This window comes from Podarcis bocagei, assembly GCF_964188305.1.
Source record: "Podarcis bocagei genome assembly, chromosome: 15".
In the NCBI taxonomy this organism is placed as follows: Eukaryota; Metazoa; Chordata; class Lepidosauria; order Squamata; family Lacertidae; genus Podarcis; species Podarcis bocagei.
In genome coordinates, this window is record NC_138141.1 from 1130227 (window position 1) to 1202315 (window position 72089).

Sequence of the window (72089 nt, forward strand, 5' to 3'; positions counted from 1 at the left end):
AGAGATTAAATATTAAAACAGTAAAAAGAATTTAAAACAGCACTTTGGTTATAAATAACTTGCCTCCGGAGCAGCCCTAGAGCTCTAACCTCTGTTCCGACCTCTCAGCGGCCATCCACTCAAATTGAACACAGCTTTGTACAGTCCGCCATCACAGGCTCTAGGTTGAGCATGGTGTGGACACAGCCTGACTTCTTAGCCTCTGACCGGATTCAGGCAATATATCCTCCTCACTTTACACAGCATATTACCATCTCTGCTCAGTTCAATTTGTGAGGTTCTTGCAATAATCTAGAGGACTCTCAGGGCTGCTGACAGGTAGGTACAAGAAATGCACGGATACCAGGCCCTGAGCCAGCAAAGGTGCTAGACTCTTAGATTTCTTTAAATACATTTTTAAAAAGTCCATCAGTCAAACACTTCTGAAGGAAGTTAGAACACAAAGCATGGAGCCAACTCTAAGACTTCAGCACTCAGCAGGCAGCAGCATTGCTCAGGATGCTTAATTGCTTGATCCCTGCTGCTAAGTGATGAGAGAAAGGAATATGGAGCACCCTGATCTGGGATTCCGCAGGGGGGTCTCCCAGAGCAGCAGGAGAGGCTCGTAGATGCTAGCCTGATGCGGGACAGAGGTGGATACTGGGCCAGGTTTGTTTATGCACTTCCGTCTATGTCCAAACCCACTTCGGTATGTCCCCCCTGCCAAGTAATTCCCTTGAAATAGACAAGGCTTCCTTCTTATACACAATTGTAGCACTCTGGTTTTCCATGTCTCCCACCCAGCAAGCTACTGGTCACCTTGTCCATAATGAATCATAGAATCAGAGTTGGAAGAGACCACAAGGGCCATCGAGTCCAACCCCCTGCCAAGCAGGAAACACCATCAGAGCACTCCTGACATATGGTTGTCAAGCCTCTGCTTAAAGACCTCCAAACAAGGAGACTCCACCACACTCCTTGGCAGCAAATTCCACTGTCGAACAGCTCTTACTGTCAGGAAGTTCTTCCTAATGTTTAGGTGGAATCTTCTTTCTTGTAGTTTGGATCCATTGCTCCGTGTCTGCTTCTCTGGAGGAGCAGAAAACAACCTTTCTCCCTCCTCTATGTGACATCCTTTTATATATTTGAACATGGCTATCATATCACCCCTTAACCTCCTCTTCTTCTCCAGGTGAAACATGCCCAGCTCCCTTAGCCGCTCCTCATAAGGCATCGTTTCCAGGCCTTTGACCATTTTGGTTGCCCTCCTCTGGACACGTTCCAGTTTGTCAGTGTCCTTCTTGAATTGTGGTGCCCAGAACTGGACACAGTACTCCAGGTTGGACTTAGGGGGTTGGACTCGATGGCCCTTGTGGTCTCTTCCAACTCTATGATTCTATGAAACGTAGGTGAGGTCTGACCAGAGCAGAATACAGTGGCACTATTACTTCCCTTGATCTAGATGCTATACTCCTATTGATGCAGCCCAGAATTGCATTGGCTTTTTTAGCTGCCGCGTCACACTGTTGGCTCATGTCAAGTTTGTGATCAACCAAGACTCCTAGATCCTTTTCACATGTACTGCTCTCAAGCCAGGTCTCACCCATCTTGTATTTGTGCCTCTCATTTTTTTTGCCCAAGTGCAATACTTTACATTTCTCCCTGTTAAAATTCATCTTGTTTGTTTTTGCCCAGTTCTCTAATCTGTCAAGGTCGTTTTGAAGTGTGATCCTGTCCTCTGGGGTGTTAGCCACCCCTCCCAGTTTGGTGTCATCTGCAAATTTGATCAGGATGCCCCTGAGTCCATCATCCAAGTCGTTGATAAAGATGTTGAATAAGACCAGGCCCAAGACAGAACCCTGTGGCACCCCACTAGTCACTCTTCTCCAGGATGAAGAGGAACCATTGATGAGCACCCTTTGGGCTAGGTCAGTCAGCCAGTTACAAATCCACTGAGTGGTAGCATAGTCAAGACCGCATTTTACCAGCTTCTTTACAAGAATATCATGGGGCACCTTGTTGAATGCCTTGCTGAAATCAAGGTAGGCTACATCCACTGCGTTGCCTTCATCTACCAGGCTTGTAATTCTGTCAAAAAACGAGATCAGGTTAGTCTGACATGACTTATTTTTCAGAAATCCATGCAGACTATTGGTAATCACAGCATTCCTTTCTAGGTGCTCACAGACTGTTTGCTTAATGATCTGCTCCAGAATCTTCCCTGGTATTGATGTCAGACTGACTGGGCGGTAATTATTTGGGTCCTCTCTTTCCCCCTTTTTGAAAATAGGGACAACATTTGCCCTCCTCCAGTCTGCCGGGACTTCGCCTGTTCTCCAGGAATTCTCAAAGATGACTGCTTTATCACTGAAGCCTTAACTTCCTCATCCATTACTTCGTAGTCTAAAAGAAGTCTATACATTTTTGCGACTATTCAGTAGTTCTCTTTCAAATCTTGAAGGCTCCTTTTCAAAACCTATCTGCTTATCCTGAGTGAACACTTCATTCACCTGGAAGTAATCTAGCCAACTAGAAAAGTGATCTTTTATTTTCTCATAACTTATCAATATTAGTTGACCCTCCTCCTCCCTTAATATTGTGTTATACGCTATCCAGTTCTCTTTGATGTTTTTTTTTTTTTTTTAACAGCTATTGCTTCTAGTGGAGAGTTCCATCTTGGGGTTTTCTGTTCCAAATATCTTTTGTATTTTCCCCATACCTTATATATAGCATTTCTTATTATATGATTTGAAAAACTCCTATGCACCTTTATTTTCCCATAATTAAGATAGCCATGCCACCCAAAATGGGTGTCATGACCTTCTAGATCTAAAATATCCCAATTTTTTAAATAGACAGCAATCTTTCAACCAGAGAAGACACGAGGCTTCGTAATATAGCTTCAAATCCGCTAACCAGAAGCCACCTCTTTCTACAGTATCTATTAATATCTTATGCTTTACTCTTGGTCTTTTACCCTTCCACAAAAAATTAGGAATTTCTTTTTGCCACTTGTCGATACTGCTGGTCTTTCCTATAATTGGAATCATTTGGAATAGAAAGAGGAGCTTTGGTAAAACTATCATTTTAATTACCGAAATACGGCCCAGGTATGATAAATTTAACCTTGTCCATGTCTCCAACTGTCTTTTGATCTCTTTCCAACAATTGATATAATTATCTTCATATAAGTTAATATTCTTTGGTGTTATCCATAATCCTAAATACTTGATTTTGGGGTAGACTTTAATTTGTATTATTTTTTCTAATTCTGCTTTTTCAACTGGCGACAAATTTTTAGCTAATAGTTTTGTCTTGTTTAAATTCAGTTTGAACCCCACAAGACTTCTTATTGACAGTTGCTTTTGCTTTTTCGTATGGATTGCTGGTTGAGGTTTGGGTGTTGTTGTTGTTAATCACTGGAACAAAGGAAGATGACTCAATCCATGTCAGATAATCAATCCATAACAGTCATTTTTGAACCTGAGACCTTCTGTTTGTATACAAAGCATTTGCACCCTACTACTGTGCTACAACCATCCTCCTTGGAGATGCGGGGTATTAAATGTAACAAACCATTTCACAACAAACGGTGAAATCAGCTATGATTAAATGGGCACAAGATGTTGGACATAACATTATGTTTGCTGACTGGGAACAGTTATGGACCACAGGTATGAAGTTTACGGCATGTAATGCCTTAAGAGAGAATATTATGAAAATGATATACAGGTGGTACATGACCCCAGTCAAGCTTGCAAAAATCTATCATTTGCCCGATAATAAATGCTGGAAATGTAAAGAAACTGAAGGTACATTCTTTCACCTTTGGTGGACTTTCTGGGAAATGATATATAATGAACTGAAAAAGGTATTTAAATATACCTTCCTGAAGAAACCAGAGGCCTTTCTCCTGGGCATTGTCAGCCAATTGGTGCCAAAGAAGGACAGAACTTTTTTTATGTATGCTACAACAGCAGCAAGAATACTCATTGCAAAGTATTGGAAGACACAAGATTTACCCGCTTTGGAAGAATGGCAGATGAAGGTGATTGATTACATGGAATTGGCAGAAATGACTGGCAGAATCCGAGACCAGGGAGAAGAGTTGGTGAAAGAAGACTGGAAGAAATTTAAAGACTATTTGCAGAAATATTGTAAAATTAATGAATGTTAGAAGGATGTTGGATAGAAACTAAGTGGTTTCCAGCTGTAATGCTTTAGGAGATATGAAAAAAGGTTTACAAATGGGTAAAAGCTTAATGGTAAGGATTTGCTGAACTAACAAACTGAAGTGGAATACAAAGAAGGGAGGTACGAGGAGGTCCGGGGAAATAAGCGTAAGGAAGATATGTTATGGAAAATTATTGTGGGTTTTTTAAAACTGTTTTTATGTTGTATTTTGTATTTTGTATTTTGTTTTTTGTTTTTTTTCATTTTCACTGTTATACTTTAAAAACTTTAATAAATATCTTTTAAAAATTTTTTTAATGTAACAAACCAATTCATTCATTCCATGAATGGGCAAACTAAGTCCTTGCTCTGTTGTACGGCTTGACTAGTCCTGCATTAGGATTTCCTTCTTCTCCAGCAAGTTAGTACCGCTGCCTGATTGACTTCAGTATCGGGACGGTGTTCATCCTCTGAAGCATGCTTCCTCCCCCACCCCGTTTCTTTCGGTGTGCGAGTGCCTGGATCTCATTACAAGTCACTTAAGGAACTTTGGCTCCCTCTCTAATTAGATTGGTTCCCCTGCCTATTTCCAAAAAGCTTGAGTCTTCCTTCCCCCCCTTCCTAAACTCCCAGGCTCCACTGTGCAAAATTAATTAAAGCAACTGCTAACTTGGCAGCAATGAGGGAGAGGAGAGGGCAGGAAGGCTCTGCTGTAAGAGGGAGCAAATCCAAGAAGGGAGCTTGCCTTTGCAAACTAACCACTGAGATAGATGCTTATGTGTGATGGGACTTGTGAATTAAAAGGGGCTTCACATTCAGTCCCTGGTGGAAATAGCCGATTAGAGGTAGCAACTGGACCTTGTAAATGGGCATCTCTTTTTGTTTCCTATGTTGCGCCTCTTAAAGGAGATTTGATTATGGCCTCCAGACATCCTTTTTATTGGGCACTCATGACAATTCGTGATCATGATGGTATAAAGAATGCAAAAGTGTTGGGGTGGACATTCTACTTCCTTTCCAATCAGAGCATGTCCCATAGTAACTTCCTGCTGAAATCCTGTAACTTTCTACACATGAATACATCAGTTATTTTTTTTCATCCCACTTGTGTTGAGAGTGACCCTCCAGACAGCAAGAATTGAGCATCGCAACATTCTACTCCACTTGTTCTGTGACGCTTTCCCATTGTTACTGCATTGTTAGCCTGGTGGGACCCACTTGCACTACAACACAACAAAAGTGAGGAACCTCCCCCCAAAAAACTTCAGCAGGAAGTTAGAGAACATGTACTGATTGGAAAGGAAGCAGTATGTCCACCCCAAACCTTTCGCAGGTGCAAATAGTATTAAAAGTACGATTCCATATAACTGCCCTGATACCATCATGACCACAAAGCATCATGGATTCCCAATAAGAAGACTGTCTGGAGGGGCAAGATCTGAATCAGGAAATTGCAGGATTATAGCTCCATATTTTAGCCTGGACTCTCCTTTACCCCTACATGTCTTGTTCAACTTATTTAGAATAAAATGCATCCTGGATTTCTCACCAGATCCCAGCATGCTTTTCTATTTGTATGAAGGAATCAGCCTGGAACTGTTACAATGTTCCATTCCAGGTAGGGGTGGGGATCCAAAAGTGGACTGAAGCAGGTTGTGGAGAGTTGCGAAATATGGGCACATGCAGAAGACTTCCTAAGTAGTCCAAGTGCAGATAACAAAAGCATCCCTGTCTTGCAGTTTAGATCTCATGGCTTCCAATGCTGCAGGCAGCTTTTCGTACAGCCTGTACAGTTTTGAGCAGGAGAGGGAGAAGGGAAACTGTCTCCAGTTGTAGGTGCAAGCTGCACCCTTAGTGCATAGCAGTGAAGGATGGGGGTGGGGGATCTGAAGCCAAAACATGCAATTCCCCAATTTTTCTTGCTCAGCCTTACACGTCTAAAGTGATTGTTTAATTCCAAAAGTCTCAACTATACTATCAAGTCCTCTGATATAATCGTTCCCAAACCTTCCTTGAATCCTGCATTTAATAAAGTACATTTACAGAGTATATGAATTCCAAATTTGACTCAGGACTCCGGGGACACATATTCCTATCCTGGAACTTGTGTATCCGGTCTGAGGTTGGGGAAGGGGGTGTGCGTTGGAAGCAAGAATGCCTGGAGCCTAACAAGCCGTTTTTGCATTTGTTCTGTCTTTGACACACTGAACATGTAATGGGGACTTGGTCTGATCAACAGCATCTGGTGAAAGTAGCACACTGGGGGATAGGAAGCCCATCAGTTGCCAACCCCTCTCCCCCTTGCTTTCGTGTGTTTTTGCAGATGGATCAAGTCCTCAGCCAGGGAAGGTGATGTAGGTAATGTTGGCAGGATGTGTGCAAAGTTGTTGTCCTATCAGCTCTATTCAACTGCCAGGAGTTCAGTTATAATGAGAGGCACATGCGTGCACACTGAATCATATTCCAGTATGGACAGCAAGAGGGAACACCATCAGTCAAAGAGCTTCATTGAACAAGGAAGGCTCTCTTGGCAACTTCCAGAGGTTTGCGGTCCATGAACAGGAAGTTTGGGTCGGCTGGATGTAGAACCAGAGGCGTGGAGGGTGATGATCGCCAGCTCAGTCCCAGCAACTAGCCGTGGAAAGGAAGATGCTGGTGAAAACGACATTCTCTCCCAACTGAATGCTCGTATGGACTCAATGGGCTGCAGTTGTTCCTGTTCAGCACACACTCTGGCACCGGGACAAGCCCTTTTCACGCATTCATCTCATTGCTTGGAGCCACCTCCTGTTCCTCTCTCCCGATGGCCTTCTTGAGGAATGATCCAACTGCCTGCAGCTTATATAATCCCACTCGGCTCCCTCACCCCAACTGCTGCCAGGAGCACTCTTGTTTCACATCCGCTCTCTTCTTGGATGTTCCTGGACAAAGCTGAAGATGGAGATCACGCAGCACTACATGGCTATAGGTCAGCACCAGCAATAGGCTTTGCACATGTCAGGGCCCAGGGGCAACTCCTGGCATCTCCAACACAAATAGAAAGTCAGGGGGTCCCCTCTTCAGGGCTCCTTGAGAGCTGCAGGGGTAGGAAAGGCTAGAACAGGGGTTGGTAACGTGCGGTCCATGGGCCAGATCCGGCCCATGAAGACTGTTTTACTGACCCATGAGCCACCCTTGAACGGAGCCACCTGCTTGGCAAATCCCCTGCACGCTGCGCTAAACCAGTGAAAATGCTGAAAATCGATTCTGCGCAGGTGCAATTTTCAGCGTTTGTGCATGTGCAAAAGTGATTTCTGGCATTGCGCTGCACCGGCCCGGCCCATGGACGATCTCTGTGGGAGTGATCCGGCCCATGGCCGGTAAGCCTTGCCGACCCCTGAGCTAGAATGCATAATGCAACCTAGGTGCCCTGTTAGCAAAGATATCGCCCACTTGGGCTACTGCAATGGAGCCACCTTTGAAGGTGACTCAGAAACAACTAATCCAGAATGCGGCTGCTAGACTGGTGACTGGGAGTGGCCTCCAAGACCATATAACACCAGTCCGAAAGGATCTACATTGGCTCCCAGTACATTTCCAAGCACAATTCAAAGTGTTGGTGCTGACCTTTAAAGCCCTAAAGGGCCTCAGCCCAGTATACCTGAAGAATCATCTCTACCTCCATCGTTCAGCCTGGACACTGAGGTCCATCTTTGAGGGTCTTCTGGTAGTTCCCTCACTGTGAGAAATGAGGTTACAGGGAACCAGGCCGAGGGCCTTCTTGGTAGTGGTGCCCTGAGTTGTCAAGGAGATAAACGATTTGACTTTTGGAAGACATCTGAAGGCAGCCCTGTACAGAGAAGTTCTTAATGTTTGATGCATGACTGTGTTTGACGTTTTAATTTGCTGGAAGCCATCCAGAGTGTCTGGGGCGACCCAGTCAGATGGGAAGCATATACATTCCTCCTCCTCCTCTTCCTCAGGCTAGCAATGGCTAATGTGCCTCTGAATAGCAGTGGCTGAGAGTCAAAGCTGGGGAGAGGGGGTTCAGGTTCTGCTTGCAGGCTTCCCAAAGGCATTTGGTTGGCCGCTGTGAGAACCTGATGCTGGCCTGGATGGACCTTTGGCCCAACGCAGCACCCAGGCTCTTTTTTTCACGAGCTCATAATCACCTCAAGTATCTCTGCTCTGATGGCAGTTGCAGCCTCCCTTGACCAAGATCTTATGGTCTCTATGGCTCTCAGCACTGGAGAAGGCATGGGGATATTGCGTCACGTTAAGCAGGCTGGCAGATTCTTGGGATAGCTGTGCATTTGCTATAGTTCAGGGGCAAGGAGACAGTCTCTCTCTTGCTCCGAGTGGGAAGGAATGACAGCTGGGCTGATGGAGGAATTTGGTCAGCTGTGAAAGGCCAAGATTTCACACTCTCGTCAGAGCCTCTTTGGCAAAGCCCCAGGCCACCTGTTTGGCAGCTTGTTGTGAGCGCAGAGCGGGAGAGTTCTTCCTGAAACAGGTTCCTTTGCAACCTGGAATGCCTTCTTGGAGCAGGATGCAGTGGCAGGGCAGCCGGTGTCTTCTGTGGCCCTGGTGCTTGGCCTGGCCTGGCCTGCTGCGGTAAATACTGTTCCAAGTGTGCCAGGCAGCAGGTGGGGAAACATAGGAAGCCCATTGGTCCATCTAGCTCAATACTGAATACACTGTTTGGCAGTAACTCTCCAGAATTTCAGATAGGGATAACTCCCAGCCCTGCCTGGAGATGCTGGGGATTCAGCCTGGGATGCCCTGCATGCTGAGCACATGCTCTTACCACTGAGCAACTGTGAGCAGCAGCTGATAACACACGAGTCCAATTTATTAAAAGGGTTGGTTTACTGCCAAACAAAACACAGCAGCTCAGAGCTCATGATGACTCCACTGAACTTTCACTTTCTATTCTTTCTTCTCCAGCAAAAACGGAAGTGCGTCCTTTTCTTATGACGCGGCTTTTCCCGCTCTTTCTTGGAGCCCTCCCCTCATGTGGGTTTGAAAGCTCACAGGCTCCCCTCCTCCTTCTTCTGACAAGCTGTCACTTCTCGTGCATTCCCTTGCTCTATCAGCAGAACTTTCACCCACTGGTTGCCTGCTTGTTTCTCCGACTGTTTGCATTCCATTGTCTCCCTCCCCTCTTTCCTCCGTCTCTGCTGTCAGGTCTTCAACAGACAGCAGCTTATTCTGCACTGGGGGTTCATCAATCCTGACATCATCCCCTCCGCTAGGGGTCTCCTCCAACTCCCCCTGCCCTTCCTCTTCCTCTGGCGGGGCACTACAGGGAACTTCCCACTGTTACCGGAAAATCCGAGGGTTCTCTTGGGCAAAGGAAGACACCAACCAGAGCAATTAGAGCAAAACAGCAGCCAGTAGGCTTGGTCTTTATTTAGGAGAAAGAAACTGTCATGACAGGACTCCCACCGCCCACGAGGTGAAGCAAGATGGAAGCCCGGAACAAAGGGAGACCCTAACTTTTATTAGTTGCTAATCCCCTAAGCTACACCCTCAAAATTACATCATATTTACATCATGATTATATTAAAAACAGGAGGAGTCGGGGAGGGGCTGCACAGGTAATCCGAGTGTCCTGACACCTGGCCGGAGTTTCCTCTCCCCTCCCCACATGAGTCATGTTTAAGAACAAAAGAGAAAGGCGAAGTTTCCTGCCCCCTGAGGGGAATCCGGCCACAGTTCTTTGTGAGAGTCCGCACTGAATACACTAAAATATGCAGTTCATTGTATCCCTGATAGCCTTCTGTCTGAACCCATCACGATGGCTATCAAGGTTGTCACGTCTACTTGGAGGGAGTGCAGAGTACGTGACTGCTCGGTGAAAGGATTATGGCCGCTTGATATCAGACCACCCCCCTTTGATAGTCCTCGTAATATCAAGCAGAATAAAAGTGGTCCGGTGAGAATCCGAGGTACGGCTGATTTTTAGTGAATTTATGAAGAATACTGTCCTTGAAGTTCAAAGCACTTTCGCCTTCAGGAAGCAGCTTGCTACATTTTGATTAAATCAGTCACGGTCAATTGAACTCGGAAACTTTGTATTGAGAGCTGTCAAAAGCAAGGGAAGAGAGCGGCAGTAGCCTGCAGTACCTGCGTGGCCGCCGCAAGGGGCGCTGTTCGATAACGCTGATTGGCTGAAGCGGCCACCGATTGACCCAGAGTTTGGTTGGCCGGTCTACTCACAATAAAGATAGGGCGATGCGGAGTGCTACAGCGGGAAGCTGTCAGGCTAGCGCTTCCTTATTTACGGAAGGCTTTTAAGGGATGGCCCTCTAAAGGGACATCTCTGGGGTCAGGAAGGGGAGATGCGTGTATGTGTGAGTGTGGTGCTTGTGTAATACACGTGTTAATGAGGGGGGTGATTTCCGGCGACAGTTCCCCCCTTCGGAGATAAGATTGCGAAGGTAGGGAAACCGCGCAATCCTTTTCTCTGCATAAATCAATAAAAGTTTGACATGTCATACCTAGAGTCCAGAGTCCGGAAGTCCTTCAAGGGCCCCATTTCAATGGGGGTCGACTGAATTCCTGGTGTCGGTGGTCTATAGGTGGTGGTCGATCGCGGGCGAAGGGTAGGAAGGCAAGAGCCGCAAGTTTGACAGCACATCGGGAAGCAGTGGATTGCGCAGCAGAAGAAAGCAATGCAGATGGCAACAGTGATCAATATTAAGAGGCCGTTTCCTAAAAGTTGTTTTATCCAAGCAGACCCGGGTAGCCAGCTCCAGAACTGTGTGTCCGACAGGCCTTCATGCTGGATGCTTCGAAGCCCCTCCGTTAGTTTATGGATGTTATTGAGATGGCCCGTGATGTTTAAGGTCTGGTCAGTGATGTGCGTGCAGCACTCGGTTCCGACAAGAGCACATACGCCTCCAGTCGACGCAAGGACGTAGTCCAAAGCAAGGCGGTTCTGTGTCGAAGTTTGTCTGACCTCCGTCAGTTCCGTCAGGATAGATTGGGTGGCCGCATTGGATTCTTCCATAAAGTTCAGTAATATGTCTGTTAGTTTGAGGATGTCGACGTGGTTGGAGCCTGCTCCGTACGCGGGGAAAAGAGCTCGACCGTAGGTTTCTCCATTGGCTGCCACATCGGAGAGTTCTGACAAGTCTTTTGCCCTCTTATTACGTCTCCTTCCAAGGGGGAGTTCTTGGGTAACCCGGATTCCCGGAAAAAATTAGTCCAAGGTAGCAGGTGCCACGGGAGTGGGGGCTGGCCCATACCCATACGCGGTGGCCACAAACCCAGAACAGCCCCTGCAGGCACGAGTCTATACGACCAGTGAGGAAGGTGCGGAAGAAGCATTGGGAAGTTGGGGACGGGTCCCAAGGTTCGGGTAAACCCATTACACGTTTCCATGCAGACAGTAGGTTGGGATGGGAAGAGGGGTTGCCTTGGTGCCATAGGGTAATTTTGCCGGTCACGGTAATGTCAATGATGTACTTACAGGTGCTCTCGCCGATGACTTTGTCACTGCCGCTGAACTTCCGGCAAAGATCGCCTGTTGTGGGTCCGGTTAGGTAGATGTATTGGTGGGTCAGGTTCACGGCAGTCAGGTTCCAGGACTGTACATCAGCGGAGAGATGTTGTTGAAGGGTAAGGGATACTCCAAGGAATGGTATGCCGCTGTGAAGGTGAGCGGGAGCATTGGCACAGATCCAGCACTCATTGGTGGTTGTTCGTTTTGCAATTTGGGAGATTAGTTTCACGTAGGTGTTGGAATGCCAGGTGGACAAAAAGTCATTATTTGTGGGGTTTTCGGATATTGACAGTTCCCCCCTTTGTCGAGGTGCGGTGCCAGCAGGGGTGCAGGGGATCTTGGCGAAGTAGATAGGTGAGGTTTGTGGTGAGACCTCCACAACGCTGAGGTCCGGTGGTGTCCCATTCTGCTGGGGGTGTGACGGAATAATGCCATCCTTCTAGGTACGCCTTGCCGTCCCAGTTGGAGGCTAGTCCAATGTCCCAAACGCAGCAGTACCTTCGGAGGCAGACCCCTTGTAAGATGGTTTGGCGGGGGCGGAGTCTACTCTTTGGCAGTAAAATCAGTGGATTAAACGGTCTGTGGGGTGGTTCTGGTCAGTATAAACTGACTCACCGCCACCATTGTCGAGGAGAGTCCAGTTCAGTGTTTGTTGTGGTGTACCATCAGAGAAAAGCACGTAAGAGCCATTGAGGCAATGGGCACGGTTCCAAGGGCCGTCTCTGGTGAGGATGAGTTTGCCCAGAAGCCTGTAAGAGGGTGAGCAAATAAAAAGTTCCCAGGCTTGGTGTGCAGCGAGGATCGGTAATATGGAGTGTCGAAGGAGGACGCGGGTCTCAGGTAGGCAGCAATCGAAATCTCCAAGGCGGTCTAATGTTCCTCTTTTTACCATGTCAACAATTCCAAAGTCCAGGTATTTGTATTCAATTTGTAATCCAGGGCAAGAGGCATGTGTGATCGTGGTGTTTTGAGAAAAGGCGGTGGTGAGAAGAAGGAGGAGTAGGGTGGTTATGGTGGTGGTCATCATAGTAGCGGAGGCAGTAGAGCTGTCAAATGGTGGAGCGGTGGAGCTGTCAAACTGCAGAGCTGTCAAATGGGGAGCGGTGGAGCTGTCAAACTGCAGAGCTGTCAAATGGGGAGCGGTGGAGCGGTGGAGCTGTCAAACTTCAGAGCTGTCAAATGGGGAGCGGTGGAGCGGTGGAGCTGTCAAACTGCAGAGCTGTCAAATGGGGAGCGGTGATGCGATGGAGCTGTCAAACTGGAGAGCTGTCAAATGGGGAGCGGTGATGCGATGGAGCTGTCAAACTGCAGAGCTGTCAAATGGGGAGTGGTGGTGCTTTGCGGAGTTTTAGGCGGATGGGGGGTTGGTCTTTTTGGCTGGCTGTAGTGATGAGTTCGTAAGACCAAAGTGTTGATGTGTGAGGTGGGTCAGGTCCGGTCTGTTGGGCCCGGTTCGTGCCCCGATCTGGTCCGGTCTGTTGGTCGTCTTCTATGTTGGTGTCGTCATCTGTTGATCGGTCTGGGATGTCGTAGGGTGAGTCGTCCAAGGTGGGTTCGGGTGGAGAAGCTGGTTTGCAGCGGGTGTGATGCAACCAGGCTGTCTTTTCAGCTACCTTAATAGAAGTTGGAGTGGTTAAGAGTACTTGGTAGGGGCCCTCCCAGGTGGGCTGTAGGGGTATCTTATGATAGGTTTTCGCCAGTATCCAATCCCCTGGTTGGTACGGGTGAACGTTTTCGTCGAGGGGGATGTTTTGGCTTGAGGCAGCGTATTTGTGGAGAAGAATTAGTTGCCTCTGGAGTTGTATTACATATTTAGTTAACTCAGACTCGCCCACCTCTAGCTCAGATGTTGGGTATCTGGTATTATACACTGGGGAGGGTCGCCCAAACAGTAATTCATAAGGAGACAGTTTGAGGTTGCCACGGGGACATGCTCTAAGATTATGCAGGACTAATGGAAGGGCATTTAACCATTTGATGTCAGAGTCTTTACAAAGTTTCCCGAGTTGCGATTTAAGTTGCTGGTTCATTCTCTCAACCTGCCCTGAGGAAGGGGGGTGGTATGGGGTATGTAGTTTCCATTTAACGCCGAGGGCAGTGGCCACTTGTTGTATTATATCTGAGGTGAAGTGTGAGCCTCTGTCGCTGCCTATGTGCCGGGGAACTCCGAAGCGGGGTATAATCTCTTGTAATAGGATCTTTGCGACGATGTGTGCGGTTGCTCTGCGTGTAGGAAAACATTCTACTCACCCAGTCAACTGATCAATAATTACCAAGGCATGCTTATAGCCTTGGCAGGGTGGTAGATCTATAAAATCTATCTGAAGACTTTCGAATGGAACGAAAGCCCATGGCCTGGCCCCTGGCGGGCATCTGGCGGTATGTTTTGGATTGAAACTTTGACAAGTATGGCAGTTCTTAACGGCAGCTTTAGCGGCGAGAGCAAGGCCTGGGGCATACCAGCAGCGTTGAATTGTGTCGATAAGTTTGTCTCTTCCCCAATGAGTATATTAGTGTAGGACTCTCAAATGTTTGGGTACCCATAGCCTAGGCATTATGAGCCGTTTGTCGGGGAAATACCAAATGCCATTGTCTAAGTGGGCCCCTTGTTCCTCCCATCCTTTTATCTCTTCCGGGGTCGCAGTTTTATACATCTCTGTGAAATCTACATCGGATAAAACCTGTGGTCCTTGGAACTCATTGTCTGCAGGGAGGGGCTGAAGGGCTGCCTCTTGAGCTGCGCGGTCAGCGTGTCGGTTCCCTGTTGAGACTGCGTCCCTTCCTTTCGTGTGTGCTTTACAATGCACTACGGCAATGGCTTCTGGAAGGTGTATAGAGTCCATGAGGCGCTGTACTAGGGGAGCGTGTGCAACCTGGGTACCTGCCGCGGTCAAGAAACCCCTCTGTAGCCAGATTTGTCCGGTGGCATGCACTAATCCGAAACAATATTTAGAGTCCGTATAGATAGTGATTTTCTGTCCTGCCCCTAATTCACAGGCTCTGATCAGGGCGATGAGTTCTGCCGCTTGTGCACTGTATTTTGGGTGGATGGGTCGTGCCTCTAAGGTCTCGGCATCGGAGACTACGGCATATCCACTTTTACGTTCCCCACCCACAACTTTGGAGCTCCCATCAGTATACAGGATGAGGTCTGGGTCCGTTAAAGGGAGGTAATCAAGGTCCTCCCGTGGTTTTTCTACATGGCGTACTATCTGAGAACAGTCGTGATGTGGGGTGCCATCCTCGGGGAGGGGTAGGAGGGTTGCAGGGTTAAGTGAGTTCACCCTTTTTATGGTGACGTTTGATGGACTGAGGAGAATGGCCTCATATCTGTTTAAGCGTTGTATTGTGAACCGTTGGCACCCTTGCAAACTAAGAAGAGTAGCAACAGCGTGAGGAACGTTAACGGTCAGGTCATGTCCCAGGACAGTTTCTTGCGCCTTCTCTAGAAGGAGGGCTGCTGCTGCTACAGCCCTGAGACACCCCACATTCCCAAGTACAGTAGTGTCTAGCTGAAGGCTGTAATAGGCGACAGGTCTATTTTTCCCTTGAAATGGTTGAGTGAGGACACCCGAAGCTACTCCTTTGTTTTTGTGTACATATAGAGAAAAAGGTAGTCTATAGTCTGGGAGTCCGAGGGCGGGTGAAGTCCTCAGTTCTCTCTTAATAGATTCGAATGCTTCAAGTGCCTCTGCAGACCATTGTAATTGATCTGGGGCCTTGTCGTGAGTCATAGCTGTGAGGGGACGGGTGAATTCCCCGTAGCGCGGAATCCATGCTCGGCAGAATCCACTCATTCCGATGAAGCCTCGGAGCTGTCTTTTAGTCTTTGGTAGGGGTAATTTAGTTATTGCTTCAATTCTGTCTGTTGTTAGCGCGCGGGTGCCCTTTCCCAAGATGTGACCAAGATATTTAACTTCCTGTTTGCAATATTGTATCTTTTTTGGGATACTTTATGTCCCTTTTGCGCTAGTATGTTTAGGAGGGCTGTAGTGTCCTTTTTGCAGGATTCTAAGTCCCGCCCACAAAGTAAGATGTCATCAACGTAGAGCCTCAGGGCTGAGCCCCCTGGCAGAACCACATCTGATAGATCTTGGTGTAGTATAGATGAGAAAATTGCCGGGGATTCTACATATCCTTGGGGCAATCAGGTCCACGTTAATTGTCCCGTCTGCCAAGTGAAAGCGAAGAGGAATTGGCTTTCTGGGTCTACGGGGATGCTGAAGAAAGCAGAGCATAGATCTATGACAGAGTAGACCACAGTTCCTTCCGGTATAGTGCTTAGGAGGTGGTGTGGATTAGCGACCACCGCGTGTCTGGGGATGACAAAGGAATTAATGAGCCTGAGATCTTGAACCCGGCGCCATTTTACGGGGTTTGTATTGGGCTTTTTGACAGGAAGAAGAGGGGTGTTACAGGGAGAGGAGCATGGGACTAAGACTCCCATTCTCAGGAATTCATCAATCATCGGGGTCAGTCCGTCTATTGCGTCTGGAGGAAGGGGGTATTGCTTTGTGCAAGGGAAAGGTAGGTCCTTTCTGTAGTTGATCTTTACTGGCGTTGCGGACTTCAAGAGCCCCACAGAAGTAGACTCGGTTCCCCATAGGGAAGGGGAAACACTATTTAGTAATTCAGACGGAAGATCGATGACGTTATTATGGGCTTCTTGCAAGACTCCTTGAAAACTAAAAATGGATTCATCTGGCATGTGTAAATAAATCCCTTCTTGGCCGCATTGTATGGTGGCATTCAATTTGCAAAGCAGATCCCTCCCCAGGAGGTTGACGGGACTAGATGTCAATAGAAAAGTATGTTTGACGGATAGAGGTCCAACTGAAACTTTTGCCGGTCTGGAAAGAGGGCAGTTCCGAGGAATCCCATCCAGTCCCATTACGGTTCTGGTTTCTTCCCCGGGGTTCAAATGGCTGTTAGTGAGAGTCGAATAGGTGGCTCCCGTATCCAGAAGGCAATCGTAGGACTGCCCGTCGATTTGCATTGTGGAAATCGGATCGGAGGGTGATAGTTGCAAGACGGGACAAAGAAAAGAGAAAGAGGCGGGATCTGCTTCTGGTTGTCAATGTTGTGCGTATTCGTCCATTACCATTTCATGAGCTGGATTTGCGGCGTGGGTGACCGGGTTAAAGGGATTTAGACGGTCTTGAGTGGGATTTCTGGGTCTTGGTTGTGGGGGAGGACCTGCACGATATGGCGTCTGAGTTGTAGGTTGAATGGGTCCATACGAGGGGTTAGGTTCCCTGGGTTTAGCTTGAGCAGGTTCCCGATAATCCGGTCTATATGGTTTTAAGTCTCTGAACTTGGATCTTGTAATTTCAGTTAGGAGGGGGCAGAATCTCCTTATGTGCCCTACCCCTTCACAGTTGTAGCAAATGCGCGGGTCTCGGTAGTCGGGCCCCCTTGGTTTGCCCTTGTCTTTGTAAGGGGGGGGGCTGCTCCCGCATAGGCTAATACTCGCGGAGAGTCGGGTTTTTGGTCTTTCTTTCTCCGCTCATCTCTTGAATTAAAGACTGACTTAGCAACGGAAAGAATTTCAGTTATAGTCTTTCCGTCATACCCAAGGTGTGCATTTAGAGCCTTCCTAATGTCGGCTGACGCTTGGTCCTTGAAGAAGCCTTTAACTATGACTTCATGCTGTGGACTCTCTGGGTCTATTCCGCCCCAGGTTTTGATGGCAGAAACCAGGCGGGAATAATAGTCGGATGGGTGTTCCTCGGGTCCTTGAAGGACGGCTTGGACTTTTGTCCAGTTTACAGTTCGCTGACCAGCAGCCTTGATCCCATCTAAGATGGCCTTTTTGAAAATCTTTAAGCCCCATACCCCGTCAGTTGTATTATAGTCCCAGTCTGGGTCGTTAAGGATTGTCTGGGTGGTTAGGGGAGCCATGGATGCAGGTTGATTTGGTTGATAGCCCTCTCGAGTCAGGGCTTCCCCTGCCTTGGCTAGGATCTCCCGTTTTTCCGCCTCGTTAAAGAGGGCCCCCAGGAGCATGTGTACATCTGCCCACGTGGGGTTGTGGGTTGAGAAAATAGTGGCCACCTGGCGGTGACATTTATCGGGGTCATCCCGCAAGGAAGGCATTTTGTCGGACCAATTCATTAAATCCGATGTAAGGAAAGGTTGGTGTGTGAAGACCATGCGGGGTGGATCTCCTGCCCTCACCGGAGGTATGGGTAACGCTCGCAGGGGGAAAGCGCCCTCTATTTCTCCATTTGGCAGATTATCTTTGTTTCGAGTTCTACTGGAGACAGGCCCCTCTCTCCCTCCGTTTAGAAGTTGTCCATTGAGTAAGGGTCCCACGTCTAGATCTACCTGGTCTTCGGTTAAGTCGGGCGTACTCGGAGGGGGCTTAGCCGGCTGTGTAACTATCGGCTGTGTATCCGATGCGTTCGGAGAAGGGGCTGGGGTGGCGTTTGCGGTGTCTTCCCTGGGTCCCGTGCCCCCTCCTCCAGCTCCCGCCCCAGATCCCGACGATGGGGGGGGCTCGCGGCTCTGGGTAGTAGAAGGGGACGAGGGTCCTATCCAGTTGCTCCTCCTGAGCTCTAATCTCGTCATATGGGGGGGGGGTCTAGTTGTTTTTAAGACAGCCATTTGCCGGACTATTCTAGCTTGTTGTTGTTGGAATAGTTCGTGGGCTTCAGCAAAGGCATTCAGATAGTAAAGTTGTCGGGGCTTCTCATCGGCTAGATAAGACTTAAGTGCCTGCATCTTTGCGACGTTAAAAGAGCCGTGAGGTGGCCATCTCTGGGCCGGGTCTAGATGGTGGGTAAAAGCGACCCACGAGGTATTGCAGAGGTCCGTCAGCTTAGACTTTGAAAGTCCCTTCCTCCCTCTTAATTCTTTCCAGCTATGCAGAACGAATTGTAGAGGGGTATCGGAGTCCTCTCCGGGGCGGGAAAGCTTCATAGAAGCTTTATCACCAGGAGGAGTCCAATCAGAGTGTTGAGAAGCGTGGGCTCCCATTACTCTGTAAATTTAAAGGGGTAATTCGCAAGCGGCGTGCACTAAAGTTTAAAGATGGGCGGACAAAGAGAAGAAAACAAGAAACACAACACAAAAAGAGGGGGGTAGAGAAAAATAGTATTCTTTCAGTAATTTTTTTTAAGGTACCTCTGCTTTTATCTCTATTTAAACGTAGCTTTGCCTGCTACTGAACCATGATCAACTTATCCTCTATGAACCTCAAACATCAGCCTCAAACCTACGGGTCTCTCTTTTCACCCGGTACACAAACACGGATCCTGGAATTTTACTGCAGTACTGTTTACACAACTGGTCCTAGTGCGGGGCCCCACCTCGTGAACCGCCCCTTCTACCCTCCACGACAGCCTCCTGCCTAGCCTTTGAGACTAAGTTCGGAACTCCCTACTGGACGCTTGCGTAATGCAATGCCAGATCAGGGTCCGAGAAAATGAAGGTTTGGAAAGGAAACAAACGACCTTGCGTTCTCACGTACCCGGGTCATCCCTAACAAAGGTCGCCGGGCAGGAGGGGCGGCTTCGTTTGCATAATCAGGAGAGAGTGAGAGAGAAATGCTTTGAAGGACGCCTCTGGACGACTCCGAGAGAGGGACGTCAGAGAAAACAGTAACAAAAGAGCCGCGCTTTCCCGGACTCAATTCCAAGACGGAAAACGGGGGAGAAAAGGGACAGAGAGATCAAGACGTTCCTGGACGACTCCGAGAGGTAACGTCGGAAAACAGCAAAAGGTACCACAATTTCCCCGGCCAAGCACCGCGTAAGAATTTGTGGGGAGAGAAAGGGAAAGGTTTTTGAGGTTCCTAGACGACTCCGAGAGGTAACGTCAGACAGGAAAGTTCCCGACCTCCCTGGCCACTTTCCGAAAGGGGAGCATCGGGGGAGAAAAGGATATAGCTAGAACGTTCCCGGCCGACTCCGAGGGGCAACGTCAGAAATGAAAGAAGGAAAGTCTGGCTGTCGTGGGGACGTTACCTTTCCACCCCCCTCCCAATGTGTTTTACTTCAAACCATACTCACGTTTGAAGATGTCCCCCGCGGATCCCGGGATCCTTTCCTTTAGCCGGCTGTACCTCGCCTTTGCTCTCTCTGGTCGGGCTTCTGGTGACGGTTGATTACCGCCCACAAAGAGCAGGCAGGGAGAAGAAAAAGGATCCTCGGGCTAAGGTTGCCCGGTGGCGCCCGATCCCCTCTATCTCCCCTCTCACCTTTGCAGGAGAACCAAGTGTCCCTGAGCACGGTCGCCAAAAACTGTTACCGGAAAATCCGAGGGTTCTCTTGGGCAAAGGAAGACACCAACCAGAGCAATTAGAGCAAAACAGCAGCCAATAGGCTTGGTCTTTATTTAGGAGAAAAAAACTGTCGCCACAGTTCTTTGTGAGAGTCCGCGCTGAATACACTAAAATATGCAGTTCATTGTATCCTTGATAGCCTTCTGTCTGAACCCATCACAATGGCTATCAAGGTTGTCACGTCTACTTGGAGGGAGCGCAGAGTACGTGACTGCTCGGTGAAAGGATTATGGCCGCTTGATATCAGACCACCCCCCTTTGATAGTCCTCGTAATATCAAGCAGAATAAAAGTGGTCCGGTGAGAATCCGAGGTACGGCTGATTTTTAGTGAATTTATGAAGAATACTGTCCTTGAAGTTCAAAGCACTTTCGCCTTCAGGAAGCAGCTTGCTACATTTTGATTAAATCAGTCACGGTCAATTGAACTCGGAAACTTTGTATTGAGAGCTGTCAAAAGCAAGGGAAGAGAGCGGCAGTAGCCTGCAGTACCTGCGTGGCTGCCGCAAGGGGCACTGTTCGATAACGCTGATTGGCTGAGGTGGCCGCCGATTGACCCAGAGTTCGGCCGGCCGGTCTACTCACAATAAAGATAGGGCGATGCGGAGTGCTACAGCGGGAAGCTGTCAGGCTAGCGCTTCCTTATTTACGGAAGGCTTTTAAGGGATGGCCCTCTAAAGGGACATCTCTGGGGTCAGGAAGGGGAGATGCGTGTATGTGTGAGTGTGGTGCTTGTGTAATACACGTGTTAACGAGGGGGGGTGATTTCCGGCGACACCACCATTCCTCTTCATCCTCTTCCCAGTAACTACTCCCCTGTGGATTCTCCTTGGGTTCCATTCCCCAATCTGCCTCACCCTCTTCTTCATCCCAGTCCTCCTCCTCCTCCACCCACCCTCTGCATTTGGGTTTACTAGGGTGCCTGGGTGAAATTCTCTCTGCAGCTTCGGGGCGTGTATGTTCCCCAAGTCCTCCCACAATTTCTCCTCCTCCCTGTACCCCTTCCAAGACACTAGATACTGCAGTCTCCTCCCCCTCCAGTGAGAGTCCAGCAGTTCAGCCATCTCTCTGGCTCACACGAGGTAATTAAGAGGCTAATGATGGGAGTAAATTAGCCTCCCTAATTTTCCCAGGGGGTGGGAAGATGCTGCCTCGTCCGTGGTTGCCAATAAATCACCCCTGAGTTCGAAAGAAGGAGGGGGTGGGGGCACTGGATGGAAAGCCCTCGAGTGAGTTTCTGGATCTCCTGGACGCTGCTTCTGACCGCGATCCTAGTTGCATTGCTTAAGATAAATAATTGGAGAAGAGTAAATGCACATGTTTCAAGCGAAGGAAAGGGTGTGTTGATTGCTAAATAAATCGACCACTGAGAAGCTGAGTGACGGGTTGGACTGAACAGAATCACAGCTATGTCGGTATGTTGAAACGGATCGGAAGGGGGGGGGAACTTTTCTCTTTTTCAATATGATTTACCTAACAACCCCTCCCCAAGAAGAACCGCCACATGATTGATAGCAAGTGAGATGGGAAAATAAACTGTGTGGAAATAAAATTATTAACTAAAGGCTTTGTTTTGCGGAAGATCTGGAAATGAAATGAAAGGCTTTTGGATGACGCAGTTCTAATTGGGAACCGCCATTATGAGACAAACTTTGTTGCAAGATTTACAGTTAAAGGGGGAGGTGAGCCACGTTCTGTTATCTTATTTGAATTCTACGTCTGATTTGGCAAGAACTCCCCTGGAAAGAACTCCCCTGGAATGAAGCAACTGGTCTGTGAAAGTTAATGAGCAGACGCTTAGACTGTATTTCATGGGAACTGCCGAAATGGCGCCTGCCGCTTGAATAGGACTTTTGGATTAGCGTGAAAACCCACACAGGACTATTATAATGTTTCCTTCAACTCGCTTGTGGAAATATCTCAGAGGTTATTAAGAAGAAAAATGATTATCAACAAGAAGATTGGAAGATGGGACTTGTGAGCATCAAAGCAGCAGAAATATGAGAGGATTGGACCCTTCTGAGCTCGAAGCATGGGTACCCCCAACAAAAAATTTAAAAATTCGGCAAAATATTTGGACTTTATGATATGTATTTGCATAATTTGGATTAATTAATGAGACATGATTGGATTGTTAAATGGAAATTTAATAAAAAATATTTTTTCTAAAAAAGAAAAAGTCAAGGACCTCTGCCCCCTCAAGATCATGGGGTCATGTTGGGACAGCCAAGTCATCCCCAACACCATGGGGTACGTGGGCAGTCTCGTGATGTGGAACGCGATGGTCTCTCGGTAGCCCAGCAGCTCCAGGCCTACTGGTATCGTGGTCTCTGAGACACATCCCGACAACAAGGGGCGGCCGTCTATAGTCCTCACATCCAAGGGGGTCTCCGTCTTGTATGGCCAACCCTAGTTGCCCTACTAGGTCCATGTCCATAAAATCTGCCGATGCTTCTGAATCTATGAGTATGCACACCCGCTCGCTGCGCCTACCTGGAAGTCGTAGCGTGGCATTCACCGTAATGACTGGGATGACTGGTCTGGCCAGAGGCTTTTCCTCCCAGCCCGTGGCCTCCTGGACAGGCTGGGGCAGGTCGTTTCCCGGCGGCGCTTGTTCCTGTCCTGGGGCCACACTCATCCCTGATAAGGCTCCCCAGTTCTTCCTGACCCCACAATGCTGTACCATGTGGTCTGCCGAGCCACAGGTGAAGCACAGATGCTCTTTGAGATGCCTCTTTCTCTGCTGGCAAAAATCCTGGGAAACGTATCCCTCTTAAAGTCCCCAATTGCATGGGTTCTTCTTCCTCATGGGGCTGGTGGCTCGCTGCCTCTACTGATGCATAAACTCTGACATTCCCGGGTCTCACTTGTCCTCAATGCACATTGTCTCGCATCTGCAGGCCCAATTGGAGGGAAGCTTGCCCCACTTATTCTAAGGTGGTCATCATCGGCATTTTCACCAGTTCATGCCAGATTTCATCGCTAAGTCCTGCCTTGAACATGGCTACTATGGCCTTCCCTTCCCATCCCAACTGTTGTGTGTACATCTGGAAGTTCGACCAATAGTCTGTTATGGTCCTTCTCCCCTGAGGTTCATGAGCTTCTGCGCTAGCTCCTCCTCTCCTGCTGCTCTGGGAGCTTTCTAAAGGATTTATTGTAGTTTATGCTTGTTTTTATTCTGTGCTATCCCTGATGTTTTTGAAGCTTTGTAAGTCAGATAGCTTTTGCACAGCAAAGGACTAGTAAACTAAATACTGTTAGTATTACACTTTCCTTGGAGGTTTTTAAGCAGAGCTTGGATGGCCATCTGTCACGGATGCTTTAGCTGAGACTCCTGCATTGCAGTGGGTTGGACGATGACCCTTGGGGTCCCTTCCAACTCTACAATTCTATGATTCTATGCTACATGCTCTCTAAGTACGTGCAGAGTGCATTAAGAAGTAAAGTGGAGAAGGCTGGCCACATAAGTGTTTCCAGGTGGCAAGAACTGCCTATTGTCTTTTGAGTTTCCCATTACAGTCTCAGACAGAAGGCAGTTTGAGAGTTTGTTTAAGTGGGAGTAACGTGAGGAAAGCTCAGCTCCAGGATGCAAAGTCTGGAGCAAGCACAGGCACAAACACCACGCTAGGCCTGGCACGAAGTGAAAGATCTGCACAGCCTGAAGTGTCAGGGCAGGAATTCTTTCCAGCAGTTTTGCCCTTCTCCTTCACTGACTGCAAATATGAGGAGGTTGCTTTCCGCTTTGAGGGGGAGGCATTAGGTTTTCTTGGAAGTGAGATGTTTTTCTGCACTGCATGGAGAACGGAGCCTAGCAGGCCTTGCTGGGTGCCCCCCTGCCCCTTTCTTTTCATGGACATGAGATGCAAACACCTTCTCAAAACACAGGCCCCCATCTGTTCATCTAAAGTAGCCTGTAAATCTGTGTCTGAACTGCAGAGCAGTTCAGGCTGCTGAAAAGGCTCTGTATTCAAAATGAAACCCAAAATTGCAAAGGCCCCATGAGTCAGTTGCTATGATGGGGTAGAACAGCCTTGCTGGGTGTGTGGAAGGAGAGGCGCTATAATGCAAAAGCTGGCTGAAAGTAAAGCTTAGTTGTTAATTTTAAAATAACCATGGATGGACCTATGCTGACGCAGAGCAGGAAAGACTCCTGCCTGAAACCCTGGAGAAAAGCACTACCAGTAACAAGCAAGATGGAACCACAGCCAACCAGGGATGCCTTCAGACTATCACCAATTGGGGGAAGAGATTCAAACACATACCGTAAATTTAGGTTTGTGCAATTAAAGAGGTTTTTAGAAACAAAGACCTTTTGCAGTTAGGAAAGTGACAGGGATAAGCACTGAAAAGTGTGGGATGAACAAATGATAACAGCAGAACATTATAAACACTCCACAAGCAAATCAGAATGAATGCTTGTTGCCATGTAACCGCCCTGCAAACAAATAAGGAATGCTCAATAAAGACCAGATATAATGTAACCTCAATTTGCACAAGCAAATGTGGGCGAGTGCTCAATGAATAGTTCTAAGTACTATTCAAAACCACCTGCACCCCCTGGGGTTGGGCTGAGGAGGAAGAGGTGCCTTTGTAGGTGTTTGGTTAGAATCTTGGAGGAGGAAACTGCATTTTTGAGCATTTATAGCGCCAGTATATTCCTCAGGGGTTTTAATGCAACAACTCTTTATGAGACATAGTCGATGTTGTCTTTGTTCTTTTACTGGGACTGTCTATGTAAAACTCAGTTACTCATGGGAGAGGCCCTGGCCTAGACGATTCCTTGAAAAGGATTTGGGAAAATGTTGCTGTGGGGAGAAATGACATCCTCCTCCGCACCACGGGCTGCTCACCAGATCCATTTAATGGTCCTCTCACTATGCCAAAGAATACAAGGGCAGGAAGCTGCCAGCTCTGGCCTCCCAACTTCCCAAATGCGGGCTTGATCCTGGAAGCAGAGGTCAGAGATGTGCTGTGACAACTGGGCTGGGCCTGCCTTGCTTCCCAGACGAAGGGGGTGAGGCCCACAGGCTTTTCGTTCGCTAGCTGGACAGGAAAGGCCCAGGCATTGTGATTTTTGCTGAGCTCTGGTTCCCTTATTGATTCAGGAGGGTGCAAACCTATCTTCTTCTTCTTCTACCATGGGTTGCATCCAATGTAGGCTAAACGGCTCCTTCCCTCAGCACAAGGCAACCTTCCCGGGGACCCCCTCCAGAGCAGACTGAGGAGGCTCCCTTGCGAGGGTTGGATCCCACCCTCCTGGCCAGTTCGCTGCCTCGGAGCAGATGCAAAATGTCCTCCGTGGCCGGCGGAGGCTTCTCTCCCTCTCCCGTCACCTCGAGCAGCCAAGTCTGCGCCTGCGCAGTGAGCGACCACGCGCGGAATCGGCCCCGCGACGGAGGTGGCGCGATGGCGTCACTCATACCGCGCGACTAGCGTGCGCCACAAGCCCGTCGCGCCGTGTGTGCACGTGCGCGTCGCCGGGGGATATGGGGGCCCCTCCCCCCGCCACAAAGGCGGATCTTTTTCCCTCGTGAGAGGAGGCGGAGCCCGACGCCGGGGCAGAGCGGGCCGGGCAGGCCTCGGGCTGCGGAGCGGGGCGCCGGTCCGCGTGAGCTCCGCGGGCAACCCCTCCCCCACACGCAGGGCCGCCCGGGGGGTCAGCGAGTTCGTCACGCCGAATCTAGATCGGCAAGCAGGAGGCGGCGCCCTGCGGAGCCCTCGCTTCTTCCTGCCAGTGGCGTAGCGTGGGGGGTGCAGGGGGGGCCGGCCGCACCGGGCGCAACATCTGGGGGTTAGGGGGCGCAAATCCACGGGTTAGGGGGCGCAAATTACTTGCCTTGCCCCGGGTGCTGACAACCCACGCTACGCCACTGCTTCCTGCTCCGGGGCAGAAGGACGGGAGGCAGTATTTCACTCCCGCCCCGCTGCGGGCTCCGGTCCTGTCCTCCCTCTTCTCCCCCTGAGGCGCCGCTCATCCCTCCCGACTCCAGCCAGGCATCCCGGAGGCCCCCCCCCCAAGGCCCCTGCCTGGCTCTCGTGCATTCTGAAAATGATTTTTAAAAAGTGTTTTTAAAAATACAGTGGTACCTTGGTTTGCAACCATTTTGACAACCAGAGTCAAACCCGGAAGTGTGTGTCCCTTATTTTTGGACAGCAACCAATTGGGGGGGGGGGGAGGCCTATTGGCGAAAGCGTGCCTTGGGTTACAACCTGTTTTGGTTTACAACTGGACCTCCAGAACAGATTATGGTGGTGTAAACCAAGGTACCACTGTACATTGAATTTCCCATAAGACTCACCATCGTCATCTAGTGTCACATTGTATATTGCACTCAAAACACACTTAAAACATTTTATTTACAGCTGTATAGCTTACGTTCCAGGTCAGAGGGAAAATAAATCCAAAGAAATGCAGACAGTGACAATTTCATTAGAGGTTGTATAAAAGCTTTCATGAGATTGTCGTATAATTAATCAGAGGCTACAATTTACCAAACCTCAGCACTGGGTGGTTGGGAAGCTGCCGCTTTGCCATTCCTACAAGGCTCCACGGAGGCACTGAGGAGCATGTCAAGGCTGAGAGAGCAGAGGTTACTTTAGGCCCTGTAGTTTACTTTAAAGATTCCCCCATTGCTTCCATTGATCCCTACCATCTGCATGAAAGGGCCTCCTGCAAATACCATCTTCTCAGGAGTTCTGTTCTGTATGATGTGGGAACTGAGCCTTTAGTGTAATGGCACCTGCCTTCCTTTGGAAAGTCCCCTCTTGTTTCTTGCTCACATCCGACGGGCGCCGTCTCTCGTCTTTGTGGCGCCTGCTAGAGACGTCTCTCTTTCAACAAGTCCTTGAAGTGGTGGTCTTTATCCTAGTCTGTAACTTCATTGGATTTGGATTTGCTTTTATAGGTTTTCACATATGGGATTGTTTTTGATTGTTTCAATTGTTGATGTTTTTACAATGAAATTGCTTGTGTTATCGACTGAGCAAACACACGGGTCACCTGCACATGGTATTTCCTGTTATGCGAAGATGTAGATGTACTATACAATTTAAAATACAGTAATTATTTCTATGTTTACATCTATGGAAGTCATGTGGCATGTGCAAAGTTTATGCAGATCGTTTCGTCCTCTTTTTTGTGATGTATTTCCTCTTTCACCATCCTGATGATAAACCCTCAGTCATTCATGAATCGGTCATTCATACAACTGAAGTTGTAGCACTTTTAAGCCTTCCTGTTAAGTCTTCTACCTAGCGGTCCTGATTATGGGATGCTTCCTGTATTTTCAGACTAGCACAGCAGCATCCTTCCATAAAAGCACCAGGATTGCTGGAAATTATTTTATTTTATTAAAATACCTGGGGACAAATTAGTTTTACATGAGGGCAATCCAGTTCCAAAAGAACAAATGAGACATAATGTACCCAGTGACCACCAAAAGGAGGAGCCCTAAGTGTCACAGAAGGCGTAGCACAGGGGCAGTGAGTCCTTCTCAGCTCAGTGGCCCCTTTCCCTTTGGGAGGCACATGCTGCTGGTTGGCAGATTCAGAGACAAAAGTGGGTGGAACCTGGATGTGAATTCCACCTTTGTGCCATAGGCAGAGCCGTAGATGGGTGATCTTGCGCCCTGGCAGAACCGTCCAGATTGTGACCCCCCCAGCCACGGACAAATTAGCTCTTATTTCTGCCTCTCCTCCAGTCCCCCCCCCATTCAATTCCTCACGCACTACACCTTGTAATGAATTCTTTCTCAGAAAATCCAATATTTAATTTATTATTTCTTAATAAAAGGTTTCAGCAAAGAAAATGACATTTTTATGTGAGTTGACAGGATTTTTTATGTTAATTAAGTTACATAAATACACAGATAGGCCTAAATGAAATGGAGAAACAATATCATACTCCTTTGTTCCACAATGATAACTTTACATTATAATACCATATGATGTAAAATGGTATTACTTTTGCAATATCTATGTTATTTGGTTGATATAAAGTAAGAAAACTATTATTATTATTCACAAGTCACAAGTTAAAAGTTGTTTTTAAATTTTATTTATTTTGTTTAAATAAGTAGTACAGAAAAAAGCCCAACAACAGCAAAAAAGAAAGAAAATTAGATTGAATACAATCAAAAAATACTGAAAGCAAATATTACATACTTATCATATAATACTCTCCCCACCACCACCTGCAGCTTCCCTCCGCCACCTGTATCTTTACATTCTCCAAAAGTATCATTCTTTGTATTTCTTTTATCTCTTCTCTTTTACAAATCATAGATACACTTTACATTTTTATTCTAGGCATATGAGCATATCTTTCTTAGAGCAATATTTTAACATATAATCTTCGGAACATTTCAATTCCTTTTCTAATTTTTGATTTGACTGATATCTTTTTTATTTTTTTTATTTTCAATGCAAAATTACAACAAAAATTACATTCAGTCCAAAATAAAACTATGCAAACAAGAAAGAAAAACAAAACACAAAAAAGAGAAAGAAAAAAAAGCAAGAAAAAAGCAAGAAAAAAGCACACATCTACAAATATATACACATATTGACTTTCTTTGTACTAAGACCTCAAAAATTTTACTCTTTCTAAATTGTTGTGTCTAATGTAGATTACCTCTATATACTTTTTACATCATTTTTCTTTTTCTTTAACCCTGCAAAGCATCATTCATTACATACCGATATGCTTACTCCAGAAAAATGTTTTTTCATATACTCTTCAGCGCATTCCCATTCTTTTAATAATTTCCGGTCCGATTGTCCTCTTATGAATGCTGTGAGTCTTGCCAGGTTTATATATTCACAAAATTTAGTTTGCCATTCTTTTACTGATGGAATTTTTTTCCCTTTCCAATTTTTTGCTATAAGCATCCTGGCAGCTGTCATTGCATAAAGGAATAATTTCCTTTGGTTGTCAGGTATATCGTTCACAAACAATTATACTTAAAAGGAATGCCTCCGGTTTTTTACTGAAAGATATTTTAAACATCTTTTTGATTTCTTCATATATTTATTTCCAAAATTGTTTAATAGGTCGGCATTCCCACCACATATGAAACATTGTTCCTATTTCTTTCTTGTATCTCCAACAGGTATTTGATTTTAATTTGTAATTTTTTGCCAATTTTACCGGAGTTAGGTACCATTGGTACACCATTTTCATCAGATTTTCTCTGATTGTATAACATGCTGTAAATTTAATATCACATTTCCATAATTTCTCCCATTGTTCCAGCCAAATTGCATAACCTATATCGCATGCCCATTTAGTCATAACTTCTTTTATTTCTTCATCCTTTAACTCCCATTCTAATAAAAAATTATACATTTTGGATATATTATTTTTTTGAGTTTTGTAGTAATACTTTTTGTAATTTTGATTCTTCTTTTTCAAATCCTATTGCTTTATCCTGATTAAATATTTGGGCAATTTGATGATATTGTAACCACGTGGTGCAGTATTGGGTCACCTCTTTGTATGGTCTTAATTTAATTGGCCCTGTTCCTCCTTTAGAACCTGCTGGTATGTCGCCCATCTTCCTATCGTATTTTTCTTTTTAACCGATATTACTTCTAGTGGTGAAACTCACCATGGGGTTTTTCGGTTCTAACAACATTCTATGTCTCACCCAGACCTTATATAACGAATTTCTAATTACATGACTTAGAAATGCTTTATGCACCGCCACTTTGTTGTAAATTAGATAGGCATGCCAACCATATCTGTTGTTCCATCCCTCCAAGTCTAAAATGTAATTGTTATCTAATGTAATCCAGTATCTGATCCAACTAAAGCATGTCACATCATAGTATATTCTCAGGTCTGGGAGTCCAAAGCCACCCCACTCTTTTATGTCAGTTAATAATTTATGTTTGATCCGTGGCTTTTTGCCTTGCCATATAAACAATCATCTTTACCTGTTATGGGGATCATTTGAAAAAGGAACAGGAATTTTGGTAAGATATTCATTTTAATAGCCAAAATTCTACCCCAGAGTGTTTTTCATTGTTATTTGAATTCCTAAATATTTCACTTTTTTTTTACAATTTGTAATCCAAATTTTTCTACCAGTTCCTTTTTCTCTTGTTCTCCCATGTTTTTACCATTAATTTCGTTTTTTCTTTATTCAAAGCAAAACCTGACACCTTTCCGAAGTTTTCCATTTTTTCTAGAGCCTTTGCTATGTTTTCCTTTGGGTTTTCCACCATTAGCATTATGTCATCTGCAAATGCCCTTATTTTATATATTTTCTCCCCTAAGGATATTCCATTTATTTCTTGGTCTAGTCTGATTTCTTGATTTAGTATTTCTAAAACCAAAATGAATAATAGTGGTGAAATCGGGCACCCTTGTCTGGTGCCCTTCTGTATTTTAAAATAATCAGTCATGTCATTATTTATTATTATATTTGCTTCTTGTTATTCATAGATTGTTTTTAACCCTCTTGAATTTGGTCTCCCATGTCCATCTGGTCTAATATTATTTTTAGAAATTTCCATGAAACTTTATCAAACGCCTTTTCCGCGTCCACAAATACAAAAGCTACCTTCTCATTCGGTTTCATGTCTAAATACTCGATCATATCGATCACTGTTCTTGTATTATGGCTCATTTTCCTGCCTGGCAAGAATCCTTCCTGCTCTTTGTTTATACAATCCTGCAAAACTGTCTTTAATCTTGTTGCCAATATTTGTGCACAAATCTTGTAGTCATTATTGAGTAGTGATATTGGTCTATAATTGTTTATGAACTCCTTATTTCGTCCTTGTTTCGGGATTACCACTATATGAGCCTGCTTCCAGGTAGTGGGAATCTTCCCGTCTTCTAGTATTCTATTTAAGAGTATCATCATAGGTGATAATAGTGATTCCTCTAATTTTTTGTAATGTACTGTGGTAAGACCGTCCGGGCCCGGGGATTTTCCTAATTTCATCTTACTTATCGCTTGATGTAGCTCTGTCATGGTTATTGGAGAGTTTAGGTCTTGGAGCTTTTCTTTCTTAATTTTAGGTATGTCCTTTCCACATAAATACTCTTATTTCATCCTCTGTCTCAGTTCCTACTTTATATAGCCTGTTATAATATTTTATAAAGCATTTTTAACTTCCTCGGGGTTATCTAAAGTTCTCCCTTCTTCCACTATTTTATCAATTAGTTTTTCCTTTTGTCTCTTTTTCAATTGCCAGGCTACCATCTTTCCGGGTTTATTTGCAAATTCAAACGACCTTTGTTTCATCCATTTTATATTGTCCCCGATATCACTATTTAATATTGCTGATGCCCGAGTTTGTAGTATTTTTAATTTTTGGCTTACTAATTCATTTTTTGGTTGTTTTGTTAATAATTTTTCATTTATTCCTATTTATTTCCTTATTCTAGTTTTTGCTCTCTATTTCTTGTCCTTATTGCACTTTGTTGTATGTAAAAGCCTGTTATGAAAGCTATACTTAGAATCAATCATAGAATCATAGAGTTGCAATAGACCGCAAGGGCCATCGAGTCCAACCCCCTGCCAAGCAGGAAACACCACCAGAGCACTCCTGACATATGGTTGTCAAGCCTCTGCTTAAAGACCTCCAAAGAAGGAGACTCCACCACACTCCTTGGCAGCAAATTCCACTGTCGAACAGCTCTTACTGTTAGGAAGTTCTTCCTAAGGTTTAGGTGGAATCTTCTTTCTTGTAGTTTGGATCCATTGCTCCGTTTCCGCTTCTCTGGAGCAGCAGAAAACAACCTTTCTCCCTCCTCTATATGACATCCTTTTATATATTTGAACATGGCTATCATATCACCCCTTAACCTCCTCTTCTCCAGGCTAAACATGCCCAGCTCCCTTAGCCGTTCCTCATAAGGTGTCGTTTCCAGGCCTTTGACCATTTTGGTTGCCCTCCTCTGGACACGTTCCAGTTTGTCAGTGTCCTTCTTGAACTGTGGTGCCCAGAACTGGACACAGTACTCCAGGTGAGGTCTGACCAGAGCAGAATACAGTGGCACTATTACTTCCCTTGATCTAGATGCTATACTCCTATTGATGCAGCCCAGAATTGCATTGGCTTTTTTAGCTGCCACGTCACACTGTTGGCTCATGTCAAGTTTGTGGTCAACCAAGACTCCTAGATCCTTTTCAAGCCAGGTGTCCCCCATCTTGTATTTGTGCCTCTAATTTTTTTGCCCAAGTGCAATACTTTACATTTCTCCCTGTTAAAATTCATCTTGTTTGTTTTGGCCCAGTTCTCTAATTTGTCAAGGTCGTTTTGAAGTGTGATCCTGTCCTCTAGGGTGTTAGCCACCCCTCCCAGTTTGGTGTCATTGCAAATTTGATCAGGATGCCCTTGAGTCCATCATCCAAGTCGTTGATAAAGATGTTGAATAAGACCGGGCCCAAGACAGAACCCTGTGGCCTGTTTCAGCTTTGTCTCTCAACAGTGCACCCTCCTGTAGAAGCAGGTGTTCAGTATGTCTCTGTTTTTATTTTCTGCCTCTTTACAAGGCTTATTTTCCACAACTTGTTAAGTCTCAGAACGCTGAAGCGCCTCTCAGTTTGCTTTACTGTCCTTTATAATCTTAAATTATTCCGTACTTTTATTTTAAGCCAACGTTATTAATTTCTTTCTTCAGGAGTACTCTTGATTTTACAGTTTTAGTTTGCAGCAGCCTGGTGCTTTCTCATTCGGGTCAAAGGTGCGTCTCACGGTCGGGTGTGCGATCTTTCTGCGCTGAGGTTCTTCCACCTTCCTCCACTTTTTTGTGCTGGAACGGCAGAAAACCCCTTTATGCGCTGCTTGGATCTATTTTCTTCAGTCTCAGACCTCTTCAGGGTTCGCGTCGCCCTCACTTCCCCGTGCTTTTAGCCCGTACCCGTGACTGAGAGCGCTCTTACTGCAACAGAGCATTTCCCCCGACCATGCCAGGAAGTTGATTTGACTGATATCTTATGATTGAGGTTAGCTTTGCCAGTTCTAAATATTCATTTAATTTGAAAATCCACTCTCTTGAGGGCAAGAAATGAAATTTCCATTTAGAAGCAATCACTACCCTGGCTGCCGTAGTTGCATATAGAAAAAAATCTTTTTTCCACTTGTGGTTTATCTTTCCCTATCAAGCCCAGGAGATATGCATCTGGTTTTTTAACAACTGGGATTTTCAACCTTTTCTTTAATTCCTGATGTATTATTTCCCAAAATTTCTTAATCTCCTCACAAATGCACTACATGTGTATTGTTGTTCCTGCTTCTTTGCCACATTTCCAACAGAGGATGGATTTCAATTTATAGATTTTGGCCAGCTTAACTGGTGTTAAATACCACCTGTGGAACATTTTAACCAAATTTTCTTTAATTGTATAAGAGGCAGTAAATATTATATCCTCTCACCAGAATTTCTCCCATTGCTCTAAGTATATCGTATGCCCGACGTCTTTAGCCCATTTGATCATAGTTTCTTTCACTTCTTAATCCATCAGTTCCCAATCAAATAAAAGATTATATGTTTTAGACAATATTTTCTTATTATTTTGTAATATTGTGGTGCTCAATTTAGAATCCTCTTTCACAAAACCTTTTTTTAGATCTGATTAAATACACTTCTCACTTGCAGGTATTGCCATCTATAAGACACATATTGTTGTATCTCCTCATAGTGTTTTAGTCTGAGTTTTCCTTGATCTTCCTCCAGTAGTAGTCTATATGATGCCCAGTTTGTTCTCATATTAAGTTTTTTCACAGCATGCGCCTACAGCGGCGAAAGCCACCAGTGGGTTTGTGGTTCCAGTTGCAATTTATATTTGTTCCAGACTTTATATAATGCATTCCTGAGTAAATGATTTGTAAAATCTTTATGGACTTTTGCCTTCTCGTAATTGAGATAGGCATGCCATCCATATCTGTTAAAACTTTTATAATAATAATAATAATAATAATTTTATTACGGCCGTAGGCCCATACAGATAAAAACAAGACATAAATAACAGCTTGTGCACGTGGGAAAAAACAGCCGCTAAAAAACTACTATAACAATAGAATACTATGAGGTGGAATGGCATACTACGCCTTAATTAGCTTGTGGTGCTCCTTGGCAACGCTTTTGGGTAAGGACAGCGACCAGGAACCTAGCCACTTTCAGGGTCGTATGGGTATCCTTATCCTGCAAGATTTGGGCAAGGTGGAATTTTGGTGGGGTACCCTCTAGTTTCTGTATGATTGATCCCAACAAATTTGCCCGTGGCACATTGAATAAGGGGCAAGTGAACATAATGTGCTGAAGCGACTCCGGCATCTCCTTATCACATTCGCACATGGCGGAAGCTTGGCCCTTTGAGAATCTATGTCTCAGGACATTGGAGGGAAAAACGTTAAACCTCGCTTTGGTGAAGGCCAGCCTATGGGCAACAGTCGAAAGGGAGGAGAGGTATGATGGAACGCAGTAGGTTAAAGTGATACCAATGTTCTGGGGTGAACAAACACCTCCCCCCAGCATATAATTTTAAGATCTAAGATGTTAGTTTTCTCCAGTATAATCCAATCTTTTACCCATATTAAACATTCTGCCTTGTAGTATAATTTTAAATTTGGCAGTGCTAGCCCTCCCCTCTCTATTTAATTTGTCAAAAGCTTATATTTTATCTGAGGTTTCTTGCCTTGCCAAATGAATCTCATTATATCTTTCCTCCATTCTTTACCCTATTCATCTTAAAATCAGACACCTTACCAAAATGATTTATTATCTCTGTCGCTTTAGTGATGCTTGTTTCTGTTCTTCCAATGTTAAAATAATGTCATCCGCGAAGGCTGTGATTTTAAAAACCTCTTTACCTACTTAATTCCTTTAAAAAAAATTAATATTTATTAATTTTCCAACAAATTAAACATAACACTACAAAACACCAAAAAAGAAAAAAACATACAATACAAAAAAGAAACAAAACAAAACAAAAACCATTTATAACACAATCCAATTTCAACATCTTATCTTTCTTTCCCTTATTTCCTCGACCTCCTCACACCTCCCTTTTTGTATTCCACTTCTGTTAATTGTTTCAGCAATTCCTTTCCATCTTCCTCTGTTTTCTATCCTATAATTGTCTTAACACATTCTAACCTTATTTTTCCCTTTAATACTCTATTAATCTATTTATACTTAATTCCTTATAACATTTCTACTTAAAGCCATATAACTTCATTCCAAAAATTTTCTAACATTCATTAATTTTACAGTATTTCTGTAAATAATCTTTAAACTTTTTCCAGTCTTCTTCCACGACTCTTCTCCCTGGTCTCGGATTCTGCCAGTCATTTCCGCCAATTCCATATAGTCCATCAACTTCATCTACCATTCTTCCCTGGTGGGTAAATCTTGTGTCTTCCAATATTTCACGATGAATATTCTTGCTGCTGTTGTTGCATACATAAAAAAAGTTCTCTCCTTTAACACCAATTGGCCAACCATGCCCAGGAGAAAGGCCTCTGGTTTCTTAAGGAAGGTATATTTAAATACCTTTTTCATTTCATTATAAATCATCTCCCAGAATGTCTTAATCCTTGGGCACGTCCACCAAAGGTGAAAGAATGTACCTTCAGTCTCATTACATTTCCAACATTTATTATCGGGCAAATGGTAGATTTTTTCAAGCTTAACTGGTGTCATGTACCACCTATAAATCATTTTCATTAAATTTTCTCTTAAGGCATTACATGCCGTAAATTTCATACCTGTAGTCCATAACCGTTCCCAGTCAGCCATTATCAGGGAACTGCCATCAGAGGGAAGAGGAGAGGAAAGTCGCTCCAGTGATGCAGGGGAGGGAACTAGCAAGGAGAGAGAGAGGGTTCCCACGGGGGAAAGAAATCCAGGGGACACCAGGGAGAAAGGGGAAGCCGAGAGCAAGGCGGAGGGGATGCTCAGAGACCCTTCCAGTGAAATCAGCGGAGAGAGCACAGGACCTCCGCTTGGCACGCCCACGCTGCGCGGAAGGCTTCCACGCAGGGAATCTAGGCGGAGACTTGGAGTCAAACAACTCCTATGTTGGTGCAAATTTAGGTCCCGCCCACTGACGGATTCTGCCAGTGACTAAGACAGTCGCGTTTCAAGGGCTGTCAACCGGGGAAAGTTTTAGCTACACAGCTAGCTTGGAGCAGTTTGCGGTTTACGCACAAGCAACCCCAATTCCCATTACAGCCATCATTATGTTATGTCCAACATCTTGTGCCCATTTAATCATAGCTGATTTCACCGTTTCATCCTGAGTGTTCCATTTCAACAGCAAGTTATACATTCTTGACAAATTCTTGGTTTTTGGATCTAACAATTCTGTTTCCAATTTTGATTTTTCCACCTGGAAACCAACTTTTTTGTCCAATTTGTATGCCTCCATTATTTGATAATAATGGAGCCAATCTCGCACTTTGTTGTTCAATTTTTCAAAGCTCTGCAATTTTATTCTGTCTCCATCTTGCACCAGAATTTCCCAATATTTCGGCCATTTGGCCTCCATATTGAGTTTTTTCTGTGCCTTCGCTTCCATTGGTGACAACCATCTTGGGGTTTTCTTTTCTAACAGATCCTTATATCTTATCCAAACATTAAACAATGCTTTTCTAACAATATGATTTTTAAATGCTTTATGTACTTTTACCTTATCGTACCACAAACATGCATGCCAACCAAATACATTGTTAAAACCTTCTAAATCCAACACTTCAGTATTTTCAAGAAGCAGCCATTCTCTCAGCCAGCAAAAAGCAGATGATTCATAATAAAGTTTAAGGTCTGGCAGGGCAAATCCACCTCTTTCTTTAGCATCTGTTAATATCTTAAATTTTATTCGAGGCTTCTTGCCCTGCCAGACAACTCTAGAAATATCCTTCTGCCATTTCTTGAAACAATCCATCTTATCCAAAATTTGCAATGTTTGGAACAAAAATAACATCCTTGGCAGCACATTCATTTTTATCACAGCAATTTGGCCTAACAATGATAACTTCAAATTTGTCCATACTTCTAAATCCTTTTTCACTTCAGTCCAACATTTTTCATAATTATTGTTGAATAAATTCACATTTTTAGCAGTCATGTTAACCCCTAAGTATTTCACTTTTTTAACCAATGTTAGTCCTGTCTCCTCCTGAAACTTCTCTCTCTCATTCATAGTTAAATTTTTCTCTAGAACCTTGGTTTTCATCTTATTCAACTTGAAACCTGCAACCTGTCCAAATTCTTGAATCAGTTCCAATACCCTTTTAGTACTAGGTTCTGGCTCCTGTAAAGTCAATACTAAATCATCAGCAAATGCTTTCAATTTGTACTGTTTAGCTCCCACCTGTATACCTTTAACCTCTTGGTCCTTTCTAATCATGTTTAGCAAAACCTCGAGGACCGATATAAAAAGCAATGGAGAAATTGGGCAACCTTATCGTGTCCCTTTTTCAATCTTAAACTCTTCTGTCATCACATTATTCACAATTAATTTTGCCTTTTGTTCTGAATAAATTGCACCTATACCATTTTCAAAACCTTGTCCTACCCCCATCCCCTGTAGATTCTTCTTCATAAAACTCCAAGAAATATTGTCAAAGGATTTCTCTGCATCCACAAATATCAAGACTGCTTTAGTATTAATATTCACTTGTAGTTTTTCTAGAATATTAATTATATTCCTCGTATTGTCAGACAAATGTCTGCCCGGGAGAAAGCCCGCTTGGTCTGTATGAATTTCTTCTGCTAACACCTTTTTTTAATCTTTTAGCCAAAATATCTGCGAAGATTTTGTAATCCACATTAAGCAGCGATATAGGCCGGTAGTTCTTGAGCTGTGTCTTTCCATTCTCTGTTTTCGGTATAAGAGTAATATAAGCTTCCTTCCACGACTCTGGTGCCTGTCTTTCTTCCAATATTTCATTGCAGACTTCCTTCAATGGTTGTATTAACCATTCTTTCAAAGATCTGTAATATCTTGAAGTCAAACCATCTGGTCCTGGAGATTTGCCTAATTGCATGTTTTGGATGGCCCCTTCCACCTCCTGATCCGTTCGTTATCTTATACTTCAACATTAACTGTTTTTCCTGAGAGATGTTACGTAGTCCATTCATTTTTAAAAATCGATCAATATCCATTTCTTTTTGCTTCTCCTGTGTATAAAGTTGTTTGAAGTATCTCTGAAAACACTTCAATTGCAACAAATCTTCCTTGATCATCTTTAAATATGAATTTTGGTGATAGGCTCTCCTTTGCATAGAGCACCACTCCTCTTTTTTTAACTTTATCCGATGAACTAAATTCTTGGCCTAATCTTTTTTTTTTTTGCAAATATTTTTTATTACATTTTCTATAAAAACTTCCATCTTTCCATTTTCCACATCACGTATTTTAGTTTGTTGAACCTCCCTCCACTCCTCTGACAGTCATCCATAATAATTCTCCTATTTACACATTTCTTAATATATAGTATCACCTTTAAGTAATTTCTTTATATTCTTATTTACATTTTTGCGATGTTCCTCACTTTTCACAAAGCCTCTTTAAAACACACTAGCGTTGTATTCTCCTCACATATAGTTTTCAAATACTCTCTAAATTTTCCCCAATCCTCCAAAAACTTATGGTCTCTTTGAAGTCTAATTTTCCCCATTAGTTTGTCTAATTCCGCATAATCAATTAGTTTATTTCTCCATTCGTCCAGAGTCGGTACTTGTTCTTGTTTCCACCTTTGAGCTATCAGCGTCCTCGCGGCAGTTATTGCATATTGGAAAAGTTTGAAATCCTTCCTTTTAATTTCCCTTCTGGTTATCCCTAGTAGAAAGGTCTCTGGTTTCTTAACAAAGCTATATTGTAGCATTTTCCTTACTTCATCATATATTTTTCCCCAGAAACCCTTCACTTTCTCGCATTCCCACCACATATGCATAAACGTGCCCTCTTTCTCTCTACACCTCCAGCATTTGTTACAGATCTTATACATTTTGGCCAATTTAACCGGTGTTAAGTACCATCTATATACCATCTTCATGGCATTTTCTTTTAGTGTTATGCATGCTGTGAATTTCAGATTTTGATTCCATATCTTTTGCCACTCTTCCAGCTCTATACTGTACCCTAGATCTCTGGCCCAGTGGATCATTACCTCTTTCACCTCCTCATCCATCGTATGCCATTCTAGTAGGATTTTATACATTTTTGATATGATTTTACGATCATTATTAACAATTTCTGTTTGGAGCTTCGAATCCTTTTCCTCATACCCTTTTTCTTTCACCTCCTTTTTAAACAAATTACTTATCTGCCAATAGTGCAACCAGTCCCGTACATGTTCTTTCACTTGTTCATATGGTTTAACTGTCCATTTGTCCCCTTCTTTGAATACCAGGTCTCCATATGTGGCCCAGTTACTTCTCAAATTGAGTTGCTTAATTCCCATCATCTCTAAAGGGGATAGCCAATGTGGTACCCCCCTTTCTAATATATTTTTATATCTGATCCATACTTCGATTAGCGATTTCCGGAATATATGATTTCCAAAAGATTGATGACCTTTTTTACCCTCCTGCCATAAATAAGCGTACCACCCGAACCTATTGTCGAATCCCTCTAAGTCCAATAATTTCGTGTTTTTGAGCTTTATCCAATCTCTTACCCAGCAAAGACATGATGCCTCGTAATACAACTTCAAGTCTGGCAGGGCAAATCGTCCTCTCTCTTTTGCATCCGTTAGTTTATATTTAATTCTCGGTTTTTTGCCCTCCCAGATATATCTTGAAATCGATCTCTGCCACTCCTTAAAATTTTTAGCTCCTCTTAATATTGGGATCGTCTGAAATAAAAATAGTAATTTGGGTAGCACGTTCATCTTGATCATTGCTATTCTACCCCAAAAGGATAGTTTTAACCTTCCCCATCCTTCCAGGTCCTTCTTAATTCCTTTCCATATCATAACATAATTATTCTGGTACAGATCAATATTTTTTGGTGTAATCCAAATTCCGAGATATTTAACCTTTTTAACAACTTCAATTCCCATTTGTTGTTGGAACTCTTCAATCATTGATTGCTCCATATTTTTAGTTAGAATTTTAGTTTTTTTCCTATTTAATGTGAAGCCTGCCACTTCCCCAAATTTACCAATTTCCTCTAACACTTCCTTTACGCTGGTCATCGGGTCTTCCACCGTAATAATCAAATCATCAGCGAAAGCTTTAGTTTTGTATTCATTTTGGCCTACCTTCACCCCTTTTAGCCTTTCATTTTTCCTAATTGAATTCAGAAGGATTTCTAGGACCAATATGAACAGCAGGGGTGAGAGCGGGCAGCCCTGTCTAGTCCCTTTTGATATTTCAATTTCTTCTGTTATCACGTTGTTCACTATCAGCTTCGCTCTTTGTTCGGTGTATATCGCCTTTATTCCGTTGTAAAAATCATCCCCGATCTCCATATTTTCCAAATTTTTCAGCATGAAATCCCATGATATGTTGTCGAATGCCTTTTCGGCATCTACAAACATTAATATTGCTCGTCTCTCTTGGCCTAATCTTTTATTACTCAATATCTTCCTATGTAGCCTTATCACATGTGTTTCTTGTAAACAAATCAAGTCCAAATGCTCTTTTTTCAATAAATGAAATACTCTCCGCCTTTTCTCGGGGGAGTTCAGTCCATTCACATTCCAGCTCAAGAACTGCAACGCCATCATGTAGTTACTCTGGTACCCCCCCAACTGCACCCAATGCTTGCTCCTCTTCTGTTGGTAGTGGTGGTGACACGTTCACTGGGAGGTCCAATCCAAAGGATAATGTCGATATATCCAATGTTCCCCTGTTTGGTGATCTTCTGTCCGATGCTCTTTGCTCTGGTCCTCTATCTGGTGATCTTCTATCCAATGCTGTTGGCTCTTTTCCAATTCCCTTCTGCAGATCTTCGTATTTAATCAAAAACTTTACTTTATCTTCTACTGATCTTATTTTTATTTTCCTTCCTTTGAAACTGAAAGATAGGCCTTGGGGGAAGATGATTTTATTCCTTCTCAGCAGAGCAACAATATCTCCGTAGTTGAATCTGAGATCCAAAAGGTATTTTGGAACGTCTTTAAAAATTTCCACTCTTGACTGATGTATTTCTAGATTCTTCTGGTAGTGCCAACCCAAAATTTTGTCTCTCTCTTCTTTGGTCCGGAGGGAAATCAAACAATCTCTTGTTCTATTCTTCTCTTTCTTCCCTCCTCTTCCAAGTCTAAATGCCCTCACAATTCTAAACTCTTCTTGGCCCAAGTCCAATTCCCAAAAATCAGCAAATTCCTGTGTAAGAAAATCTATCAAACTTTCCTTCTCCAATTCTGGTATGGCTCTAATCCTCAAATTTGTCTGTTTTTCTTTAAGTTCAATCATAGCAAGCGTCACCTTGTGTTCGTCAAGTTGCCTCTGAAGGGTTGGAACTACCTCTTTCTCCAATTGAGTTACTTTACAATCAGCTGCAGCTGCCTTCTCCCTAGCTTCCTCCGCAGTCTGCCGTGTCAAAGTAGATTCCTGTATCAATTTCTGAATGGATTCTGTATTGGTGTTCACCTTTTGTCCCAAGTTATTTATACTTTCTGTATTTAAAACAATTTTATTAGTTGCAGTATCCACTTTCTTATTAAGCTGTTCTTATTAAGCTGTTACCTACTTAATTCCTTTGATCTCTTTATCTTCTCTTATTTCTGAAATCAACATCTCTAATGTCAGTATAAAAAGCAGAGGTGAGAGAGGGCACCCTTGTCTGGTGCCCTTTTCCACTGAAAAACATTTGGTCTTGACACTGCTAATTATTAAACTAGCTTGCTGCTTCTCATATATTGCTTTTATACCTGTGCAGTAGTATACCCCCAATGATGCTGATTCCAGTACTCTAGAAATGCGCTTGATGAATTATCGAAAGCCTTCTCGGCGTCTATTAACATAAACGCTGCTCTTTTGCTTGGCCTTAGCTCCAAATATTCCAATAAATCAATTACCACTCTCGTATTTGTTTTTATATGTCTGTTTCGTAGAAATCCTGGTTTATGTTGGTTTATGATATCCTGTAACGCTATTTTCAGTCTGCTTGCTAGGATACCCACAAACAGTTTTTAATCATTGTTCAGCAATGAAATGGGTCTGTAATTGCTTACTGTAATTGCATGTTTAGCCTGGAGAAGAGGAGGTTAAGGGGTGATATGATAGCCATGTTCAAATATATAAAAGGATGTTATAGAGGAGGGAGAAAGGTTGTTTTCTGCTGCTCCAGAGAAGCGGACACGGAGCAATGGATCCAAACTACAAGAAAGAAGATTCCACCTAAACCTTAGGAAGAACTTCCTGACAGTAAGAGCTGTTCGACAGTGGAATTTGCTGCCAAGGAGTGTGGTGGAGTCTCCTTCTTTGGAGGTCTTTAAGCAGAGGCTTGACAACCATATGTCAGGAGTGCTCTGATGGTGTTTCCTGCTTGGCAGGGGGTTGGACTCGATGGCCCTTGTGGTCTCTTCCAACTCTATGATTCTATGATTCTCTCTCTACGTTGTTTGTGGATTAGCGTAATGTTTGCTTCCTGCCATGACTTTGGGATCTTGCCTTCTCGCATAATGTTGTTCATTAAGGTTTTTAGAGACTTGAATACATCTAAACTAGCCAAGTATTCTTGTACTATCTCCTTAGTTATTCTGGGCTGTGTTTCCTCTGCTGAATCATTTGCTTCAAATTCTTCAGGTCTGGCATTGTTTTCTTTATCGGAGAAGACTGAGGCAAAGAAGGTGTACTGGGAATTGTAGTTGCTTGTGTGTAAGTCACCGACTTCCCTAAACTGCTTGTTGTTTAAACCTTTCCCTAACTGAAGCGCACTCCTGTGCGTCTGCTTCAGTCGCTGGCAGAATCCGTTAGTGGGTGTTTCCTAAATTTTTTCCAACATAAGAATTCCTTGACAGCCAGTCTCCGCCTAGCCTCTCTGCGCGGAAGCCTTCTGCGCAGAGTAGGCTTGACCAGTGGTGGTCCGGCACTCTCCCCGCTGATCTCACTGGAAGAGTCCCTGAGCCTTCCCTCCAAAGTGCTCTCATTCCTTCCTTCCTTCTTGGTGTCCCCTTGATTCCCTTCCCCCTCGGAAACCCTCTCTCTCTCCTTGCTGGTTCCCTCTCCTGCACTATCGGGGCGACTTCTCTTTCTGCTGGTCTCCGATGTCAGTTCCCTGACAGAAGGCATTGAGGAGTTCAGCCCTTTCTGTGTCCCCTGTTTGCATTTCACCATCTTCTCCTCTGAGTGACCCCACTGTTTCTTTGTTCTTCCTTTTGCTACGGACATACCCGTAAAAGCCTTTTTTGTTGCTTTTAACCTCTCTAGCAAGCCTGAGTTCATTCTGTGCTTTAGCTTTTCTGACTTTGTGTCTACATGTGCTGGCTATTTGTTTGAATTCCTCTTTGGTGGTTTCCCCCCTTTTCCATTTTTTGTACACATCCTTTTTAAATCTTAACTCAGTTAAAAGTTCTTTAGATAGCCACCCTGGCTTCTTTAGGCACCTTCCCTGTTTCCATCTCATTGGTATTGCCTGAAGTTGTGCTTTTACTATCTCCCTCTTAACAAACTCCCAGCCATCATGAACTCCCTTTCCATTTAGTATTACTGTCCATGGGATCTCACCCAGCACTTCCCTAAGTTTTATGAAGTCGGCTTTCTTAAAGTCAAGAAATTGAGTCCTAGTATGCTTGGCTGCTCCTTTCCACTGTATAGTAAACTTCAGAAGAGCATGATCACTCGCGCCTAATGATCCTTCCACTTCTACCCCACTAACCAGGTCATCAACATTGGTTAGGACCAGATCTAAAATGGCTGTTCCTCTTGTTGCTTCTCCCACTTTCTGGATAATGAAGTTGTCTGCAAGGCCAGTGAGGAATCTGTTTGACCCTATGCTCTTGGCTGAGTTGGACATCCAACAAATATCTGGGTAATTGAAGTCCCCCATTACTACTATCTCCCTTCCTTTTGCATGCTTGGCCATCTGTTCCAGGAAGGCATCATCTATGTCCTCCGTTTGGCTTGGGGATCTATAGTAAACTCCCACAATGAGGTCTCTGTTATTCTTCTCTCCCTTAATTTTGACCCAAATGCTCTCACTTTGGCTTTGAGGTTCTAAATCTTGGATCTCTTCACAGGTATACACATCCCTGACATATAACGCCACTCCTCCTCCTTTCTTGTCTGGTCTGTTTCTCTGAAATAGATTGTATCCTTCCATTATTACATTCCAATCGTGGGACTTATCCCACCAGGTTTCAGTGATGCCTATTATGTCATATTTAGTTTGCTGTACCAAGATCTCAAGCTCTTCTTGTTTATTTCCCATGCTTTGCGCATTAGTGTACAGACATTGAAGTCCATTAATCATTCCCCCATGTCTCTTATTTAAGGATTTTTTCCTCCCACCACTAGGTCTGCGTGCTGTTTGCTCCATTTGGTCTATGACATTTGTTTTGTTTTGTTTTTAAAATAATATTTATTAGTAGTTTCAAAGTTATAAAGAAAAAAGAAAAATTAAAAACAACACTGTAATACATAGAAAGAAAGAAAAAAAACAATACAACAAAAATATAAAAAGAAAAATGGAAAACAGAAAAAGAAAACAACATAGATCCCAAATTACATATCTATAACTTCCATTTGCTTGTTTCATTGGCCTCCTCACACCTCCCTTTTTGTATTCTAGTTTAATTAATTATTTCAGCAAATTCTTTCCATCTTTCTCAATTTTTGTTAAAAAAATTATCTTGACAGTTTAACTTAATAATTAGCTCAGCAAATCCTTACCATCTTTCCTCGTATTCTGTTATTCAAATTGCCTTAATTTATTTAACCTTATCTTACCCTAAAATACCTTAAAGCTTAAATCTTAGTTTTCAAATATACATAACTCCTGATATCATTTCTGCTAGAGTCATATAGTTTCATTCCAACATTTTCCCTAATATTCATTAACTTTTAGCCAATTCCCTAAATAAAAAATTTCCTTTATAAATTTTCTTCCAATCTTCTTTCCCCCAAAAAAATATTTATTGCAATTTTTAAACAACAAACAAACCACCAAACATATAAAATACCATCACCATACAAACAGAAAAAGTCAAAGCAAAATTAAGAAATAAGCCAACAATAAAACAAAAGTACAGATAAAATACAGTTATTCATAAGTCATATTTTTCATAATCTTTGGACTTCCTCACATCACCCTTCCCTGCGTTCTCAGTCACATAGTTATAGACAGCAATTTATTGCCTTATTTCAGTTCTTATTTTATAAATCTCAGATATTATGTCCCAAGTTTTAAGTAACTTTATCATAGACTGCTTGGCTTGAACATAATGTTGCTTCAAATTTCATCATTTCCTTAAACATCACTTATTCTCATATATCTTAAAACAAAATTACTGCTGCCATGTTACTTTCAATCGTGCATTCTCCTAGCATTCATACAGTTTATAGTGTTTTTGTAAATAGTCTTTGAATTTTTTTCCAGTCCTCTTCCACCGTCTCTTCCCCCAGGTCCCGAATTCTGCCAGTCATTTCAGCCAGCTCCATGTAATCAGTTGCGTCTGCCATTCTTCCAGTGTGGGTAAATCTTGGGTCTTCCAGTGCTTTGCGATGAGTATTCTTGCTGCTGTTGTTGCATACATAAAAAAAGTTCTATCTTTCTTTAGCACCCCTTGCCCGACAATGCCCAAAAGGAAGGCCTCTGGTTTCTTAAGGAAGGTATACTTAAATACCTTTTTTAACTCATTATAGATCATTTCCCAGAAAGCCTTAACCCTTGGGCACGTCCACCAGAGGTGAAAGAATGTTCCTTCAGTTCCTTTACATTTCCAACATTTATTATCAGGCAAATGATATATTTTTGCCAGCTTGACTGGGGTCATGTACCACCTGTATATCATTTTCATAATGTTTTCTTTCAAGGCATTGCATGCCATGAACCTCACTCCGGTGGTCCATAACTTTTCCCAGTCAGCAAACATAATATTGTGCCCAATATCCTGTGCCCATTTTATCATAGCTGATTTGACAGTTTCATCCTGTGTATTCCATTTCAACAGCAAGTTATACATTTTTGAAAGTACCTTGGTCTTAGGTTCTAACAGTTCTGTTTCTAATTTCGACTTTTCCACCTGGAAACCTGTTTTTTTGTCCAAATTAAAGACCTCCCTGATCTGAGCATAATGTAACCAATCTCGCACTTTGTCCTTTAATTTCTCAAAACTCTGCAATCTCCAAGTATCTCCTTTTTCTAATATTTCCCAATATTTCGGCCATTTGGCCTCCATATTGAGTCTTTTCTGAGCCTTGGTTTCCATAAATTTTCTTCCAATCTTCATCCAACGTCTCATCTTCCTGGTCTCGGATCGTGTCAGTCCTTACTGTCCAATCCATCTAGTCCATCAACCTGGAAGCCTTATGTCCGAGGCCCTGAAGTCTCTTCCATGTCCCTTCTGCATTTCTTCTTGTTTATACTTGCCCTTTTCCTTGTTTTTTGTTGGTATCTTTCTTAATTCCTTTCCTTTCTCATTGAGGAGTAGTTCTCTGGGGGGTTCCAACCCAGAATTGTCTCCATCTCCCTTCATCAAACCCGCCCATTTCCCAAAGTCCCACTCCCCACAGTCCTCGATAAAATCCAAAAAATATTTAAAAACATTTCAAGGTCTCTCCAAAGTTAGGAACCTCCTCAACACCAGATCCCCCCTGGCCCATTCCAACTTCAATCTTCAAGGACAGCGGCTTATGCTCCTGTAGGGCCTCGGGTCTCTCCATTTGTATTATTTGAGGTGCAACCGCATCCTCCTCCATTATCTTCTGTTCTTGCCCAGTCAGTACTGATTCATGAGTTGGTCCCTGAATAATTTCTGTATCAATCATAGAATCATAGAGTTGGAAGAGACCACAAGGGCCATCGAGTCCAACCCCCTGCCAAGCAGGAAACACCATCAGAGCACTCCTGACATATGGTTGTCAAGCCTCTGCTTAAAGACCTCCAAAGAAGGAGACTCCACCACACTCCTTGGCAGCAAATTCCACTGTCGAACAGCTCTTACTGTCAGGAAGTTCTTCCTAAGGTTTAGGTGGAATCTTCTTTCTTGTAGTTTGGATCCATTGCTCCGTGTCCGCTTCTCTGGAGCAGCAGAAAACAACCTTTCTCCCTCCTCTATATGACATCCTTTTATATATTTGAACATGGCTATCATATCACCCCTTAACCTCCTCTTCTCCAGGCTAAACATGCCCAGCTCCCTTAGCCGTTCCTCATAAGGCATCGTTTCTAGGCCTTTGACCATTTTGGTTGCCCTCCTCTGGACACGTTCCAGTTTGTCAGTGTCCTTCTTGAATTGTGCCCAGAACTGGACGCAGTACTCTAGGTGAGGTCTGACCAGAGCAGAATACAGTGGCACTATTACTTCCCTTGATCTAGATGCTATAGTCCTATTGATGCAGCCCAGAATTGCATTGGCTTTTTTAGCTGCCGCGTCACACTGTTGGCTCATGTCAAGTTTATGGTCAACCAAGACTCCTAGATCCTTTTCACATGTACTGCTCTCAAGCCAGGTGTCACCCATCTTGTATTTGTGCCTCTCATATTTTTTTTTTGCCCAAGTGCAATACTTTACATTTCTCCCTGTTAAAATTCATCTTGTTTGTTTTTGCCCAGTTCTCTAATCTGTCAAGGTCGTTTTGAAGTGTGATCCTGTCCTCTGGGGTGTTAGCCACCCCTCCCAGTTTGGTGTCATTTGCAAATTTGATCAGGATGCCCTTGAGTCCATCATCCAAGTCGTTGATAAAGATGTTGAATAAGACCGGGCCCAAGACAGAACCCTGTGGCACCCCACTAGTCACTCTTCTCCAGGATGAAGAGGAACCATTGATAATAATAATAATAATAATAATAAATTTTTATTTATACCCCGCCCTCCCCAGCCAAGGCCGGGCTCAGAGCGGCTTACAAGCAATAATAAAAACAAGATGAGTGATTACAACTTAAAAACAAAAATAAAATACAACATTAAAATAATGGAACATTAAAATATTAAAATGGAGCCTCATTGTAGGAGAAGGAAAAGAAAAAAGAAAAAGGGGGCGGAGGGAATCAAATTGGCTCCAATCCAAAGGCCAGGCGGAACAACTCTGTCTTACAGGCCCTGCGGAAAGAGATCAGAACCCTTTGGGTTCGGTCAGTCAGCCAGTTACAAATCCACTGAGTGGTAGCATAGTCAAGACCGCATTTTACCAGCTTCTTTACAAGAATATCATGGGGCACCTTGTCAAATGCCTTGCTGAAATCAAGGTAGGCTACATCCACTGCATTCCCTTCATCTACCAGGCTTGTAATTCTGTCAAAAAACGAGATCAGGTTAGTCTGACATGTTCCCTGTTTGTCCACAGTTATTAACCACAACAGTCAAATCCATTTTTTCATTCATCAAGTCCATCTTCTCATGCATCTGTTCCAACAGGGCACTTGTCTTGCATAAGGCAAGCACCCAATCTTCCTCCCAGCTCATCTTTAGGCAAGGTCAGAAAAGACTGTTCCCACGGTCTTAATCTCACAGCTGTTGAGTCCTCAAGTATACTGCTGCAACAATTTAACAAGCTCCCTCTAGAGGAGACAATTTCTATTCTATCCATTTTTTAAATTATTTTTTTAAGGCAAGTCCAACAAAGGAAAATTACTTTCGTTTTTCAGATATTTTCCGGATATTTTGTTTCTTTAAGATGCAAAAGGCAACATTGGAATCAGCTTGTTTCTCTTCTTTAACTATCTGTCAAAATGTTCCATTCACAGTGAATGAACCTACAATTTCTGTCTCGTGACACCCCGTTCCCAGGTTAGAGACGGTGGAAACTCATCCTTCTCGCTCCCTCTCCTGCAGGGGTTAAACAACCCCCCCTTTTCTCCTGCTTCCAAGGGGGTTTCAGTAGTTCTGAATGAAGGAAATTTAGACTTTTTTGGCAGCTTTCCAGGCTTTAGCTTACGAAGTTTTTGCTTTAGTCTATATACAAAAAGCGGAAGGCGGACTTCCTGTTTTGAACCTTCCCGCTTCGATGCCAAATTAAGATATTTCTTGATCCAATTTTCCGTTTCTACTCAGGGGTACTTGTTTTAAATCCAATTGTCCACAGGAAAAAGTCAGCGCTCTCCGGCAATGGCTGTGCGGCTTCACTCCGTGAAAGTAGCAATCAGTTTGCAGCACCGCGCCGCTCACCCCACTTCAATCCGGCGCCCCAAAAAGGGGTTCCAGGTGAGTAGAGGGGTGCTTCTGGTGCCCTGCTGAACCCCACGTTCCCAGGCTTCCTCCGCCTGGGATTTCTAGCGGGTTCCCGCCTTCGCCGCGGCGGGAAGACCCAGTTTTCACGGAGCTCGTTCCTCCAGTCGGAGGAACTCCGCCATTCACCGATGGTGCTGACCCGGAAGTCTCCCATTTGGTCTATGACATTTGGATGATCATCTTCATCAATTGATAGACTCCTACCTTCAGGAGCACTGTCTCCCTCCCCCACATTAGTCAGTTTAAAGCCCTCCTGATGAGGTTTTTGAGATTTTTGGCAAAACATTCCTCCCAACCGTTGTGAGGTGCAGCCCATCGCTTGCCAGAAGTCCATCTTCAAGAAACTGCAGTCCGTGATCTAAGAATCCAAACCGTTCCTGTTTACACCATTTGCGAAGCCAGCTGTTCACTTCCACTATTTTTCCCTCTCTCCCTGGGCCACGTCGTTCAACTGGGAGGACAGATGAGATGACAATTTGTGCATTTAATTGCTTCAATTTCCTGCCCAGAGCCTCGTAGTCTCTTTTGATTTTCTGGAGGCTATTGCTTGCAGTGTCATTGGTTCCCACATGAACCAAGAGGAAGGGGTATTTGTCAGTGGGTTTTATGATTCCTTGCAGTCGTTCAGTTACATCTTGGATCTTAGCCCCGGGGAGACAGCACACCTCCCAAGACATTTGTCAGGCCCACAGATCACTGCTTCTGTTCCCCTCTGTAGGGAATCCCCTATCACCACTACACGCCTCCTCTTAGGTTTGGTCGGGGTTCTTCCGTGAGCTGTCCGTTCCAAGGTCGCCTGCACATTTCCTGAGGACTGACTTTGCTGCTCGTCTTCATATACCTGATTGACTGTAATGAGGGAGATCCTCAAATGGAGTCTGTTCTTCGTCTTCCATGCTAGGGGAGAGGACTTCAAAGCGATTGTGTATTTCTAAACAATCAGAGCGAACCCTGGGCCTCCTACTTCTTTGAGTCACGTTTCTCCATATATCTGGCACCTGTGTTGGTGAACTAGCCTCCTTCTCAGGGGTGTCCCCTGTCTCCTCCTTGGTGGAGACGGTGTTCTCTGTTGCTTCCAAGAAGAGCTCCAGCTCTCTAATTCTTTGGAGCGTAGCTACACGTTCCTCCAGTTGCTGGACTTTGTCTTCTAAGAGGGCAATCAACATACAATTGCTGCAGGTAAAGCTGCCTGCAACCTTTGGCAAGATGGCAAACATTGCGCAGGAATCGCAGGCGACTGCAGCTGTTCCCTCACCCTCCATCTTGAAAACGTGTCGTTGGGGGTGGCTACAGTGGCCCTCCATCTTAAAAAGCGTGAAGACAGGACAAATACCCCCCAAAAAAAACCTAGGTCTCCCCCAACAAATGTTTGAGACTAGCTCCCCTAAATCTAAAAGATGGATCAAACTGCGCGCGCCGCCAGAGCCCTGCAAGCTCTGATAAGCTCCTCCCACAGCTAATCACCTGCCTCAACAGAAACCCTGCCCCCTCTGACCTTTGCACAGCTAGAACAGCTAATCAGCCACAAAGAAACACACACTCTTTACCTATTTTAAAATGAATATATGCACATGATAATATTCACTCCAGAGTTTGATCTTATGCATTGTTGGGAATGATTATGCCCATTTGTATAAACTGCTTTAGGATGCCTAATTCTGCATAAGATCAGACTGTAAAAGAATTAGGTGCTGTCAGTGCTCAAATTATTGCCTGCAACAGAGAGATATGGGAGTTAGGCCCATACTTGTGACACCACCAGAGAAGGGCCTCTCCCTGTAGCAACCCTTCTTGACATAGGGTAGGCATGCCAGCAGAGTATCCAAAGCAGATCCTAAAGTATAGAGTAGTACAGGTGCAGGTGTTCTTTTTTTAGTACTCTATGCACTTTTTTTGTACCCAGATGTGCCAACTGTTGGCAGGCGTGATACCGAGCTGCTTCATGTGCTGATTTACCTGGAAACACTTTTTATGGCAAGAGCAAAATAGCACAAAGACCTTTTATAAAGTCAAAAGTACAACAAAGAATTCTGGATAACTCCAAATCTTGCCACAATTTTGTGACATTCTGGTTGCTCCTAATACAGGTTATTTACCTAACTGTGCATTTTGGAGGCTTTTTTTTTAAAAAAATGAACCAACAGGGCACCCTTTGCTTTTTTAATGTGTCGTGCCACTCACGTGCAATGATAAACTCTGCCAGTGGAATTTCCACCCGTCCTGCTGTAGTTAAAAGGCAAAGAAGCCTGACTGGCAGGGTGGGGGCTGTTGGGGGAAGAGGTGGCAGCGGAACACCAGAAAAGGAGGTGCATGTACATGCACTTCTCGACCTCGGGATCGTGGGATTTTGGGGGGTGAAAGACTCCTAGCACTGCAAGTGGGTTGGACTAGGTGACCCTCACGGTCCCTTTCCCACTCGACCATCCCACGACCTCCCACCAAGGCCCATTCGGGGTTGCCTGGCCTCTCTCCCTTCCCACTTCCCCTGAAAACCACACAGCCTGCTGACTCAGCTGGCAGGGAAAAGGGAGCCGAGGCAGCCGCTGGGAGGAGACGTGCAGCGGTGGTGGCGGCGGCAGCTGCCGAGCGAGCTTCTCCACCACCTTCTGATGTGACCATAGGGCGCCATGGGCCTGGCCAAGCAGCTGTGGGAGGCCGTGGCCCCTGCATCATGCCCAGGGCATGGTAGACGCTTCTCCCTGGCTTGCAGGGCCTCCAATAGAGGAGCCCGTATGAGGAGGCCCGTCTCTTTCTCCTTTTTTGGCTTCCCTGGCTGAGCACTGTGATAGGAATTTTATGGTTTTAGATATATAGTAATGTTCATAACTGCACATACATAGATCAACACAGGAAGACCATCCTGGAACCATTTTGATTCCTAAACTGACCAAATGCTTTCTCTGCAAGGTTAACCTAGAAAAGCCTCCCCATTGTCTCAAGGATATGTCTGTTTGAATAAGGTGTGAGCCTGTGACCTGGCCCAGGAAATAAGTATTTTACCACTACTAAAGAATGGCCAGGCACCCCAGAAATCCAATCAAGCAACTTGCCAGACAGGAGATAAACAAGGACAAGAGAAAAACAACATTTAAATTTCTGTGATGTAGGTGGGATGTATCTGAGGGGTGGTCTTAGGTTACACCCCTTCTGTGATGTATGCATAATGTTTCTGGGGGTGGTCCTGATCTAGAGAAGGGGAATTTCAAAAGTCTTTATAAGGCCTTGCAGGCCATTGTTCTGGGTCCTCTTCCTCTCCTGCGTGTGAGGGGAGTACCCTGTTGCAACAGATCAATAAAGATCAAGCTTACTAGCTGCTTTGCTTCTCAATATTCTCTGGTTGGCCTCTGTTATTTTCTCCTACCAATAGGGAACCTATGTAAGGACTCTATATGGGCTCTTGGATACCCCATAAGGGAAAAGGGCATATTTTTATTTACAACAGATGGCGACCACGCACGAAGGGACTTTTGGTTACCCGGATTCTGGAAACGAGGAAGGACTGGTTATCCAGCGCGCACCAGGCAGTTTGCCAGGAGGAATAACCAGTCTTCCATCGGTCCCAGGGTCTGGCAATAACTTGGAGTTTCAGCGGGGCTAACCAGAGGAAGCAAATCTTGATCAGGCCGGCCTTAAACAACCAGTCAAGAGATCCCGAAATCACCAGGACAGCGCTTGCGAAGTGAGTATGAGTAGGAAAAATGGGTAGTGGGGTGGGATTCTGCAAACCACAGCAAACCTATACTTCTCAAATCCTTACTTCTTTCCTCACTTTAACTCTTGAAAAAATTGCCTTCTACTCCTTTCTGTCCCCTCGATCTCAACACCAGCCTTAGCCCTTCGGAGTATGCCCAGGCAAAGGTTGTGTGTGATTTCTTCCACTTAATTCTTTATGCCAACCTATTCCTTCGGAGTTTTGCCCAGAAAGGTTGTGCAATTTCTTCTGCACTGAAAACTAACTTCCAGCGCAGCCGCACCTCTGCCATGGCGATCTTTGTTAGAAATGACCTGTGAACAGAGAACGCAAGGGCGCTGAATTCCTTTCCATCTTTCATATTCCAGAGTCTCAATCTGGCATTGCAGGTGTGCAAGCGTTCAGTAGGGACTCTGAGTTAGATTGTAAAAGGCAGGGAGGTTGCTGTGAGTTGTAGAATAGAGATTAAGTGAGGTATCCCCAGGTTTTTCCCCTCGGAGATTTGTCCAGGTATCCCCAGGTTTTTTCCCTTGGACCCCCAAGTTTTCCCCTCGGAGATTTGTCCAGGTATCCCCAAGTTTTCCCCTCGGATCCCCAGGTTTTTCCCCTCGGAGATTTGTCCAGGTTTCCCCAGGTTTTTTCCCTTGGATCCCCAAGTTTTCCCCTCGGAGATTTGTCCAGGTTTCCCCAAGTTTTCCCCTCGGAGATTTGTCCAGGTATCCCCAGGTTTTTCCCATCGGAGATTTGTCCAGGTATCCCCAAGTTTTTTGTCCAGGTTTCCCCTTTTCCGGACCCTTCGGAGTTTTGCCCAGGTCCAAAACCCTTTTAATTGAAAATGGGTGCACCTCAGTCAAAAGAAAAATAGTCCCCAGACCCCTGGCGTGAAAGAAGCCCAGTTGGTGCTTACTTCCCGCCTGGACTCTGACAGTCCCCTTCAATTTGTGTTTAAGAAATGTTTTTCCTGTGTTTAAATTGTACTTAGGTAACATCCAGCAGCTGCTTATCTTAAATGTGCCATCTAAAATAAAAATGCAAGCTTGCTCCAAACTCTAAATCTAAGGAAGCCATGTTGAACCTTATCAGTCTTAAAAACAAGACAAAATTGAGAATGAAGTGTGCAAATGTTTGTTAAAGAGACTCTAAAAGAGAGTTTTTCTCCCAAGTGGTAAAATCCTGTATACGTGCTACTTGTGTTCTGAAAGGAGGATTACCCCACCTCCTTCCTCTAGTTTCAGTGGGGAGGGTAACCTAATGTTTCTGCTGCAAAAGCCTAGTTGAGCCAACTGCTCTCTCAAGCTAAAATGCAGTGTATGTATTTCATTAAGCATATGCCTATGAAAGTATGGTGTTCCTTCTAAGAAAAATATCTGAGTCCAGTTTTAACTTTGATTTGGTTAGACAGAAGAGTTATTGTAAGGCTCCTGGTATCAGTCTCTATAAGACGTCCTGGCCTCTTTTCTTAGAAAATGCCCCCCCTTGTTTCATTCTGTCTCTTTCAGTTTTTTTTTTCCTTCTCCTTCTTATTCTGTGCCAGGTAAATTTACTTCCGAGTAAGCTTCCTTTAAAGGAAACTGCAAAGGGGAGGGGCATAGATTAGGCTTACTATTCCTCTGCAAGTTCAGGAAAAATTGTCACTTTTGTATTCCTTTTAAATCAAATCTATGGCTGTTTTAACTATGCTTAATAAGAGATCCTCTCCCTATCTTAGGAAAAATGTTCACTTCAGTCTTTAAAGATAATTTATCTAGGAACTTTCACTCTTTAGTCTAAGGAAGTAAACACTCACTCAAACTAGCTTCAAGATCTGCTAAAAGGGTTGGGTACTTTTATTTTCCTCTTCCTTAGTACATGATAGGCGCATGGCTTGTGGTCTCTTCCCCAGTTGTGTCTGTGTACATAAGTATGTGTGTGTTTCTGGTAGTACAAATCTTGCTATGAACCCTGTATTTTAGGGTTGGACTAGATGACCCCAGGTCCCTTTCAACTTTCCCAATTTGTAGCTGATGTGTTGAAATTCAGCCCAGATTTGCTCGTGATGTTTGAAGCAGAACTGGTGATATCAGGCGTTTAAGTGATTACAGTGTTTATCATTTTGTCTATTATTTACAAAAATCAGACTTAAAAGTCTACTCAAAGTTTAAGCACATAAAAATTCATATAGTTAAGTAGAATTAGCCTTGACCATGACTGAGAATGTTAAAAAAAATAAATAAAAAATCCCATGAATTCTAACTCTCTGGCCATTTTTACTCATAAATAAGAGAGCGGTTGATTGTTCCGCGAATGGCCAGAGGGATATTAGCCCTTTCCTGTACATAAAGGAAGCAGTCTCGTTTGCTTGGGCTGAATGGTGAATACTTGAATTGCTGAGTTTCTCTTTTTTGTTTTAAAATCTAACCCTATTTTTAAAATCTACTCCTTACCTTTCCCTTCCTTATTCTAATTGAGCCAAAAGATGCAACATTTTCAATAGTATAAAAGGTTTGCTGAGACATGAACTCTGCACATGCACAGAGGCTAGATCAGCTAAAGAAGAGAGAAAGAGGAAGGGGGGAACTGTAAGGGGGGAGAGGAGGTTTCTTTCAAATGTAAAACTTGGAACCATTGAGGGAAATCATCCTTAATGTGTTTTGCTCCAGGAAGACAATAGTTAAGTACTGGACATGCCAAATTCTTTTCACAGGTAAATATCAAAGCACTCCCACTGTGAGTTCCTCTCTTGAGTAGTTTCTCCCCCCCCCCAATGGGATTTAAATTTCATAAGTTTTTTTTTTTGTGTGTGTGTGTGTGTATGTGTATATGCCTATGCATTTTAGGAACAGCATTTCCTGACAGACCTCTCACATGAAATAATTTTCCCTTTCAACAGGTGTGTATATGCCTATGCATTTTAGGAACAGCATTTCCTGACAGACCTCTCACATGAAATAATTTTCCCTTTTAACAGAGTGTCCCTTCTTTTCTCCCACAGCACAAATGATAATGAAGGGATGCAAACAGTGATTTAAATACTCTATAAAAAGTAAATGCATTTGTTTTTCCTTTTGTCTTTCTTCACTTAAAGCCAAACAGTCACTTTCTTTCTGTTCAGCAAAACAAGTCTGAATCCCTGCTACATTAGTTGATTTCCTTCTATCTCTTTGTGGCTTTGACATTTTTTTTAGGTTACAAATAATCTGTTTTCGTTTATTAAGTTCGTTTTATCAGTTCTTCCATTAAATTAATCGAAGCACAACCAAACATTGTTTGTGGAATGGTATTTGTTTACCTTTTTGCCTGAGCATTTCTTATTAATTCTGTCATTTTGGCTAGTGCAAGTTACTTGCACAACTTTAAAATTGCCATTCATTTTTTTATTGGTATTAACTCATTTCCCAGTATTCCGCTATTAACATTACAGCTGATGTCACATCAAGAAACACTTTTATTTTCATTTGGGATGTTAGAATGCCAAAACAGATTACTTCAGGTTACTTCAGGTTGCTTATTAATTGTGTGTCTTAGCATTTATTTATTTTTGGTTCCTCATAGGTCATTTGTGTGTGTGTGTTTTACTTTGGGGACATGTTCATCACATGTTGAAAGTCAGTTTCATGAAGTTCTTTTATTGGATAGCACATGGTGAATTTTAAGTTTTCCCCATTGTTTTCCCTTTCCCCCCCCAGTCCAGTAGTAATCTGTGTGCTTTTGATAATATCTTTGTACTATTTAATAATAGTTATTTTCTGAATCTGATGTCTTTGTGTCAAGTCCATTTTCATCTAACTGGTAATCTAATTTTTTGCTTTCTTTTTATTTTTTTACCTTTGTATTTTTACAGTTCTCTTTCTATACATGTGGAGTAATTTTTTATTTTATAATATGAAAAGAACAACAACAACAAAAATTAAGTGAAGGAAAGCAAACAAACTTAGCAGATAATAACAGTAATTATGTGGAAATGTGATAATAATATTGAAATAAATAAAATGCTTAATGTGCTAAGATTTTTTATTATTTGCAGCTTCCCATGGAAACTGGAGGACATCTTTCTGGTCTAACTGTGTTTTTAAGTCTCCCCAAAAACCCTGCCCCTTACAGGATATCACTTCTACAGATGTGCAATGATGAAAAGCAGCAACAACCCCTCAACTCAGTCATCACAAGACCTGCAACGACAGACACCAGATATAGACTGATGGGGGGGGGCTGACAAAGGGGGGAGGAGTTGAATTGCAAGGACATTTTTTCACTTGAACCTCAAGCCTCTGCTCCAGGATTCAAAAGATACATACGTAAAAGATCACAATTGTGTCAAGATATGTAACAGATATTTAATTAGTTTTTTTTTTTTTTTGTATTATGTGTTATTATGTAAGAATGTTGAAATGTGTCTGACAGTGTAATTTCCACAAAGGGGGGAATATTGTGTGTAACTGTTTTTATGTTTAATGTCTTATTGCTTACACACCAATGGAGAATTCTCATGCATTTTATACTTTCTAATAGCTCACACTATTGTGTAGTCCAATGTTTAGATAACCACATTTCATTGTCCCACCTGACACTATGCCAATCTTTCCCTATCCATTTTAATATGTGTTAAACCTCGTTTTGCCAAGGACAAACTTCTGGATCCATAAAACACCAGAAACATGAAGGTGGATATGCTTTGGTTTAGCAGGAATGATTCCTTATAGACTTAAATTGACTTATTTGGACAACTGCCCTTGTTAAGAATAGTTTTCTTTTAACAGATTGGTTTGAAGAGTTGAGAACCATGGGGCAAGAAGATAAATTAAAATTGGACTCAGTTTGAATTGGGCAAGTGTATCCAGGCTGCAATTAGCTTTTTGGTCCTTTAAGTGCAAGTGAGCAACTTCCCATTGTGCGAGTGCGAGACCACAGCCTGTAATAAAATCCCATAGCTAAAGGCCAAGGCGAAGACCTCTCCCTCACGAGATGCCCAAACCTGTGCCAGCTATGGTGAATGCCAGGCGACATGGTTAAATGAAAGCCCTGAGGGGATTCAACAGACAGGATGTGTTGCTGTAGCACTATGTCAGTGTGAGACCACAGAAGAGCTACCTTGACACCTGAGAACACTAAAATGGCGGGGGGGAAGCAAACTGCACTTTTCAGTCATTAGTGGACCTTACCTTCCTGCTAGGTGTAAAGCATAGAACACTATTGAGTAAATGGTCTCTCCCAAAGTGTTAGAATGCCACAAGTAATTTAGTAGCAAAACGCAACATGTGTTATTTTTATGATATATTTATACAAACACATCCATTTACAACATACGATGTTATTATTTGTGGGGCAAAAATTTTTAAGAAAAATTCTAGCCCCAAAGGGGGGAATATTGTGATAGGAATTTTATGGTTTTAGATATATAGTAATGTTCATAACTGCACATACATAGATCAACACAGGAAGACCATCCTGGAACCATTTTGATTCCTAAACTGACCAAATGCTTTCTCTGCAAGGTTAACCTAGAAAAGCCTCCCCATTGTCTCAAGGATATGTCTGTTTGAATAAGGTGTGAGCCTGTGACCTGGCCCAGGAAATAAGTATTTTACCACTACAAAAGAATGGCCAGGCACCCCAGAAATCCAATCAAGCAACTTGCCAGACAGGAGATAAACAAGGACAAGAGAAAAACAACATTTAAATTTCTGTGATGTAGGTGGGATGTATCTGAGGGGTGGTCTTAGGTTACACCCCTTCTGTGATGTATGCATAATGTTTCTGGGGGTGGTCCTGATCTAGAGAAGGGGAATTTCAAAAGTCTTTATAAGGCCTTGCAGGCCATTGTTCTGGGTCCTCTTCCTCTCCTGCGTGTGAGGGGAGTACCCTGTTGCAACAGATCAATAAAGATCAAGCTTACTAGCTGCTTTGCTTCTCAATATTCTCTGGTTGGCCTCTGTTATTTTCTCCTACCAATAGGGAACCTATGTAAGGACTCTATATGGGCTCTTGGATACCCCATAAGGGAAAAGGGCATATTTTTATTTACAACAGCACCACCTCTCGGCCAGGCTGGGCGGAGGCAGAGCCCACCTGGCACCATGTGCTGAAGGCACTGGGTGCTGTCCAAGCCCCGCTGTGTCTCCCTCGCCCCCTTCCTCCTCCTGCTGCTGCGCTTGTGAGGGACCCAGCTTGGCCCCATGGCCACCGAATCAGAGCGCCCTCCCCCGCCTTCGTTGCCTGCATTTGACTGGTTCCGCTCGCTCATCGCAGGAGCTCAGCAAAGAACAATCTTCTATTTGGCGGGCAAGGACAGTGGTGGTGAGCCAATTTTGCACCCCCCTCTCGCTTGCGCCGCTGGCGGGGGCCCACCTCACTGCTTCCTAGCTACAGCTCTAACCATGGGCTACACACAGTCACATGCCCCCTCTGTCCTCCACCCAGGGAAACCAGAGGCATTGTCATGCATACTTAGTTAGGTTGTTTGTTGCCTTTTCACAGTTTAAAGTCCAGGGGTCAGCAAACTTTTTCAGCAGGGGGCCGGTCCACTGTCCCTCAGACCTTGTGGGGGTAGACAAGGTAAGGCCCAGGGGCCGGATCCAGCCCAATTGCCTTCTAAATTCAGCCCACTGACACTCCGGGAATCAGTGTGTTTTTACATGAGTAGAATGTGTCCTTTTATTTAAAATGCATCTCTGGGTTATTTGTGGGGCATAGGAATTCAGTCACCCCCCCAAAAAAAAATAGTCCGGCCCCCCACAAGGTCTGAGGGACAGTGGACCGGCCCCCTGCTGAAAAAGTTTGCTGACCCCTGGTTTAAACCATGCGCAAGGCAGCTAACAACATGGAAAAGAAGGCACAACTGCAACAGAGCAAATTGTCCAAGTTCAAGGGCACATTTCAACCAGGCAAAGATATGCAAGGAAGGTGCAAAGCTGGCGGAGGGGGGGGGGGACTGGCCTGGGAGGGCCAAATTAGAAAGTCTGGGGGCACAGCTCAACTCCAGGCCTGACTTAGAGAGATGCTCAGCAAGACAGAAAGGGAAGGCCAGCAAAAGAACTTAGCAAGAGAATTGCATGGTGCCACTGAGGACTCAGCTAGAAAAAGCAATTTATAGGCATTGTAAATGTGATATAACATTGTGCCACCATCCTTGGCAGCAAAATTAAAAGCATAGGAATTAGGCTGTAAAGCCTTGTTTTGAGCAAGTCCAGCTATGAAGTCCGCTGGCCTCCCTCTTCTTCCTCCACTTAACAAAGAATCAGGCAACAACTTGGGAAGTAAGTTTAAGAATAAGATTTACTTACTTTATAATCTTGCATTAGTTCACAGCAGCAACTATGCAGGCGAAATACCTATATTTACAGTATAACCAGCTTCAAGCATCTGCCTAAGTGGGAGCAAGTGCAGGGCCATCTGCCCTGATGGCATGCCAAAGGAAGAGGGCGAAACAGGGAGTACGATATGCTTGTTCTTCTTCAGGAGAGGAGGGGAAACGACATCACACAGAGCCCTCTCTATCAATTGTATTCCTATGATCTGAGTATCTGCCTATCAGAAGTATAGCTCTGGGATATTAGCCCTTTATCATTCTAACTAGCAAGAATATGCATTTTTTAGGAAACTCTGTTAAACCCCCCCACACAGGCACCTGGAGGGATGCATTCAATTAATGTATCCTCTCCCACCTGCTAAAAGCCATCTCACAGCTTTAAATCACAGACCATGCCTGGAAAGAGTGGAGGAAAAGAAATAATAATAATAATAATAATAATAATAATAATAATAATAATAATAATAATAATAATAATAATTTATTATTTAAACCCCACCCACCATCTGGGTAGCTTCGAACAAAATATTAAAAATACAATGAAACATCGGACATTAAAAACTTCCCTAAAAAGAGCTGCTTTCAGATGTTGTCTTCTAAAAGTCAGATAGTTGTTTATTTCCTTGCAGCAAGGGAACCACCGGAAGGCCCCTGGTGCTGGACCTCAGTGTCCGGGCAGAACGATGGGGGTGGAGACGCTCCTTCAGGTATACTGGGCCGAGGAAATTGTGCATAAGCCCTTAGTTTGGTTCATTAGTTTCAATGAGTCACTGACAGTTAAACTTAGTTAAATACGACCATGTTTAGCTTATCTTACCTCTGTTATTGTCAGGCACCAAGTTGGATAAGCAGAAATGTGACATTCAAGTTCTTCAAATGCATGAATGAATGGTTAGCTTGCTGTTGGTGTGGAATCGGCAATCCCCAGCCTCCTTGCTCCTCCCCAGAATTTCCTGGGGAGAAGGAATGATGATTAAAACACTTAATAACTGCCTTTCCCAACCTTTCATCTTCCAATTATTTTGGACTACAATTCCCATCGGCCCATTCAGCATGGTCAATGGCCAGGGACAATGGGAGTTGTAGTCCAAAGCGTTTAAAGAGCACCAGCCAAATCCTATTGTCCTGGAACATGGCCCAGGCTGCCTGGGGCTGAGAGGACTGCAGGGCCCATGTTGACTAGCCCTGCTCTTAGCATAGCTGTGCCACCTGTTTCTCAAGCCTGGTTAATGCCTGAGAACAGAGCTGCTATTCCCACTTGCATTATCACAAAGACCTCTAAAAAACCCTCCCCTCCCCCCAGTCTTGTGGAATTCCCTCAAGATAGAGCAGCTTTGGGTTCTCCCTCTAGCATAGATGAATGTCTCCTCTCCCTTGTACCTGCTTGGGGGCGGGGGGGGGGGTTGCACTGGGGGGGGGGTGATTCATATTTGCCAAGCATTTTGAAGTCGAGAAGTGTTAAGAAGGGGGCGGGGGTTGCTGAGCTGGAATGTAAATGGAAGCATTTGGAGTAGGTTAATAGAAAGCCAAATGACATCCCAAGCTGAAGTGCTTTTTAAAGTTCACAGCCTTATATATCTGAGATGGGGATACAGAATGTAAAAGGCATGTTTTCTCCATCAAGTCTGATTCTGTAGACGTCAACACAAGTGGGTCTTTGTGCCTTGCAGCCAAGAGATAAAAGCTTCCCTTCGCGCCTGATCTTGTCAGCATAGCGGCTTTTGATCCCCTAAAACCAACCCAACCTGGGATTTCAACCCCACAAGCAAGCTGTGCCATGCCCCAATATTAGTCTTCTGCACTTCCCTAAGCTGCAGGAAATGTCACAAAGCAGCCTAATATAGGGTTAGCTTCCTTGCCAGAGGGGGCAACGGGGGGGGGGGGGGGAGAGACAGCGCTATAGAGTTACAATATGGTTTTGTTTTTTGCGGGCGGGGGAGATCCCCTAAACTCCTGGATGTTAGATCCTTCCCCTAATTCTTGGATTTAGTAAGTTAGAATTGATCAAGGTTTGATGAAAGTGTGCCAAACATGGCTGAATTCAGCTTATGCATATCAAGCTGCGTGACGGTCATTGGAGGAACAGACCTAATAACAGCTGAGTCATTAGCCTATCCAGAAAGCCATTAGGGGGTCAAAGACTATTCCAGACAAGGAGTAATGGGGCTCCTCCTCCAGCTGGGTGCCAGTGGGCAGAGACAAAGGGTTGATGTAAGCAAACAGGGAGAAAGAAGTGTCACTTTTTGCAAGCTTTGAGAGGGCCAGCAGGACAGGAGGCAGGCTGTTCTGTGCTGTAGAGCAGGGGTGTCAAACTCAAATTCATCAGGGGCCGCATCAGCAGTTTGGTCACCCTCAAAGGGCCGGTTGTATCTGTAGGACTATGTGTCCACTCTTTATTATCATAAATTATTGTCACTGCATTCAATTATTACTGTTTTTTGTAATAATATAAGTAATAACTAGCTCTGAAAGCAGAAACATAGTCAGAATAATGGCAAGTAGATATTCAAATGTACAATTATTGTACAATCTATTAAAAATGATTTTTGGTAACAGACAGTAATATTTTTTTTTAAACATACAAATATTGCCAAACACTGTTTATTACACATATGGCAAACACAAGGCATTAACTTTTTTTAACTTTTCTGACTAGATGGCTGACATCGTTTTCCTGAGGTCAGTCCATCGATGTCTGGCGTTAGGTCTTGTGCTGTAGCAATCCGCAAAACAGCATGGAGGTTATCATCAGTGATGCGTGATCTGAGCTTGGTCTTGTTCAGATTCATGACTGAAAACATCTGTTCACATAGATAGGTGCTCCCAAACATGGACAGAACACGTGCAGCTTGAAGTCGGAGCTGTGGCATCAAAGCAGGGGGGAGGAGACGGTAAAAGTCGTCGACTGTTGCATCCTGGAACTTCGCTTTCAGGCTGCTGTTGCACTGAAGTTCTATTAATTCCATTTGAAGGTGACGTGGTGAAGCTGGTAAAGGTTGCGTTTTGTTCTTTAAAGTCAGAAAAGCGTCAATTTACCAGCAAAGCTGGTAAAGGTTACGTTTTGTTCTTTAAAGTCAGAAAAGCGTCAATTGAATTCATCAATCAGCCGATTCACTTTGGTACCCAATCGAGCACATGAAAAAGTACCTGGGAATGAGGTTGAGATGCTCTGGCAGATAGGAAAGTGGGCAAGACTGTCTTTTTCAAGCTGTGACTTCCCGTGGGCCTTGTGTTTGACACCCGTGCTCTAGTGCGAAGAAGGGAGGTACCACCATTTCTGGCACCTGGGAACGCAACTGCACTTCCAGAACCTCAAGTGTAGAGGGGAGTGACACAGAATACGCACTCACACCACCTTAGGCCAGGTCATAATCCCCAGTTCCGCCAGCTTTTTTATAGTCAGCTGGCAGGGTGCTTCAATCTTCACAGGGTCCCTAGCCTTCATTTTAAAGAGCAGCCTCCAGGATGCACCACCAAGACAGATCCCACCTGAAAGTACTAAAAGCATGCACTTCTGTTGGGATAAAGATATGGGTGTCACACGCCTGTCAAAATACTATTGCAGCAGCTACTGTAGGGTCATGGGGAGTAAGCGCTGCTATTCCTCTGTTGATGGCAGTGAGTTTCCTGCCTGTGGTGAGGATTTCAGCATTCAGTCAAGGGTTCCTAGTCCAGGCATGCTCCCTCTGGTCTACGTTCCCATGGGAGGTCCACCGATCCACTAACCTAAGGCAGGAGACTGAAAAGAGATATGATAGCCATCTTCAAATGTCTAAAGGGCATTTCGCATGGGAAATGCAGCAAGCTTGTATTCTTCCATTAGGGAAGGTAGGGCTCGAACCTGTGGATTCCCGTTACAATAAAGATTTTGACTAAACATTGGAAAGAACTTTGTGATGGTAAGGGCTGTTCAACAGGGGAATGGTCTCCCTTGGGAGGTTGCGGTCTCTCGTTCTTGGAGGTTTTTAAGCAGAGGTTGGATGGCTATCTGCCATGGATGCTTCAGTTGTGATTCCTGCTTGCAGGGGTTGTACAGTACTGGATAACCCTGGGGATCCCTCTATGATTATATTAGGATCCCTTTTATAAAAGAGAGAACTTTAATGGCACGGCCATTATTTATTTCGGCTTCTCCCAAGAGGGCCACGAAGGATCAGAAAAGCTGAAGAAGAGACCCTTCCTCAGGGGAGGCAGGAGACTACTGGACCCGCCGAGGAGGGGAATCCGACCGCCTTTCCCTCCAGAGGCTCCGCTTCGCCTTTTGCCCCGGCCAAGTCGCGCCGAGGGCGCCTTGAGGGCTCTGCGTGGCTTCAGGTGGAGCCCCAGGAGCAGCTTCCCAACCTGAAGGGCAGGCTGCGCGCGGGACCCCGCCACTCTCGGGGCACGATCCAGACCCGGCTGCCTTCTGCGGCCAGCAGAGGTAGGCCGCCGGCTTCTAACCCAGCGGAACTCGGGCGTCCCGGGTGCCACGCCGCGCTTCCCACTCCTCCCGCCTCGCCCCGGGCGAGGCTGTCCGGCCAAGCTCCCCGCCCCTTTTTCCCGGGCACCCCCTCCCTCCTTTGTTCCCCGGGGCCCCGCCTCCCCCTCTCCCCCAGCTCGCCTATTGGCTCGCGCAGCCGCCACTCAGGTGGGGTCCCGCTTTGGCCCCGCTCCCCGGCCGCCGAGAGAGAGCGGGAGCGCGCGGGGCTGGGCTGGGCAGCCGGGCATCTCCTTCCCTGCGCTGCTTCAGCTGCGTCTGCAGCCGCCGCAGGACCAGGCGGGAGGCCAGTCCTGCCCAGACGCTGCCAGACGCTCGGAAGGAGCCGTCGCTCCGCCGGGCAGCGCCTGCCCGCACGCCCCTCGCTCCCTGCGCCGAGGATGGCGGGGGCGCCAGGTGCAAGGCGGTGCTGAGGCTGCTGGGCAAGCGGCAGATGCTGATGCACTTTGGGGAATTCCTGTCACAGGGAGCAAGGCAGGAGTGGAGGGTGATGGGGCACGTTCCCCGGGGGAGCGGGGCCGCGGCTGCCTGGCCAGTTTCGTCCCATGATCCTGGAAAGGCTACACGGGCCACATGACGAGGTCTGGCGGGCCGGATTCGGCCCGCGGGCCTTGTGTTTGACACCCGTGCTGTAGAGGGTCAGATGTGGTGTTTTGGGTCTCTCCGAATCCAAGGCTGCAGCAATAGAAGGAATAGGACCCCCTTGGGATGTGAATGCTCTGCATGCTCTCCATTTAGGCTCAGGTTGTATATATATGTGCCAATAACCCATATGTCATAAAGACACCAGTTTCCACTGTGCCTCATGGTCCAAAAGGAGAAACAACCCATGGAATCTTGCACCACTCAGAGGATGGAGTTGCATGCAACAATACTTTTGTCGGCTCAGTTTGTTTACAACAGTGTTTCCCAAACTTTTTTGGGCAACGGCACACCTGTTTACTGAAAAAAAATCTCGCGGCACACCACCATTAAAGCCCCGCCCCGTGACGTCAGCGCGCAGCGTCACGCCGGGAGGGACGCACGAAAGTGAAAGTTTTTTCCCTCCCCCCTCAGTCCCTCGCTCGGAATTCAGCTCGTTTGGGGCATCGCTCCGGCTGCTCCCTCTCCCACCGCGCAGGAGCGATGCCTCTCTCTGGCTCTCCCTCCGCGCAGGCTGAGGGAGGGAGGGAGGTGCGCGTGTGACCCGTCTCTGCTGGGAGACCAAACCCAGCGAGGCAGAGTCGCGCGGAGGCGCCCAGGCAGCGCTGCCGGCTGCGAGGAGGAGCGCCAGGCAGCAGCAGGAGGCGCGGCCTCTCCTCGCCGCCGCCGCCCCGCCTCTCGCCGCCCGACTCGCCCGCCTCCCTCCAGGCATCTCGCGGCACACCAGCCGATGTCTCACGGCACACTCGTGTGCCGCGGAACACCGGTTGGGAAACACTGGTTTACAAATCAATAAAAAGATGCACAGCACCCTAATAGTAGGGTGGCCACTTATACATTGCCTGCAAAAGAAAGTAAATGCATCCAAATAAGACAGATGTTCATAAAATGTTCCTATGTTTATATGTGTTGGAAAAGATTTTTGTTATGGAAGGGACGCTGATGGCTGCATGATTTTAGCTGGAGTCTCTGTGGGGTGCACCACGCTGTCCCCATGGACACAGGCCGGCTCTCTGGTTCCAAGGACTGTGTGATACATGCAAGTTTATTCGCTGAGTGGATGAAAAGGCTGCTTGACACTTTGCATGTGTAGGCAAACCCCTAAAGTTCTTCCCGCAGAATTCTTTGCCAAAGAACCAAAGGAGAAGTGACTGAGCAGGAGGAATGGACAAATCTGTTGATTTCAGTTTCTCTCAGTTTGTAATTTTCTTAATCTTACATTCAGTTCTCCACATTTCTGCAGCAATTTACCAATTATTATGTTTTAAATCCTCAGGGAAAGTCACTAGCATTTTCTCATAATAAACATCTTTTTGCAGTCTGGACCAACACAGTATGCACATTTTTACAGAATCATTTCCCTAACGTTATGCATTTTTTATGTTATCTTCACTATTATTTGCATTTTTATCCACACTTTTCCCTAACAAGTTATCCCCCCGCCCCATTGTTTGGTTGGGAAAGTGCATCTCGGACTGGGCAAATCTGCTAATTTCAGTTTCTCTCCATTCCTCCTTTTCCAGTCTTATCCTCATTTCTCCACATTTTGGACTGCAGCTTCCCCCTCAGTCCCGCCCAGTGTGGCCAGGCTGTCTGGGCTGATGCAGGTGGCAACCCAGAAGATCCAGAGGCCACTTGGATGGAGAAGGCTGTTCATAGCAACTCAGTTTGTTTATCTGATTTGTTTGACACAGCATTTTGTCTTCTGGTTCACTTCAAAACTCGGCCTAGTTACGATTTATGACTTTCTTAGCTGACAGTAACATCTTCCTTTCCCTTTCTGGAATAGTGATTTATGGGCCAACTGTTCTGCAAGTGTTTGTAAGGGTTCGCTGCAATTCAGTGGGGGTTGTGTCCTGTTTGGCATTGGACACCTAAATGAAGATGCTCTGTACAAAAGAGAAGGCATTTGCTTATCAGCATGTTTGTGGAAGTGGGTGGAAAGTGGGCCCCATGTTTTTACACATGGTCAAGACTCAAGAGCATCTTTTATGGAAAATTGGAGGCCATTTTCTTGAAGAGATGCCCCAAAACTGTTGCCAATTGTTCTTTGCTTGCACACCTACCTTGTGTTTACAAAAAGACAATATGCCCCAATAGACACAGCTCTGTTTCCCCACCACCACCCCAATAATTTTTTATTATTTTCTTTACACATTCTTTCTTACAATGCATTAGTCAACAAAATGCATTAGTCAATGTCAGGGAACTGCCATCAGTGTCCAAGGGAGAGAGCAAGCTCCCAAGGGATCCCAGAGAGCGTCCCGGGAGTGGGAGAGGCAGCTCATCTTCTGGGGAAGGGAATCAGCGTAGCTCCAGTGGAGAAGGGGGGCAGATGGGGGGATCGGCGAGGCGGTCCCATGACTCCTTGCCGGGGACCAGCGGGGAGAGGAAGAGTCCTCCGCTGCCTACGCCTTCCTTGCACAGAAGGCTTCCGCGCAGGGAGAGTAGGAGGAGACTGGGCGTCAAAGAGCTTCTTTGCTGGAAGAAGTTTAAGACAGATTCTGCCAGCGATTGAGACAGCCACGGGTGAGTGGCTGCTCGGACAGGAAAGGTTCACTCAGGCAACCCAGCCAGGTGTTGGGAGAAGCTTACACACGAGCAACCCCTAGAACCATTACAGTCAACAAAAAACTATTTTAGCTCCACCGAGCTTGTGACTTCCCTCCCTCCCTTCAGTTGGTATCCCATATCAGATCCATTCGCGTATTTTATCTTTTCTCAGTAGACGCAGCTCTAATGCACTTAGGCTGGATCTAGACACATCAAAGAAGCGTTTCAGTTAAACATGTAAATTTTAACAGGGAAATCTGGTAGGGAAAACCATTCATGCTGCTCCATAGAATCATAGAGTTGGAAGAGACCACAAGGGCCATCGAGTCCAACCCCCTGCCAAGCAGGAAACACCATCAGAGCACTCCTGACATATGGTTGTCAAGCCTCTGCTTAAAGACCTCCAAAGAAGGAGACGCCACCACACTCCTTGGCAGCAAATTCCACTGTTGAACAGCTCTTACTGTCAGGAAGTTCTTCCTAATGTTTAGGTGGAATCTTCTTTCTTGTAGTTTGGCTCCATTGCTCCGTGTCCGCTTCTCTGGAGCAGCAAAAAACAACCTTTCTCCCTCCTCTATGTGACATCCTTTTATATATTTGAACATGGCTATCATATCACCCCTTAACCCCCTCTTCTCCAGGCTAAACATGCCCAGCTCCCTTAGCCGTTCCTCATAAGGCATCGTTTCCAGGCTTTTGACCATTTTGGTTGCCCTCCTCTGGACACGTTCCACTTTGTCAGTGTCCTTCTTGAACTGTGGTGCCCAGAACTGGACACAGTACTCCAGGTGAGGTCTGACCAGAGCAGAATACAGTGGCACTATTACTTCCCTTGATCTAGATGCTATACTCCTATTGATGAGGCCCAGAATTGCATTGGCTTTTTTAGCTGCCGCGTCACACTGTTGGCTCATGTCAAGTTTGTGGTCAACCAAGACTCCTAGATCCTTTTCAAGCCAGGTGTCCCCCATCTTGTATTTGTGCCTCTCATTTTTTTTGCCCAAGTGCAATACTTTACATTTCTCCCTGTTAAAATTCATCTTGTTTGTTTTTGCCCAGTTCTCTAATCTGTCAAGGTCGTTTTGAAGTGTGATCCTGTCCTCTGGGGTGTTAGCCACCCCTCCCAGTTTGATGTCATCTGCGAATTTGATCAGGATGCCCTTGAGTCCATCATCCAAGTCGTTGATAAAGATGTTGAATAAGACCAGGCCCAAGACAGAACCCTGTGGCACCCCACTAGGAACCATTGATGAGCACCCTTTGGGTTCAGTCAGTCAGCCAGTTACAAATCCACTGAGTGGTAGCATAGTCAAGACCGCATTTTACCAGCTTCTTTACAAGAATATCATGGGGCACCTTGTCAAATGCCTTGCTGAAATCAAGGTAGGCTACATCCACTGCGTTCCCTTCATCTACCAGGCTTGTAATTCTGTCAAAAAACGAGATCAGGTTAGTCTGACATGACTTATTTTTCAGAAATCCATGCTGACTATTGGTGATCACAGCATTCCTTTCTAGGTGCTCACAGACTGTTTGCTTAATGATCTGCTCCAGAATCTTCCCTGGTATTGATGTCAGACTGACTGGGCGGTAATTATTTGGGTCCTCTCTTTTCCCCTTTTTGAAAATAGGGACAACATTTACCCTCCTCCAGTCTGCCGGGACTTCACCTGTTCTCCAGGAATTCTCAAAGATGACTGGCAGTGGTTCTGAGATCACATCTGCCAGTTCTTAACTTGCTATGAAAACCATGAGAAACTGGTGCAGGGATGGGAAATGTTTGGCCCTCCAGGTATTGTTGGAGTCCAGATCCCATCAGCCCCAACCGGTATCACCAGTGGTGAGGGATAATGGGAGTTGTAGTCCAACAAGGTATGGAGGGCCACAGTTTCCTCATCCTTGTATTGAAGGTTGCTAAGCTGTCTGAGGGAGTAACAGTTGAAGTAGGAAGCCTCCATAGGTAGGATGTCTGCTGAAAGCCTTCTAAGCACCCTTCACGTGTTTGATGCTGACAGTAAAATGTCTTGGAGCCATTTGTTCTGGTGATCCTTGAAGCCAGATGTGTGCTTTGCTGAAATAGACATGGCACATCTGGTCTGGGTTTTGGTTTCCATCATGGAGTTTACCACATCCACCCTGGCCTGCTGGAAACACATCTGGAAGCAATTGTAGATGTCACGCTTCAAGGAGACACCACAATGCGGAGAAGAACACTCCATCTCCAGCTTGCCTGCGCCTTCCAGATTTCCAACATATGGAAGGAAATTGTGAGCTGCACACAAGCTTATGCCAAGACTCTGGAGGACTCTGCAAGAACTAGCACACATGGGAAAGGAGAACTGTGTCTGCATTGGACGCCCAACATAGCAGGTGGAGAGGCAGAGTTGTCATCTATCACTTGGGGGGGGGGAATCCCCAAACATGCAAGTGAGATCTTGTTTTAAGGAAATATGTTTGATTTTTAGCACAGAGGAGTATTCAGCCCAGTGAAGCACCCCCCTCTCCTGCAGCCTGAAGTCAGAAGGTCCAGAAACAGCTTCACCACCTCCCCATCTGCAGTGTTCTAAGTAAGCCCCTCCATCTCCACAAGAACCAGACAGTCCATTTGTCATTATAAACGAATACAAATTTGTTCTCAGTATTCAGGAAGCAACTTACTGTGTGGGGTAAGTTGCAACTTACTGCTATGGTAGCTTTTTAAGAATATAAGAACATCAAGAAGAAGCCTGAGTGAGCCGGCCTTTGGCCCATTGAGTCCAGCCTCCTGTTCTCATAGTGGCCAACCAGATGCCTGGGGGAATCTGCCAGCAGGACTTGAGCCCAAGAGCCCTCTCGCTGTCCGGGGTCTCCAGCAGAAGCAGACTGAGGGCAGTGTGGTCGGTTCTGCTGCCGCACTGGGCGCTGAGTCCAGGGGATGCAGCAGAGCAAAGCACCATGACATGGTGCCTTGAGCAGCATGGGCGGTGAGAGGTGGGGGAGCACCAAATGTTGGCCTCACACAGGCACCACTGAAATTTGGAAGAACAAAGTCCGTCCCTGTTTCTAGCAGCTGGTAGTCGGCAACATCACTGCCTCTGACCATGGAGAAAGTGCAGAGCCATTATGGCCTTGGATTGGCTTTTCCTCCATGAATTTGTCCAGTCCTCTTAAGCCACCAAGGGTGGTGGCCATCACTGCCACCTTTTTGCTCTCTGACACCCCCGTTGTGTTCATTCTTCAATCCTTAGCAAAATCCAGGGGGCAGGAACCTCAGTGCACCCCTGCAGGCATCTCTCTCTGCCCTCAGAACATTGCCCAGCCCTTGATGCTTGCCAGCCCTGCTCTGCACCTTCCTTGAGTGTTTTTGCCTGGCTGGGATATGATCTTGAACTCTAAGCACGTCTGCCTGGATGGAGGAGAGGGAGAGGTGTGTGAGTTTCTGTAGAAACCAGCCTACTGTACAGAAGTGAATTTTACATTCTTTACTCTGCCAGCTCTCCTCTCTGGCCCTGATCCCCACAGACAAGTGGCCCTTGGAAGCTTGTCTTGAAGGAAATGTGACCCTCCAGCTGAAAAGGGTTCCCCACACTTGGCATGACAGAAGAAAGTCTTTCATCAGTCTTTGTCCCCCACAACCTGCCTTCAGCTGTGGAGAAAAGCTACTCTAATGCCCAGGCTGGTCTAGAAGCCAGGGAGGGTCACAGAGTGAGAGGTACACATACCCAACCTAATGAAAACTTTTCTAGCACAAACCACCTTGAATTGACTTTTAGCACCACAAAATCCCCCCATTGATTGCACCCCTGTCCCCCCCCCCATCCGTATTGTCAGAAGTGTGACAATAGCAGCCTTTGGGGATGATGAAATACAAAAGCACATAAAAAAGAGCGCATGGCCCATTCAGCCCAGCATCCTGTTCCCACAGGGGCCAACCGAATGTGTGTGGGGAAACTGCAAGCGCAGGCTTTGAGCATGAGAGAAACTCTCCCATCCTGTGGTCTCCAGAAACTGTGATTTGGAAGCACTGTTTCCTCAGACTTGGAAAGAAAAAAAGCAATTAATAAGCTGATGTTCATAAAAATAACCAAAGCCAAACAGTGGGATGTGAATTTTGAGAAATGCTGGAACTGCTCCCCAGGCTCCATTTCTCCAGGCTTCTCCTTCATTTCTCCTCTCTCATCTTTTTGCATACTCGGGGTGAGGAAAATGTTCCAAGCACAATAGACTTTGGG